The sequence below is a fragment of the Hippopotamus amphibius genome, chromosome 4 (genome assembly GCF_030028045.1).
Source record: "Hippopotamus amphibius kiboko isolate mHipAmp2 chromosome 4, mHipAmp2.hap2, whole genome shotgun sequence".
In the NCBI taxonomy this organism is placed as follows: Eukaryota; Metazoa; Chordata; class Mammalia; order Artiodactyla; family Hippopotamidae; genus Hippopotamus; species Hippopotamus amphibius.
This window is the reverse complement of record NC_080189.1, coordinates 160,828,618-160,899,843: the sequence shown is the minus strand read 5'-3', so window position 1 is coordinate 160,899,843 and position 71,226 is coordinate 160,828,618. Positions and strand designations below refer to the sequence as shown.

Here is a 71,226-nt window from a genome sequence, read left to right as displayed (position 1 = left end):
ATAGACTTTTTTTTAGATTAGTTTTAGGTCCACAGAAAAATTGAGCAGAGAGTATAGAGAGTTCCATATATTCCCTTTCCTTTCTCCCAGAGTCCCCTTCCAGACCATTTCCTCCATTATTAATATCTTGTATCAGTGTGGTATATTTATTATAATGGATGAATCAATATTGATATATTATTATTAGCTAAAATCTTTAGTTTACATTAGGTTTCACTCTTTGCGTTGTACAGTACCAGTACTTTGAGGGTTCTGTGGTTTTTTTGGCCACACAGTGTGATAGGTGGGATCTTAGTTCTCCACATAGGGATCGAACACGTGCCCCCTGTATTGGGAGCACAGGGTCCTTTTTTTTTTTTGTCTGCATTGGGTCTTCGTTGCCGTGCAAGGGCTTTCTCAAGTTGTGGCTAGTGGGGGCTACTCTTTGCTGCAGTGCAAGGGCTTCTCATTGCAGTGGCTTCTCTCGTTGCGGAGCACAGGCTCTAGGTGTGTGGGCTTTAGTAGTTGCAGCACATAGGCTCAGTAGTTGTGGCACACAGGCTTAGTTGCTCTGAGGCATGTGGGATCTCCCCAAACCAGGGATTGAACCCATGTCCCCTGCATTGGCAGGTGGATTCTTAACCACTGTGCTACCAAGGAAGTCTGGGAGCACAGAGTCTAAACCACTGGACTGCCGGGGAAGTCCCAGTAGTTTGAGTTTTGACAAATGTATAATGTCATATATACACCATTACAATATCATACAGAATAGTTTCACCACCCTAATCATCCCCTGGGCTCACTTATTTTTTAAAAATTAATTAATTAATTAATTGGCTGTGTTGGGTCTTCATTGCTGCGCACAGGCTTTCTCTAGTTGTGGCAAGGGGGGCTGCTCTTCGTTGCAGTGCACAGGCTTCTCATTGTGGTGGCTTCTCTTGTTGAAGATCAAGGGCTGTAGGTGCCTGGGCTTCAGGAGTTGTGGCACACAGGCTCAGTAGTTGTGGCGCATGGGCTTAGTTGCTCTGAGACATGTGGAATCTTCCCGGACTAGGGATCAAACCTGTGTCCCCTGTATTGGCAGGCAGATTCTCAGCCACTCTCTCTGCCACCAGGGAAGTCCCCTGGGCTCACATTTTCATCTCTCCCTTCCTCCTCCCTGAACTCCTGGCAACCACTGATCTTTTTAGTTTCCTTTGCCTTTTCCGGAATATCCTGTAACTGAAACTATATATATGTAGCCTTTTCACACTGGCTTCTTTCAGTTAGTAATATGCACTTAAGGCTCCTCAATGCCTTTTCATGGATTGATCGCTCATTTCTTTTTATTGCTAAATAATATTCCATTGTCAGGATGTACCACAGTTTGTTTATCCATTCGCCCATGGAAGGACATCTGGATTGCTGTCAGTTTTTGGCAATTGTGAATGAAGCTGCTATAAACTTTTGGACGGACATGTTTTCAACTCAGTAGGGTAAATATCAAGGAGAGCAATTGCTGGATTGTATGGTGAGAGTATGTTTAGCTTTGTAAGAAACCACCAAACCCTCTTCCAAGAAGCTGTACAATTTTGCGTTCCCACCAGCACTAAATGAGCCTTCCTGTTGCTCCACATCCCCACCAGGATTTGGTGTGGCCGTTGTTTTGGATTTTGGCCATTCTCATAGGTGTGTAGTTACATTGCATTGTTGTTTTAATTTGTGATTCTCTGATAACCTGGGATGTGGAGCATCTTTTCATATGCTTATTTGCCATATGTATATCTTCTTTGATGAGGTGCCAGTTCAGATCTTTCACCCAGTTTTAATTGTTTGTTTACTTACTGTTGAGTTTTAAGAATTCTTTGTATATTTTGGATACAAGTCCTTTCTCAGATATGTCTTGCAAATATTTTCTCCCAGTCTGTGGCTTGTCTTTTCATTTTCTTAATTATAGGCCATTTTTCACTTTTGTGTGTTGCGGGAGCTACTTTTCATTGCGGAGCATGGGCTCTAGGCGCTCGGGTTTCAGTAGTCGTGGCACATGGGTTCTAGAGCGCAGGCTCAGTAGTTGTGGCACACGGGCTTAGTTGCTCCGCAGCATGTAGAATCTTCCCGGACCAGGGATTGAACCCATGTCCCCTTCATTGGCAGGCAGATTCTCAACCACTGCGCCACCCGGGAAGTCCCCACTTTTGTGTTTTTTAAGTAAATGTTTAAATAAAGAAGATGACAGTGAACAGGAATGACAGTTTAGCCTCTCTGGCCTGGTTAGATGACTAGAACTAATTCCTAGTGAGGAGGAATCCACGTCTATGTGTTCTACTTTTAACCAGTTTTTGCATTTCTGTAACTAATTAAAGAACTGCTGTCCAGTGTGAGGGAGGGGTAGAAACTGTGGACTCCGGGGCGCCTTTGTGGGTCAACTGCTCCTTGGTGGGGAGCCCAGTCAGGGATGGGCAGTGAGTGAGGGGCTGCCTGTCTCTCCACCTACCTGATGCAGAGTGGGGGTGTGGCACCTGACCAGGCCCCCCAAATCAATTCCCTGAGAAGCTGAATGTTTTCCTTGAGCTTATTCCAGGAGGCCCATGGCGGTGACCTTGGACTCCCCCTCCCCTCGCTTTCTAATGAGGGAAAGGACTCTCTAGAGCTCAGGCTGGAAGCTGCTTAGAAATTCAAAGGTGCAGCTGCTTGAAGGGAAAGCATTTGAGGAACGTCTCTCCTGGTTTCCCCTGTGCCTTCAAAGAGGAACAGAGCTTTGTCAGAAACCCTGTATAAAGACTGAGCGTTCAGAGGCTCTGGTCCCTGGGCCCTGAGGAGGTTTCTTCCCAGGCAGTGTTATGCAAATCTAGCTCAATAGAAGGGTGAACTTATACTTTATTTTAAGCAAAGAAAGGCAGGGAAGGAGAATTAATACCCTTCACACTTGGACTATAAATAGCACAGTAAATAGGGCTGGCAGGGAAGGATTTGAGGCCTTTGGGGAGCTTGCAACAGCTGTGAATCCTACAGCTGGTGCATCAGCGGTACGTCTCCCAGGAAGGACAGGAGAAGCTGGGACTGAGATACTGCAATGGGCACCGATTAGAACAACCTCCCTGAGACACAGCCACCACTGCCCAGCAGCCCCTCGGTCACCTAAGAGAGGCAACTACGAGAAGGCTGAGAAGAAAGGGTTCCTGCCCTGTTGGCTGACCACTGGGGATCAGAGGGGCCAGGACTGCGGTCAAAGATTGAAACATGGGTGTGAAAACTACCTCTGGGGGGGCAAAATGATAAGATGGTCACCAAACCAAGGTATATGCTCAGCCAAAATGGGGTGTTATTTTCCCTCACAGGGAAAGAGCACAGGCCCGAGGGTCACCTGACCCAAGGTAGACTCTCCCTACCTGTTGCTCTAGACCTACCCCCGCCACCTTCCCAAAGCACTGTGACCTCCTTAAAGGCAGGGATTCTGTCAAGTCTCATTTGTTTTCCAGCCTGGCTCAATACAATGTTCTTGGATTGAATCTGGTGGCGCCACCTGCCTCAGTTTCCTCACCATTAAAATGCACCATAAAATTACAAGAACCTAGCACATGGTAGATACTCAATAAAAATTAGTACCTGTCCTTTAGTTCATTGTGAAGTCATACTATCTGCTGTAATTGTGCAGTAATTTCTTTTTTACAGCTACGTAATGGTGCCTGTGAAACTTTGTAATCATTATCTACCCTTTACCTCAGAAAACAATGTATTAAGATGTTAAAGTTTTAACTGAGACACCAAAGTGCTACAGATGTGAGGCCACATCACTGCGGGTAGACTTTACCAATTTTAAAGAACTAGTTTCAAGATGACTGGACCTTTATCCAATTTGTGAATATAAATGGGGCTGCAGGCATGGAGAGATGGAGAAAGCATTTGTAGAGCCATTTGTTTGAAAACAGAAAACTGTTGTGGTGCTGAGTCCTTGTCTTCATGAGGCCGGAGGGAGGCGCTGCTGCCTCCTTTTACTCAAGCCAAGTGAGGAGGGGCCTACCATGGGGTCCCTTGAAGAAACGGTTGTGCCAGGCCGGGTCTATATGCCCTAGTATTTCTGGGCAGGAGATGACTGAGAGCTTCCTAAGGCTGGTGTGGGCTGGTGTGGGCTGGCTGGGGTCTGTCTAATAGGCCATCTAGAAGATCCGGGATGTACTAGCAAGAAGCTGGAGGTGAGAGACAGTCTCCCGGGCCTCAGGAAAGTGCTTCCTGCAGATATATCTGCCCAGGTGGTGGGACGTGCAGGGGAGGTCCCTAGAGACAAGGACCTATGAAGAATCCACTTTAAATATTTGCCAGGTCCAGCGCGCCCATAGCCAGCTTAGAATCCTAACAGTTGTAGGACAGTCGGCCAGTCCTACCCCTTCACCAGTGCTCCAGCCTCATGCTCCAACCCTGGGAGGGGCCAGAAACTGGCCAGTCAGCCTGGGGTGAAGGAAGGGAAAAGAGAGACAGGCGAGGGGAGAAATGGAGAAGAGACACCCAGCTGCAGGCTGTCAGCCTGAAGCAGGCCTGTGCTGGCGAGGGGAGAGGACTTGAGCATGTGAAGTTGGACATTTCAGTTTTTTCTTAGACTGGACCTTCTAATGAACAAGTTGAGACTTTGAACGGCACAGAACCGTCTCTCACCTGAGAGTCAGCAGAAAAGTTCCAGGCCTGTGGGAATTTTCAGCCAGGGCAAGGAAATATGATCCTCACTGGATACATTTCAAAGAGACGTGGGCAATACTACGTTGTATTTTCATTTCACTTGAGTTGTGCATTCAAAATAGCCAACACCGTATATTCCATGGTAACTCTCTGCCTCACTGGGTCTGCCGGGCGATACGGTGGCAGCGTGCAAGGTGATGTGGTCCCAGCAGCAGAGCAGTTGGTGCAGCAGCCTGGCCCTGCTGCGGAGCCTTTCTCGCTCTAGACCCCACTCAAAAGTAGCAGCTTTCTAAGCCACTGAGAAATGGGTTCGAGCAGTATTCCTAGGTGAGATATATATGTTGCCTCCCAAATTCCAAAGCGGTCCACTAGGCCCTGTGCCTCTTAATCAGTGGTGGAGTGCCAGGTACAATTACCTGTCCTTTATCTTGAAAGGGATGCTTCCAAATACCCCAGATCACAGGACCACTAAAAACACCTTCCTCTGAACCAGTAGACACACACTGAACTATAGCTTTTCCTTCACAGTATATCAATTACTGATCTAAATCAAACTAGACAAACCTAACTTGGAAAGAGACGATTAAAATTTCTTAATACAGGCTTCCTAGGTGGCGCAGTGGTTGGGAATCCGCCTGCCAATGTAGAGGACATGAGTTCATATCCCTGCTCCAGGAAGATCCCACATGCCGTGGAGCAACTAAGCCCGTGCGCCAAAAAAAAAAAAAAAAAAATTTCTTAATACATTTGTAACTACAGATTTGAGTAGACCTGTAGATTATTTTATCCATAGAATGCTTTACGAACAGAATCTAAAATTTTACCTCTGTTTTCTAGAATGTGGGACTTAACATGCATTTTCTCTCAAAAGACTTCAAAAATACCAGCTATTCTGGAGTTAGCTAAAGTCACCCATGAATCAGTTGGAGGCAGGGTATGAGAAATCATTGAGAAGACCCTAAATTTGGATGTCATGCCAGCATGAAAACAGTTTAATTTGCACCTCCATTCACAGACAATTGGAAATGATGGGCATACCACACCAACTTGATCTTTGGCTTTGATCAGCAGATCAAAGTGAACTCTTATTAACTATTGTTCCTTTTGCCCTATAAGACAATAATAGCAAAAGAAAAATTTCATGTAAATATGTCCTTTCTTTTATGTTATTTTTTATAGTCAAGATTGCAATGTTTGTCATCATATATAATCTAAATTCCTCTTTAATTTACGATCAGATAATAAAGTGTTTTTTATAAATAAAAAACAAACAAACAGGAAAACCATCCATGTGGCAGGCCCCTGAATCCTCATGAATGGGAATCTCGCCCATCCTCCCATGCTCCTGTGCCTACTATGGCACCTAGAGTACTGGCCACTTCTGCTCCGCAGGTCCTATCAGCACCGTGCCATCAATGTAATGGGAGCAGTTGGATTCTTCAGAATGGCAAGGGGATCAAAGCCCCTGAGGGTTATATCCTGATGGGAGCAAGAGAGTCATACAGCCCTTGGGCTAGACTGTAAATGGGCACGTCTGCCTTTCTCATGTAAAAGTGAGCTGGTTTTGATTTTCCTTATTGATGGGAATTGAGTAGAATGCATTTATCAATTAATAGCTGCTTACCAAAGGCCAGGGGCCGTATAACCTGTTCTAATTGTGATAGCGCCCCAAGCACTGCGGCAGTGGGAGGGAATACCACTTGCTTAGGTTTATGGTAGTCCACCATCACTCACCACCATCCATCTGATTTCACAGATATCAAATGAGCGAATTCTACGGGGATATGATACGAACCACCACTACCTGCTTGCATCCCTTTAAGTCTTTGCTGGTGGCCCTGTTCTCTGCAGTTGCACCGAGGATGTAGTACATTTCTAATTTGCTACCTTGTGTAGGGGTGGAATAGTTTCAAGCACTTCCATTCAGTTTTTCCTACCAAAACCCTCTTAGCAGCCAGAAGCTGGAGAAAGGGCCACAGGGAGGGTCTGTGGGCCCATTAAACCCATGAGAGGCAGACTTGGGCCAGAACATCTTTTATCCCCTGGCTTCCACAAACCCATCTCCAGCCAGAGAGCATGAGAGCAGGTGTTCTGGTATCAGTGTCATCTCATACCCTTAATTTCAATGGGGATGTTGGGCTTCAATGGTCCTCAAGAGATGTGAGAATTCCCCTTTCCCCACTGTATAGTTACCCTTTAGGGAAGGATCAGGGAAATATTTATTGAACACATGTGATGGTAAGACAGGGGTTTTCCTCAAGGGGACCCAGTCTATCCCTCAATCAGCGGGCTCTGGGTCTGTGAACTGACTTAGATCTAGAAAGTACAAAAGGCCCTGGCTGGTACCAGTTCATTGCCTTCAGCTGGTCTCTACCTTTCTCCCCACTGATACTAGGGAGCCCCAGTTCTATGACAGCATCTCCTGCTGTCCAGCCTGGCCTGCAGAGGTGACCAGTTCATGGCTTCCCCAAGGATCTAGTGGCCCCTTTCCAGTACCTCATCACTGCCTTGGTGACACTGTGGCCCTCCTAAGGAGCATGGTCAGGTGATGGGACCTCCAGTCTCACATAACAAATCCATTTGACCACGGGCTCCTCCCCGTACCTTCTGTTTCTTAATTCTCTGCCAAGGCAGTTCAGCGTCTCCACCTCATTTACTGTAGGTTCATATCATGTGTAAGCCTCGAGGAGCAATACCAGCTGTGTACTAAGATACATTCCAATGCCATGGCATTGAACCTTGAGTCACAGGTGAAGGTTTCCATGTAAAAAAAAAAAAAAAAATCCCCTTTCCAGAGATATTCTGGGCCCCTTTGGTCCAACACCGTCAAGACTCAAACATTCTTATATGCCTTCCACTGGTGCCTGCTAATAAGGATCAGCCATGTCCTGCAGTTTCTTCAACAGGTAAGTGACTTCCTTCTGGAGAAGGGCTGTATTTCTCCTGTTTATCTGCCCGGCAGTAATGAGGGCGGCAGAGGTGGATCTTGAGGATAGACATCGTGCTGCAGGGTTATCTGCTTTGAGTGCATGGTCTCCAAGCAAGGGGAGGCTGCTTTTAAGGGGCAAGGGGGCTGCCTCTGCCAGTCCAGAGGGCTCAAGAGATTCTAGGGGTTTGAGTCTCATTTACATAAGTGCCCCGTTTCAGGTCTCAAGGTCCTAACTTTTTCCCTGTTAGCGGCCTAACTTTGATATTGAACATCTGTCAAGCATGGACATTGGTTCTCCTTAATGGGTCTGCCACCCTTACAATCAGATTCTGGGCCTGATTCTCAGCACACTGTGCCCCGGGACTGGAAGAGACAAGTGTCTCCTCAAACACTGCCAGAGATGCATTCTGGTTTTCACAGCACATCTTGAGTTTATAGTTGCCTGACCTAAGTTTTGCATTTTCTTTTTCCGAAGCTTCCAAAATGGTTAACGAAAGGAAACTGACTCAGGCTTTATAGCTTATCCCCATACCACTCAGATGCCACAGAGATCACTTCCATTTCCATCTGTAGCTCATCTCAATCCACACAGGAGATTCTGAGTAACTATAGCAGCTCAGGGATTTTCCCCACCCCACCCGCTATCACTGCCACTTGACTGGCAAATGGACTCAGCTCAAAATATCCCATCCTAAATATCCCTGAGGGTCTGATTTCCAGGGCTACTTCTAAGTGGCAAGCGCTGGGGATACCTGTGTAACAAATCCATTCTTATGGTACTTACACAGAAAACAGCCTCTCTTGCCAGGGAGAGAGGAGGGCTGACGTCAAGAATCTCCGACTCTTAAATTTCTATTGTGATAAGCAGAATAATGCCTTCCAAAGATGGAACCTGCGAATATGTTATGTCACATGGCAAGGGGGAATTAAGGTTGCAGATGGAATTTAAAGTTGACCTTGGGGCTTCCCTGGTGGCACAGTGGTTAAGAATCCGCCTGCCAATGCAGGGCATACAGGTTCGAGCCCTGTTCCAGGAAGATCCCACATGCCATGGAGCAACTAAGCCCGTGTGCCACAACTACTGAGCCCACATGCTGCAACTACTGAAGCCCGAGTGCCTAGAGCCTGTACTGCACAACAAGAGAAGCCACGGCAATAGGAATCCCACACACCGCAATGAAGAGCAGCTCTGGCTCTCCGCAACTATAGAAAGCCCACGTGCAGCAACAAAGACCCAAGGCAGCCCATAAATAAAAAATAAATTTATTTTTTTTAAAAAGTTGACCTTAAAATAAGATTACCCTGCATTATCCAGGTGGGCCCAATATAATCACAAGAGTCCTTTAAAAGATGGGAGGGAAAAGGCAGAAGAGCCAGTGTCAGAGTGATTGACAGGAGAAAGACGCAACCGGCCAGTGCTGGCTTTGAAGATGGAAGGCGCCTCGAGCCCAGGGAATGGGGGCAGCCTCCGGAAACTGGGAAAGGCCAGAAAACAGATTCTCCTCCAGAGGCTGCAAAAGGAACACGGCCTGCTGGCAGCTAGATTTTACCCCGGTGAGACCCATTTTGCACTTCTGCCCTCCAGAACTTTAAGAAATTAAAATTTGTGTTGTTTTAAGCCATCAAATCTGTGGTACCTAGTTATAGTGGCAACAGGAATCCAATATACCTGTGACAACAGGGTCTTTAAAAGTCTCCCCCTTTGCTTTAAAGCTGCACTTTTAGGTGTGGTGGAATTGCATTTTACACAGGGATTGAGTTGAAAATTCAGGATGTAACAAGAAAAGGTAGAGTTCGAATTAACCTTGAACATGCCTTCCATGGCTCATTAGGTAGAGAGCAGAGACTAGGACCCACTGAAGTGGTGCAGATAGCACTCCCAAGGTGCCCTTACCCCGCCCGGGGTACCCTCACCACCAGGCACACGGCTTATTAACTGGAAGGGCCAGCTAAACAAATCACACGCTTTGAATCATCTTTCTCTCCCTCAAGGCATGCAATTAAATTTGCATAAATTCAAAGAGCATATGCTGCGACTCCATTGTAATTTCAGATTTTGTTTTTATTTCCTGAGTGTGCCAAGGAAAGAATGGAAAAACAAAACCTTCTGTTTGTGTTGTTTGTGGCTTGTTCTTCTTTATTAGGAAATATCCCAAGCATACAAAAAGTGTGGAGAAGATAACCCGTGCCTGTGTGCACTTCACCCACCTCTGACAAATTCTAAGATTACTCTACATTGGATTCAGATTTTTAAAAATAAATGAAATGTTACACGTACAGTTGAAACCCAGGGTCCTCTTTAGCCTTGCAGATATCATCCCCAACCCTCTTCCTCCCCACCCCCAGGAGTAATTCCCTATTACTGACTTTGATGTTGATAGCATTCCTATGCTCGCTTTTACACCTCTGTTACCCAGGTCTGTGTGTACCCATAAACAATAAAGTATCAATTTCCATGTTTGGAAACATCACATAAATGCTATATCACATGTATCCTTCTGCAACTCGCACCCCATCCTGCAGTTCAACAGTGTGTTTCTGAGGTTTATCCACATTGATACCTGTAGCCCTGATCCATTGTTTTTAACTGCTAAGTAATACTCGATTTTAGGAAAACACAATCTGTTTACCTGATTTTCTCTTTATAGGTATTTAGGTTGTTTGCAACTTCTCTTTATTACAGGTGAAGCTTCAGTGAACGTGCTTGTCCTTTTCCTCGTGCCCCTCTGCTAGGGTTCCTCCAAGGTGTATACTTAGGAGGGAAATTGCTAGGTCAAAGATGTGTTTAGCTTTAGTGTCACCAGTTACTGTCAAATTGCTTTAGATAGTTGTCACACCAATTTCCCACTGGCAACGTAGGTAAGTTCCCTTTAACCTGAATCCTGACCAATACACACTAGTGGCTGCCTATCTGATTGCTAATGGGTCTTGTCCTTCTCCGGTTGCCCAGTTGATTCTCACAGCAACCCTGGGCAGAGGTGGCACAAGCCTCATTTATGACCAACTGGCGGGAGGGCACAGGAGGCCCAGGGAGAGGAAGATGAGCCCAACACAGCTGGCTGTGGCCATTCAGGAGCCGAATGAACCCAGGAGTCTTGGAACCCAGGCATCCATCACCATGGGAACCAGATACTAAGTCTGCAGCCACTTTCACAGAATAAAAGATAGTCAAGTAATTTGTACTATGTGGTAAATAACAACTATCCACGCCAACAGATAATTACCACTTTGTGGGGCTTTGTATTTCACAAAACACTTTCATATGCATTCCGTATTTGACCCTGACAACAACCCCATAAGAAAGACTTGGATTACTGTTCCCACTTTACAGATAAGAAAAGTGAGGCTCATGGCTGGCTAGTCAGTAGAAGATTGGATCTTGAACTTATTTGCCTTTAAAGTATGTCTTCTTGCCTTTAAAGTACCCTTGGAGATGGATGTCTGAGAGTCGGGAATTCTCAACCTGTGCTATCTCTCCTGGCCCTCTGTACACAAGTTCTCCCAGCAACTGAGTTCACACCACAAACACAGAGCAGTTCCCCCAGGGTGAGGCCCAGGCTAGCTTTTTACACCCGGAATCAGACTGTAAGAACATCCTGGCTCTGTCACTCAAAGGACTGTGACTTTGGGCAAGTTTCTTCTTCTCTGTGCCTCAGTTTTCTCATCTGTAACATGAGAACATGGCACCTTCCTCCCGGCAAGATCATATGGACTGGCTGTAGTAGCACATCTAATGTGTCAAGCACACAGAAGACGTGAACATTAGCCCTTATGAGGCAGACTGTGACTGTGACTTCTGGCTTCCCACAGCAGGGAGCGGTGGTCCTGGTGAGGAAGGGTGGGCCTTAGCATAGAACATGTCACTGATTCTGGGAGACCACCCATCCCTGGAGGCAAAGGAGGGCTCTGTCCTGGAGGTCCAGGCTCACAGCACCCAGCACAGGACCAGAGGAACCACAGCCAAGGGCAGGCGGTGGTTCTGCAGGAACATCCACTAGGTCCCATGAGGGGTCTGTAAATCCACATCCTCGTTTTTCTCAGGGCTTGGTAAATGTCGCAGGATTGTAGCCTGAGGGTTTACCGTGTGCCACCCGTGAGCTGACCGGGCCCTGCCTCCAAGGCAGGGCTCAGGGAGCGGGGGGTGGGGTGGCACACCAACTGTGGTGGGTAGATGGAGCTGAGATAAGGACGTAAGGAACCAAAGGTGTATTAATGACCTATTCTTGGTTCCTGTCCAACCCAGGACTCGTTCAAGATTTGAGAAGCAACTCAAGGTCACTGCTGTCCTTGACATGAAGCCTCACCATCAGCAACTAGTTACCTAGCCCCGGTGATAGAAGAAGAGAGAACATACCAGGACAAGGTAGGAGAGGAGGGTTCAGCTCCTGGGTCTGCCTGTTTTCAGCTGGGTGAACGTTAACCTTTGTAAGCCTCAGTTTGCACAACAGTAGAATGGAGCTAAAGCACCCATCCCCCCTGCCTCATAGAGCTGCAGTATCAGGTGAGCAACATGCGTGAAAGTGACCTGTGAACCATCACGCGCCACATAAACGGCAGCGGTTACCTGTGGCACGCAGCTGTCCCCGCTCTTCGGTGGGGTGCTGTTCACCCACACCATTTGCTCACATCACTGGTTCACTCCACGTCCAGGACCATGGCACAGCCTGGAACTCCATCCAGCCCTCCCAGCAGCTAGATCTGTAACCATGGCCTCACAGGCCTCCTGTTCTAATCGGGTGAGACAGTCCACCGCTGGGACAATCACACAGGCAGCTGGCCACAGGTGGAGAAAGTCATGGACCTTTGGAAGCAAGAGTTCAAACATCAGCTCTGCTGCCCTCTAGCTGGGTGGCCCCGGATGAGGGACTTACCCTCTCTGAGCCTCAGTTATTTGTAAAATGGGAGTAATGATGCCTATTTTGTGCTGCTGAGAGAAGTGAATGAGACCATATGTGCTGGTCACCCGGCAGGTCCTCAACAAGGCAAGTTTAAACGCCCTGGGCCTCATCTACAAATTTAAGTTCCTCATTTGCAAATTGCTGCTCCCTGGCAAGGCTGTTGTGACGATGAACAGAGACAGTGCATGGAGTACACACAGGATTTAGCTCACGACTGTCAGCTGCAAAAGCACAGGGCCTAGGCTTGTTTTATTCCCCAGAGACTACTCAGCCCCTTGTAGCAAACCTGGCACACCCCCAGCTGGCGCTCAGGAAACATTTGTCACGTGAATGAAAGAGGTAAGTACTACAGATTTAACTTCTCTGAGCCTCGATTTCCTCATCTATAAAGTGGGCGTGTAACTACTTACCCGGGAGGGCTGTTGTGAAAACCAAGGGCCCACGGCAGCTGCTCCAAATATTCTCCGACACTGCACACCGGGAGGTCACCAAGTGTGCCTCGCACCCATTCCCTGGGCAGACACCACAAGAGGCGGCTGGGTAAGTAAGAGTAACGTTTACTGAGCGATACAGGATTGAGTTATATGAAGGGTTTACCAGGATGGAAACGCACCCCACCCCCTCCCCGGCCACCCCCCAACACCCAGAGACTACAGTACTTAGGAGTTACACACAACCGCCATAACTGCTGGGTATCTGTTCGTAACAAACAAACCATAGCATATTTATACCGTATCACATCGAGTGATTATAGAAATCCATATATATATTGCTTGTATAAAATCTTTTTTTTGTAAAAAATATTAAAAAAAAAAAAAAAAGAAAGTATAAAAAACATGTGCAGTTGAAAGCCCTGCCAGGACAGCCAGTCTGTAAACATTCAGTGAGTATGTGCTTTGGAAGGGCGCCCGCGCCTCGTGCCCACAGCAAACTCCAGCAGGGCCGGCGAGGGCGCACCCGCTGCCACTCCCGGGCGGGCCACGCTGGGCCCCGCATCACGGCCCTCTCCGGCCTCGCATCAGGGTCAGGGGTCAGGGCTGGGGCAGGCAGATGGCAGTGTCACTCAGTTCCATCCTCAGCCACATTTGGTTGCAACTTATGGCTTTTCCTGGCTGCTCGGAAGTCCCTGGGGTGGGTGCCCTGGCAGAGAGGCCGGAGAAGTACCCAAGGCTGCCTGGCGGGGTGCCTCTCTGGCCCGGGTGCCTCTGTCCTGCCTCTTTTGAGCTGGGCCCCAGCAGGACAGCCCCAGCCTCAAGTCTACTTTGGTCTCAGCGCTTGGTCCTTCTGGGTTTCGTCAGCCTGCTCGTCCCCTTGTGTGGCTGATTTGGGTTTCACAAAAAAGCCCGGCCAACTTGGCTGTGCTGAGCCTTGCTGTAAAGTTTTTCACGCAGGAAGGGCCCTCTGGTGCCCTCCTCCTCCTCCCTCTTGCCATCTCCTCCTCCTCCTCCTCCGCCTCCGCCTCCTCTTCCCCCTCCTCCCAGCCCACAGTCACTTCTTCTCTAGCTGCTCAAGCAGCGGGTTGCCTTCCGACTCGGGCGTCTTGACGCTGTCGGTCCGAACGATACAGGTGGGGCGGTGCCGGTTCAGCATCAGGATGAGCTGCTGTCGCTCCTGCTTTAGCTCCTCGATCTGCGTCTTGAGCTCCGCGTTCATGAGTTCCAGCCGCTCAGACTCCTGCGTGCGAAAACAGAGATGGGCTTTACGCTCTCCCCGGGTACCAGCTCCCAGGAGAGGATCTCCCTCTAGGTAGGCACAGGGCACTCCAGGCTGGCATCTGCCTGTTTTCTGCCTGCCCGCTTCCCACTGGAGGAAGCACAGAACCTGCTACTGGGTGGTCCCTCGGGGCAACTGACTTTCTTCAGGCCGTGCCCGTCACGCCTGGGACACTGGCCTGTGTTGCTAGTGGGATGAGCCCAGCTTATGTTCTGGGGCCAGCCTGGCTCATGGCCTGCCCCCTTCCCCCACTCAATCCACTCCAGCCAGTGGCTTCCCTGCTGTTGCTCAAATATGCCAAAGACTCTCCTGCCTCTCAGGGCCTCAGCGCAAGAGAAGAATGGAGGCCAAGAGGATCCAGAGCACGGAGGGTCCCCGGGTGGGTTCGAGGTGGCCCAGGATGGCAGTGCAATGGCAAAGTGCTTTATGTATGATAAACGTATGTTGGGGATAGATTGGCCTGTGGGACCTACAAGCCTAGTGTGGTCATGTACTTTCTCCTGACATACGTGCTTCCTGGTTACCCGTCTATAATTATTGAAACAGCCTCTTCCTTATCCCCTGTTATCTAGAATCTTTGCCCATTGGGAGGCAATCAACAGTCATGCTTCTGGATCCAACATGTGGTCTGAAGCAGATCTCAAGTGAGATTTCCAGAGAACTTCCAGCTCAGGTGGTGAGGCTCCAGGGCAAGGGAGGAGTGCTGATTTGATCTGGGTGGGTTTACGTGTTCCTAAGGATAGGAGACAGGCACACCAATTCAAGGCTCGGGGGGTCAACACACCAAAATACAGAAGCGCCTGAATGATATTTCGTGGACTCTGTCTAAAAACATAGAACCAGTTTGGAGGCTGGAATTGACGCATCGGCCGGCAAACGTTGAGGCCAGTGATTCTCAACTAGAAGCGATTTTGCCTCCCAGGAGACATTTGACAACATCTGGAGACATTTTTGGTTGTCACAACTGGGGAGGGTGCTCTTGGAATCCAGTGAGTAGGGGTCAGGGGTGTTCCTAGACACCCTTCAATGCACAGGACCCCCCAACAAGAACCATCGAGTCCACAATGTCCACGGTGCCGAGGCCAGGCAACCTGCATCAGGCAGAGAGTAGGCTGTGGTTGCGATGGGCTGAGTGGCCCTGCTGGGGACCCCGGAGCTCCGCCTGGGGGCCCTGTCGGGCAGCCTCCCTCTGGGGTGTCCGGGGCCCCAGGGCTGCTGTCTTCCCCACACCAGCTGGGCTGACTGAGTTGTTCCTTGTGCTCGTCTCTGCAGAGGCAGCACAGCGCTGGGGACTCAGAACTGCTGAGATGTGCAGTCCTTGTGACCAGATGCTGAGGGAGAACAGCCTCAAAGAAGGAAAAAATGCTCAGGGGGAAAATATTAAAAGCCAGCTAGGGTGGTTTTGGATTCAGCAGGATGAGGCGCAACCGGGAGGCCAGCCTGGTCCATGGTTCTCGGAATTCCGAGAGTAGAGCATCTCTGAGGGCCAGGAGGGACCCCACCTGAAACCATGAGTCTGGGGCAGGTTGGTGCTAACCTTAGCTGCCTGCTCACTGGGTCTACAAGCTGGTGACCTTGGGAATGTCTCTGACCATCTGGTTCTCCCCAGTCAAGGCTTTAGCTCCAACTTCAAACCGTCTCAGCCTCTCCCTCCAGGAGTCTCAGTTCAATCCACCCACCCACGAGCGTGTGCTGATGACCTGCTGTGTACAGCGAATCCTCTAGGGGGTCCAGAGGCCCATAAGCCCCCAACACAGATCTTGTGCAGCTTCTACTCTAAGGGGAAGAAGAATCCATATAGCAAGACAGAGCCTGTCATGTGCCCATCAGCCATCCAGGGTCTAGAAAACCTTGAGTGAGTGGGCTAAATGGCCGGATCTGACCTTAGGTTTGAAAAACGGGTTGACTCTGGTTGAGCAGAGAACGTCGGTGGGAGTGAGGGGAGCGTTTCAAGAAACAAGCCCTGAGTGAACAAGGACACAGACATGGGAAAGTTTAAGATGTGTTTAGGAGATAAAAATCCTCCATTGTGACCACAGGTCACTTTAGGACATACTAGGGTACAAAGCTGGGAAGGTGGGTTTAGAGTCAGGCTTGGGAAAGCTGGAGGGGTTTGGAATCAGTCAAGAGCAAGTTTCTTAACGTCCCTGAGCCTCAGTTATCTCATCTGTAAAAAGATGGTGATCAGGGGGGATTAAAGAACTGCGCGTGGGAAAAGCACTTTGTAAACCAAAGGGTTAGGGAGGCTTAAAGAATTTTTACTTTAAACCATGAGCAAGGGAATATGAAGACAAGAAGGAGGAGAAGCAGAGGAGGAGGCCATTTCCAAGAGAACTTGGCAGGTCTTGGAGACTGCCTGCATTTGCAGAATGGGCGGCCGGGAAGAGGGCTGCCTGTGAGCCTGGGGGAGGGTCCAAGGAAGCGGGGAGGTGGGAGCTGTTCTGGAGAGCGGTGGGGAGGGCAAGGAAGGGGCTGGGTTGTACAGTGAGTGGAAGCTAGAACGGGACATGCGAGGGGCAGGGTCCAGCAGCCCTGCACATACATCCTCGTCCTTGAAAAGACTGCATGTCAAACCCACCTTACCTGTGAACATCTTGTATTGCACAAAAAGCCCAAGTGGGTGTGTCACACCTTGCTTCCCTGTGCATTCATCATAAGACAGGCATGACACTCTGCTGGTTTGAAAATGTACGGTACGTCATGGAACATCCTGAGCTCTGACAGTCTGGCTGTCAGACTAGAACCGCTTTTTCGTTTTATTTTCTGTTTTATTCGTAGGTGCTACATATTTATTCACTGTGTAAGTTGAGTTCAGAGAAATTTTTTTTTTTAACCATGACTGTAGAAGTGGTTTGTGGTTTTAGAACAGCAATTACCTGATCTGTTTTCCTAATAAATTCAGGAACGTGGGCTAGGATCTTCTCACCTGAATTATGAAGTGAATAGCTCTGCTTGCATTTTTATCGTTTTTGCCTCTGGTAGATATTTATTGCCCTGGAGAAAATGAAACCATTTGTTGTTTCAGAATGGAATTAATGCAAGTGAAGGAGGTTCTGTCTCCTCCACGGTGGTCAGCGAAGGCAGTAGAAAAAACACAGGGAAAGGGGCTGGGTGCCCTTGGCCAAATCACTTCCCTTCTCTGGGCCTCAGTCCCAACCCCCCCAACCCCACCTCCTGAAAATATAATGATTGGCCCAGGGGACTTGAAGCGTTAAGATTCTCTGACTCTATTATAATGCACTTAACACAGAGCTCCACTTCCCAACTTCTGAGCCCAAAAGCCCTGCCTGAATTAAAATCTTGACTCTGCTGCTGTGAACGGGATTCCCAAGTCCCTGAGCCTGGGCACCTGAATCCAGGGCTGGGCAGCAGAGAGGAAGCTCTGGGTTCCGGTCCTGACTCAGCCACTGTATAACCTCAAGCAACTTTAATCCCTCTGAGTCTCAGAATTCCCGTCAGTGCAACGGGGCTGCCTTGCCTCCTCCCAGAGTCTCCGTGACCATCGAGCAGAGAGTGGCTATGAAGAGCAAGGAGCGCCATCGGAGCGTGAGACGGCGTTACTGCTGCCCACACCCAGCGCACCATGCAGGCACAGCGCCCGGCCGTACAGCTGGGGGGAACTGAGGAGCTGCTGCTCCTGAATGCAGACAGCAGAGGCACTGAGGTGGCCCTGGGGCCTGCAGGGCATGGATCTGACCCACCCAAAGGCCCGCATCCTGCCTCCTTCAGGGTCTCGGCTGGTCTAGGCAGGAGAACTCTGAGATGCTCTAGGAACCTCCCAGGCTGGATCTGAGTCCAGGGTCAAGGATAGGAGGGTGCTTTTTATATTATACATATATGTGTGTACACGTGTGCAAATACACGTGTGTGTGTGTGCACATACACATACATATCCCTTTGTACCTCCGGGCCTTTGATTGCTTAAAAAATAAGTTACAAGAGAATCCCCCACGTCTTCAGGTACTCACTGTCCACACAGCCTCTGCCTTCAGGCCCTAAACCTCACACCGGGCCTCAGCTTTCAAGGCCAGAGGGGAGGAGGGGAGCATGGGGGTGAGGGGGTGTTGGGCTTGGGCCCCGACAGATCTGCCCAAACCTCCCTCCTCGAGGCCATGTGCTTCTCTTGGTCCACAGCTGCCTTCTCCTCTCACCAGGACCACACCACCGCCACATAACTGGTCTTCCCACTCTATCCTCGGCTCCCCCGTCCGTGCGCCACGCTGCAGCCACTGCGACAGGGTGTGTCTCTGTCCTCCCGAAACCCTCCCAAGGCTTTCCATGACCACACACTTCGTCATCCTAATGGGGACACGCGTGAGAGTGAAAGAAGGTGCGTTGATAATGAGGCCAGGTCAACAGGCATAAGCCTGGATTGCCCCAGACAACCCAGCACAGGCATCACCTGACGCGTGAAGGCTCTGCGGCCCCATTCCCTCCCTGGACTCTAAGCTCCAGCCACACGGGCCTTTTTTCAATCCCTTCCCTGCATCCTTAAACAATACCTCTCATCTCTGGCCTTTGCTTTGGCTGTTGGTGGGGACCCCTCCAGGCCTGTCCCTCCTGGCATTGGCTCCTGCTCCTGTTTTATGTCTCCATCAGCAGTCTTTCCACAGCCTGGACTCAGACAGGGCCCCTCCGTCTGCACGCACGGCCCGCTGCGCTTGCCCACCCTGCTGCTCAGCCGACACCCCATCCCTGTTTCCGCCTGCCGCCCCACTGCAGCCTCGGCCCGTGGGTCCACTGTGCGGCGGGCGCTCACTCAGCACTCAGGATGGACCAAGGGGTCAGCGAACGGCTGGATGAATCCCGGCTGCACCGCAGGCTAGCACTGTGACCTTGGGCAAGGAACCTAACCTCTCTGTGCTGCAGGTCTGTGTCTAAAATGGGGATGGTCAGCGTCTAGCTCAGTGGAATGTTATAAGATTAAGCGAGGTACGGGAAATGCCTGGCACACAGCAGGTGCTCAGCAGCGTTACTGGAATGTGCGGAGCAGCGAGCCCCACGCACACGGCGCTGACCGTTGGCTGCACTGCTGTGCTACTGGTGTGCATTCACTCGGCACACCTGGCCTGTCAGCTGGCTGGCTGACAGGCCCTTGAAGGTGGGGATGGGATGTGAGACTCCTCTGTTCCCCACTGTGCCTCGCCCAGCTCCGCAGGCACTCTGGGCTGGAAATGAGGTGTGTGACACTCCATTTGTCTTAAAGGCCTATGTGAGACCCATGTCTTAAAAGTTTCTTGCAAACTGCCCTCCTGGTGTTGGTCCACCATGTCTTCCAAGGGGCTCCCAGCTCCAGGAATCTAGCTCTCTCACCTGTGTCGACCATTCCCCCTGCTGTAGATGCTCACGGCCGGAGGTGTACACACAGATCCACGGTGCTGACACCGTGACCTGAGATTTGCTCTCTGCTTGCTGCAAGCATGAGAAGAGACCCCAAAGTCCCCAGTATCAGACAAAACCCAGGCCAGCCCAGCTTTGTTTCTCGAGCGCCCACAGGAGGGACCAGGACTGGTCCTTCTTGTGCGTCCCCAGCGCACCTAGCACAGGGCTGGGGACTCAGCACATGCTTAAAACTGCTTGTCCACAAATCAACACACGCGCAAAAGAATGAAGGAAGGAATGAACGAACCCGCGAATGAATGAATGAGAGCCAGCAGAGCAGAGTGCTGGGGACAGATGCTTTGAAGTTAGCCTCAGGCCAAATCTCGGTTCTACCGCTTGGTTGCTGAGGGACCCGGGCACATTACTCAGCTCCCCGTGCCTCCCTTAGTGTCCCCACCTGCAGACGGAGCATGATGCAGCCCCTACCTCATACAGTTCCTGTGCCAATAAAATGAGATAATATGCACACTGCACTTTGCACAGGGCCCCATTTTACAAAGGTTAGCAACCAGTGTTAACTGTTACTCGCTGCAGAAGGGAGTCTGACAGGTACTCTTGTTCTGTAGAAATCAACAGGGATCAGGGGTGGGAGGCTGGGGACCACTGGCTCGGACGAATTAGCTTTCTGTTCACGTTCCTTCGTAGCCGTCTCCTGTTTTTGAGGAGCAGGGAAGGCCGAAGGGGCGGGAGAAAGAACAAACGCCTGTTTGGCACATTCCACATGAAAGGGCAGGGACGTGCGCCGAGGGCCACGAGGCACGTCAGCCCTCCCCTGGCCCGGGCGTGCAGAGCTGCCCTCTGGTCCCGGAGGCAGCAGCCAAGAGCTGGGAGTCAGCGTCAGTGAGGCTGAGGCCGGGCGGACGGGAGGTAGGGCCGGAAGAGCCTCCTGCACGTGGGGGAGGAGCTTGTCTCTGCCCCGCTGCTGTGTCCACTGTCCACGTGCAGGGAGCTCTCACCTGCTTCATTTGCACCCGTGCCGGAAAATGCTGGTAGCCCTCAGCACACCAGCAGGGGGAGTGCCAGTCCTGGGCCGTCTGGGACCTGCAGCACTGAGGGTCTAACCTCAGTTAGAGGCAAGGAACGAGGAACGTGGCTCCTCCTACCTCCTCTGGCCTTCCAGGGATCTGGGTGGGCAGGAACGGCTGCGGGCTGCCTCTGGTCATCTTGGTTCAGGGAGGGGGCATTGGATAGGAGGCAGCGATGGCAGAGGGGTCAAGGCCGGTTGGGCAGGCCCCACATTGACTCTGCAGGCGTTTGATGGCGTCTCCTGATCCACAAGCACACAAGCCACTAAAGGACAAGGTGGGCGCCCCACCCTGGCCGCTGCCCCGCTCACCCGCTGCAGAAATTCCGTCCGCTCCTTCTTCTTGTTCCGGCACCGGGCCGCCGCGACTTTGTTCTTCTCCCGACGCCTTTTCCTTCGCTCCTCTTCCTCGTCTAGCTGTGAGGGCAAAGAGCCACGGATGAGACATTGAGGCGAGCCTGGAGCACAGATTCCCTCCTGACACTCAGACAGACGGACGGACAACCTAACCCACATCCCGCCGTGAGTGAGCCGCCCTGCCAGCCCGCTGGCCTCTCGGTGGGTGGGACGGCAACATTTCTCTCCCAGCCGGCCTGAGGATGCTCTTGCAGCAGGTGGGCATCCCTGGGAGGAGTCAGTGCCCCAGAAGGCCCTGCCCTTCTGGGTTCTGCCAGAGTTCAGGAGGCCCGGAGCCTGACGATCTCCTCACGCAGAGGTGACACCCATTGGGCGGTGGCGGTCTGTTCTCTTGCCCAGCCCAAGCCTTCTGGGCGCTATTTTCCAGGCCAGCAGCTCCCAGGCACTTCCTTTCAAAACACCTTGGGCACGAGTGTTGATTTTACCTTCTGCCCCACCCACTGTCAGCCCCCTGAGGTATTCCGTCCTCCCTCTCAGTCCTTCCAAACCCTCAGATCTATCTCCTGGTGATGGAACAATCTCCCCAGTCCCCTCACCTGGGTTCATACTTCTTTCTGCCTCTGCACGTTCTTCCCCCCAGGACACCCACCTGCATCCCAGGATCCCAGGGGCTCCCTAAAGTGTCCTGCTCAGAAAATAGGCAGAGGGGACTTCGGAGCCTCCCGGCTTGCTTCTCCCCCAGACACACTAGGAAATTCACCATGTGTGAAACGGGGCCCGTTGAATGGAAAGGAGGAGGCTCACAGCCCACCAACACAGACTTTCAGAGCTGCAGTTATTATTGTGTCATTAATAATAACGAGAGCTGCCATTTGTTGCCTACTTTGCTAAATGTTTTAAACACAGCTCATGTAATCCTCACAAAGTCTGCTGAGGAAGGTGCTATGACGGCCCCATCTCACAGATGGTGAGACTGAGGCTCAACCGCTCAGTCTGCCCAAGGCCCTACAGAGAGGAAACACTGGAGTCAGGCTTCCAACTCAGATTTCTCTGACTTCAACCTTCCTGCTCTTGACCACAGCCCCAGCCCATCAAGATCACGTTGACATGATGCCTCTCGCTGTCCATTAACCACCAGGAGAATCTGCAGGATACACAGGACCAGCCGGGCTGGGGACAGCCTAGAGTCTGAGGCCACTGGAGAAGTCGCTGGGTTGCCCTGGGCTTGCCAACTCTCTCACTTCTGGAGCCAGTGGGGGTGCTTCTGGCAGCCTGAGGCCTGGAACAAGGTCTCCGCCGAAAGGGCTTCTGGCCAGGAAAATAAACAGCCTCGCTGCCTGCGCTCCCGGCATGCTCTGGGAGCTCAGGACGGAAGGCTTGGGCGGGAGACCAGTACCCACGGCCCTCAGCACAGGCCCTGGCAGGGCAGCCCCTCCTCCTTCTCCAGCACCTTGGAGCTTCTCCCTGACCCACTCCCACCCTGCCTGGGAGGCTGGCTGGAGAGGCGCCTTGTCAACATGGCCGCACCCAAGCACCTCCCAGCCCCTTGGCCTCCTTTGAAACAGAACCAGAAGTGACAGCTCCTCTGGCTGACCCGCATCTGGGGAAATAGAAACCCGGGCAAAGTTGATCCTGCCCAACCTCTACCTCACCCCCAATAAGGCCGAGGTAACCGTGACGACAGGCAGAGGGAAGGAATTGGAGGAAGTGGCTGGCAGTGCAATCTCCCCTCGGCCGAGAGGGTTTGCCCACAAACTGCCAAGGTGATGTGTGCAACCTGGGCCCTGCCAGGCTCGCAGGGCCTCGAGCCCCTCCCCCAGAGCAACCCCAGGATTCTGGCACAGCCACCGTTTCCTAGGAGATACAACCTCTGTCCTCCAAGACCCAGCTCCCCACCCATGTGCAGGGCCTCATCCTCCATAAAGTTGGAAGCCAACAGAAGCTGCACTAGCAGTAGATGCACAGAGGCTCAGCACTGGAAGTTTAATAGATCAAGCAGGCCAGGGTGACACTCAGATAAGGGGCTGCTCCACTCGCCCTCTGCAGCTACATCAATTCTCTCCTGCCATCACCCTCGACTCCAAACATCTCACCCTTCTCCAAGCCAGCCCAGGTCCTCCTGAGATGACCTTCCTTTCTTATTTGTAAACTCTTACAACCCTCAAGAGCAAATGCCACCTACTCCAGGAAGGCTCCTTGGACTCCCCAGACAGAATTAACTGCTTTTTCTGTGCTGCTACAGCACTCTTGAGTTCCCTGCTGTTAAGAGTCTCTATCACACCCCACCATAATTCTCTGCTTATGTACGTAGCTGCCTTCCCTGCTAGTCTGAAGGGTGGGGGACCTGGGTATTCCCAGCACCTAGTACAGAACATGGCACTGAGTAGGGGCGCAGCAAATGTTAGTCAAATGAATGAATGGAATAAAAGATTCAAGAGAAAGATGCCACAGGCTTGGATTCTAGAATTACATAAGTGATTTATTGCCTACATTTGCATCTGCATAACTTTTTCTTCAATGCCTATAAGGAAACTTTTCTGCCAGGGATGGCCTCTTCTGTCTGCAGGAGGCCAGCAAAGCTTGGGGATTGGGTGCTACCTTCCCTAGAAGCACATTGGCAAAAGATGGAGTCAAGATTCAGGGTGCAGCGACTACTGAGCCTGCACGCCATAAATACTGAGCCCACGTGCTGCAACTACTAAAGCCCACGTGCCTAGAGCCTGTGCTCCACAACAAGACAAGCCACTGCACTGAGAAGCCCACGCACCACAGCGAAGAGTAGCCCTGGCTCACCACAACCAGAGGAAGCCCATGTGCAACAACGAAGACCCAATGCAACCAAAAAAAAAAAAAAAAAGATTCAGGGTGCAGGCCACCAATGGCTATGGGTACACACATCCCAAGCAGGCCCTGAAAGGATCCAGTCTGCGCACTTACGCCTAAAGCCCCTGGCACCACACACCACCAGCTTCCAAGTCCATCCCTGGGCCTTCCCTGTACCCATGCCTTGGTTAATATTTCCCAATAAAGCAAGAAATGGCCCCAAAGCTCCATCACCACACTTTCCCCTTTGAAACTGTGCTGCATCTCCCCCCAGTCCTCCTGCTGCTATTTAAGAGCCTCCCAGAGGGCACATAGAAAACAGATGCTGAGGTCCTGCTGAAATAAGACGGGGTTGGGCAGTGCCCTTGGCCTTCTCAATCCCCATGGGCTCACTCCGGCGCCTTTAGCTGGGCCTGCACGGTCTGCACCCTCTGACTTTAGCTGTTTAGAGACTGGCCCAGCCCTCCCCCAGGCCTTCTTTCATCCCCAGAGTTGAGGCTGCTGCCTTCTCCTTGACGCCCCCCAGACGCTCTAAAGCATTTGGTCCCGCGTGGGTGAGAGACAGCACCGTGTTTTCACCGCACACAGCTCAGACATCTAAAACCGGAACCCAAATGGGAGGTGACGACTTTTTCTGCAGAGACAGCTGGAAGATCCAGCACGTTTGAAGAGGAGGCAGCTTGAGGCTCAAGACATTTAAAAACCATGAGGTGGGGGCAGGTGGGTGGAGAGAGCACATCATTCCCTCTTCTCAAACGGGGTTCTGGCTCTGGTTCTCCCCTTTGGCCTGAGGACAAAGCTGTCTGTGTTCTGGCAGTGAGGGGGGCCCCTGCACCACCCCTCACATTGGAGGGACAGATCTGGGGATCCACGGCCAAGGGGGGCTTCCTGTTGAGCAGTCCCTCCTCAGAGAGCCTGTTCCCAAGCCCCTGCTGAGGGCCAGGGGGACCCCAGCCCCCGGCCCAGCTGACTGGAAGAGGTGTCAGTGGCTGACCCAAGCTGGGCTGTATTCACCGCCTGGACATTTGAAACTAAACTGCTGGACTCGGGGGCAAACAGCCCGGACGACCAATTTCAACCCAGAGAAGCAGAAAGATCAGGCTGCTGATGTGTGTCGATGAGCAGAAACCACGTGGCAAGAGAGAAACAGACACTCAGCTATGGGGGGAGTCGGACAAAGAGAGGAAACGGGAGACAGAGAGCGAAGCAGGGCCTGGACAGGGTGATGCAAGCAGGGTGCCCAGGGCACACATTTAAGGAGGCACTCACCATGGGGCTTGTGCCTGGGCAGGGTCAGCACCCGAGGGTGGGTGCCTCCTGAAATGTCAGGCCCTGGGCATCTGGCTTGTGTCACCCTGTTCAGACCCTGAGAGACAGAGGGAGCCCCAGTCAGGGAAAGGTAGAGACAGAGACAGAGAGGAAAGACGGAGGAACACAGAGAGACAAAGGTGGGTGGAGAGAGACAGAGGGAACCAGGCAGAGCCACAGAGAGAGAAACACAGGCGACAGGCTGATGGTACAGACAGACAAAGGGACAGAGGGTGGACAGACAGGAACTCTCTTGGTCCTCCTGACTGCACCCCTGGAGAAGCCTGACTATGCTTCGTCTCCTTGGGGTCCATGATGGATACACCTGAACCTTCCCTGGAAATTCCTCCTTTGGCCTGAAGGGAATTAGAAAAGGTTTCTGCCTCTTGCCACTGAAAGATGCCTGGAACACCAGGCTCCCTTCTTTGTGAAGACAGGGGATGCCGGGTGATGTCGGTGGTCCCCAGTAATCCAAGGGAGAAGGCCTACCCAGGCCAAATGCTTCTAGAACAGCTGGAAAAGTGGCAGAGCCTGGATACAAAAGAACCCTTGAGCAAACAGAGGTGGGTCACGTCAGCAGGTAGAAAATCCCAGGGATTAGGGGTCCCAGAGGGTTAAATGGTCTCAGTGAACCAACAAGGACAGGCCTATTATCTTCCTCACTTTCACAGATGAGGAAACGAAAGATGTCAAGGCTGGCCAGAAGGTCAGTGACAGCTTGGAATCCAGGCCTTTTAGCCCCAGGGCCTGAGCGTCTTCTGCTCTTGGAAGGGCGGGTGTTCTGGGTAACAAATCCCCCACCCGTTCAGCTCCACCCTGGTGATGGGACTATAAAGCAGCAGCAGATGCATCTGACTCTGAGGACGATGACCGTTTTGTTTTTCCCTACCTGGGTGTTTTTAAATAAAAAATATTTGTTGCACAATGAACACTAAATGTGTAGCATGAAAGCAGGAGGGGGCCCTCCCCCTCCCCCGGTCATGTTTCTCAGGCCCCGTCTGCCAGCCACGTGGCTGTCACACGGTGGCAACAGTCACCCAGATGTGATTTTTAAATTCTGACATTTCATAAGCATTTCCAAATATGTATCTTGCAGACCCACAAAGAGACAGGATGAGAAAGAGCAGTGACACTTTTTAACCCCAGGCACTGCAAACACAGAAACTCTCACATGGACAAAGCAATAGAGAAAAGAGCAATGAAGCAGGTGACAAACAGAACTAGAGACGGGGGAAAAAACAGATGACCCACCCAGCACCAAGCAGAGTAGTGGAGGTCTGAAAGGCTTATCGCAGACTAAGAACTGTCTCACGGGCAGCGAGAAGCAGACTTACCGGAGATGCAGTGTATCAGGGCTGTCAGCATGGACTTTGGGGTCCAAGAGGCCTGGGTCCCCCTGGCAGTTCTGCTGTGTGCTCCTGGGCAAGTCACTCAGCCTCTCTGAGCCTCCGTCCCTCACTTGTACAAGGAAGGCACTGAGCCCTGCTGCACAGGGTTGTCATGAGGACTAAGTCCCAGCCCAGAGCCAGGGACACAGGAAGGGCTCTGAAAATGCCAGCTGCCCCGCCTGTCTTCCCAGGTGAGGCCAGTACTGCTGTCCAGGGCCCACCCAGCCTCCCGCACAGGCAGAATCTGCCATGAAAGGAGACCTGGGGGGCAGGTGCAGGGTGGGGGTGCTTCAGGGCACGCGAGCTGTCACTGGGCAGACCTGGAGTGACCGCCCTGCTGCCCCCAAACCTAGCCCCGGCCAGGCCCACTGGGGGCCCTCCCCCCTGCATGCAGGAGCCACATTTCAACACCAGGGACCCACAAGCACCCTGGGAAGTAAACACCCAGATACCAAACATACCAGACATTCTCCCACATAAACACGGCTGCTCTGAGCCAGGGGCTGCGGTCCCTCCCTACCCCCCCCCGCCCCCCCCCCGTCCCCAACCCCCTACCCTTTAAGCATCAACAAAGTAGGGCAGTCCCGGGGCAAGACCTCGGCCAGGCCAGCCAGGCTGGGCCCACCGTCCCCTCTGCCTCCTCCCACCCCCGCAGGGGGGATTGAGGAAATCCCAGGGGCCCTCGTCCAACACGCTTGTTGACCCCCTGCAGCCCACAGGGCCCAGGCCCTCCCGCCAGCATCTCCCCTGGGGCTGAGCTGCTGGAGACTCTGCCCTCCTCTCTCTCCCATCTTCTCCAGCCAAGCCCTCTCCCTCCTAACGGCCAAGGTCTGGACCTCAGCTATGAAATATTGGACAGTTTTAGTGAACAGTGGGCCGGGCTGTAAGAAAATTCAAGACAAATGGTTAGTCAAAGGGCTGGCGTTGCAAACTCAAGTCACCCCCAGGGACCAAGCAAGTAAAGGTTAGTGAGGGAGGAGGGCTGGATGGGGCTGTAGCCCCCAGAGGGGTCACCCCCCACTCACGCCGGGGCAGTGTGGGCTCAGCGTGGCCAAATCTTCCAAGTTTTCGAGTCTAGCTGAAAATGTGAGTTTGTAGGTAAAATCTCCTCATTTTTAATGTTGGCAACGAATTCCGTTTTGTAAAGAACACTGCGTGTGCCAAACAAAACACATCTGTGGGCTGCCCCAGCCGTGGGCTGCTAATTTATGATCCCTGGCAAGAGACAGACCCTGGCGGGGTTGGTCACCAGACACCCGGGTCCAGTCACCGCACTGCCCTTCTCTGTGACCTTGGGCCAATCAGCCCATCTCCCGTCCTGTGGCTCATCCTTAATAAACACGATGGCTCCCACTTCCCCTAACTGTCAAACATTTCTGCAGGGTGGGTGCTCGGGGCCTCATTTTACAGGTGAGGAAGCAAAGTGAAGTGTCTGCCCAAGGCCGCCAAGCTGGGGAAAGACGGATTCCGTTCCTAAACATCACACGGGCCTTCCAACACTGGGCCGGACCAAGAGCGCCCCAAACCCCGTCCAGCTCTGACTCCCTGGGGTTTCATTCATCCGACCCTCAGGGGCAGCGTTGGTTTTACTGAGGGGGAAGGGAGGGCCATGTGGGAAGGACATCTCCCCGCTTTAAAGAAGGTTAGGAAATAGTCACTTCACAGACGCTGAGAGCCAGAGAGGGCTCTCTTGGCAACACCAAGGCCAACCCCGAGATTTACAGTTGAGGAAATTGAGGCCCAGGGGAGGGAACGCTTGCTCCAAGGCTCACGCCAGAGGACAGGGCCTGGGTCCTCGCAGACAAGTCCAAAGGACACTGCGGGTCAGTCCCTGGGCCTCCTGGCTCCAGCCGACTGTGCATCGCACTCTCTTTCTGGAGTTCTCTCTGCCCTGGGTGCTCAACACTGACCTTGCGTGGCCTCCTACTTCTCTCTCCTTTCCTGTCTCTTGCCCAGGACCCTGTATACACACCACCTCTGAATCATCGTTTCCATCTACTCGTGTGGTTTCAGCCACCACGTCTTCTTGAATGCCAACCAAACCTTTGTTTTCAGACCAAAACATCCACTGCCAGCTGCACATTCCATCCGGGTGTCCCTCAGCCCCTCAGAGTCTTTACCCTCCATCGGGGGCTGCATCGCTGTGCTCCACCCCAGCTATTACCACTGCTCATCCGCTCACTGCAGGTGGAAACTCAGCCTTCACCCCCCATCTGCCCCTCCCCTCATCTCCAATTTTGACCAGACAGGCCATCCAATTCTACATCCTAAATCTTCCTCAGATTTCCTCTCCACTTCCATCCCCCCTGCCTCTGTCCAGGCTCTCTCTCTTCTCATCTCTGTCTCTGTTTCCGTCTCTCCATCTCTGCCTCTCCTGTACCACCTCCTAGGAGGCCTCCTGACCCTGTACAACCATCCTCCATCCCAGCCACTGGAGGGAACTTTCTAAAATGCAAATCTAATCTAGTTATTGGCCTTCAGGGGGGCTCCTCATTATCCTCAGGATAGAGCCCAAGCTCCTAACGTACCCAGCAAAGCTCCCTGGGACTTGGCCCCATCTGCCCTGGTCTCATCTCACATCTATCCCTACCCTACATGCCATGTTCCTGCAACATTGAGCCTCTGTTTTACCTCACACTTCCCTGGCCTCTTGCTTTTGTCTCTGCTGTCCCCTTGGTTTACTCTCATGCTGTACATTCAGCTCAAGTATCACTTCCTACAGGAAGTCCTCCTTGATTCTCATCCCCTCCAAGCTGAGGAGGTATCTCTCTGCTCTGGATTCTCATAGAACTTTGAGTTTATCCTGGCCTCTACTGTGCTGTGTTCTGGCTTCCACTAAAATGGGAGTTCCATGAGGGCAAAGTCCGTGTTTTGTTGACTTTCTGTGTGCCCAGCACCTTGTAGAGTTTACGGCCATCAGTAGCACTCAATAAATGTTTGCTTAAGGGAGGCCTGATTCACAGAGCTGGTGACCCGGTCAAGAACCCAGGACTCCTGACTCCCAGTCCAGTGCCCTTTCCAACTGCTCCCAATGCCAGGCTATAATCTAACACATTCACCTATGAACAAACCCACACATCTGGACGCTGTGTTCACTCAAAGTTCCAGCCTAGCCAACCACCAGGTGAAGGCTCTGAACAAGAGCTGGCAGAGGCAATGGCTCCACCTGCCAAAACGATGCACTGGGCTCTCCTGGCTGGAGGCGCGCACAGGTGGAGAAGTGATTGCTCAGTGCACTGAGCCTCTGCAGGAAGATGTGAGAAGCGGCAGGGTAAACTACGCTCTGTCCTGAGGTTCTGGAACTAAGAAGACCTAAGGATCCTGGATTCCTGCTGTATGTGCAGGCCTGGGGACTCAAGTTCATGGAAGGAGAGCGAGTCTGCCCAGGTCTCTGGGTCAGACAGCAGTGAGACCAAGCAGAACACCACTGCTTTCTGGAGAGAAGCAGGGAACACCTCCTTTGCAAAATGAAAGCCTGTCCCCACTCTTGTCATTGCATTAGAGCCATGGGAGATCCATCCAAATCGACCTCTCCGGGTTGTTGCATCTCAGCCAGAGGACCTGAGCATCTCCTGACCTCGGCCCTCCCGCGCCCCCGCCCCCCACGGTCCTCAGTAAAAACTTTCTCCTGGGTTAAGAGAACCTATACAACAATAGGCCGCCCAAGGCCTGGGGCTGGTTTATATGCACAGAGTAGGCAAGGGCCATTCTCTGAGAAAGCAGTAGAGAACAGCCCGCTTCCACTGCTAAGAAAAGGCAGCATTGTGTTTGGAACCAAGCCTGAAAAAGCTGGCTGGGCAGGGTGGCCCCCATCTGTGGACCGCCCTGCTGGGGGAAAGAGCAAACACTCTTACTGCGAAAGTGAGGGGGAGGCCAGGAGACAGAGGAAAAATCACCTTGGCTCGGGCAGAAACCTAACACTGAAGAGGAAAGGGACAATGGTTGCCGGGAAATCCTTTTGCGGACAAGAGCTATTTGAAGAATGATGGCTCTTTTTGTTGAAATATGTCTATTTCAGGCCTGTTTCATATTTATGGTTTAGGGAGGTTTGGTTTCCCACTAGGCAGTCAATCAATTTTCTTGTCCAATTGACACTCACTTCAAAAAGATGAGAAAAGAAGAGAAATAGTGGCCCCCACAAGATTCTCCCCGCCCCCAAAAGACTGGTAAGAAGCAGACTATATCTAGCAGGGAAAAATCCATTTTCTTCTCAAAAAGAATTAATCATACAGTTGAAACTGGGTGTTTAACAACAGCAACAACAAGCAGTGTAATATGCCTTGACTACACCGAGGCAAAACAAAAAAACAAACAAAAACAAAACAGAGATAAAAACTCCTGCAAAATGACTGCCTACAATTAAATGAAAATGCAGTTGTTGCAAAGAATATTTATGAACAGGGCTGTTCTGAAAGCCCCGAGTTGGCCAAAGAAGAAGAACATCTCAAGTGCCATCATCCTATTAAAGTCTTGGAAGTCATTTGTCTTTCATCATGAAGGTGAAAAACAAGGTCCTTGGCTTAATTATTCTCCACCAACGCAGTTCTGTTTAATCTGTATGCAGGGTGTGCAGCTGAAATACAGATTTCAGCCAATTTCTTTCAGGCACAAGGCACAGTTAACAAATCACTAAGCAGTACGGTGACCTCTACTTCAAGGGAACAGAAAGCCAACTAACAAAAATCCCACTCAGATGACAGTGGTTAAGGAAACTCACAACCAGTGATGCCTGGCCTGGAGGATGGAAGGATGCGTGACATGCAATGAAATGGATGCAGTTAAAGTTCATATGGGGGGGGAAGAAGGGGCTTCACAGCATCCAGATAGATTGGGGGGCGGGTGGGTAGAGAGCTCCCCCTGCCCCAGTTTTCAGACCAGAACTCCTTTGGCATCACAACAGTTTATCTGATTCTCCCTTCTAAACCGATAAAGGACCTGGCCTATTGACAAGCTCAGCAGCTTAATTAATTGGGAAGTCCCTTTCGGTGTGAATGCTGGCAGTAGGAGCATCTCAAGACCTGGAAATAACTGGTTTGGAAATGCTAGGGTTTTTGCAGACTCAGAGAGCAACCCTGCCTTACACAGATTCAGGTACCACATGATGATGGCATGCAGGTCCCTCCAGGAAGTTTGAGATAGGTTTGGAGAAAAATGTGACTTTAGACCCTAGCAGCCATTCTCAGAGAGAATCATTGCCATTCACAGCTGGAAGGGGCGTTCAGTTCTGAGAGCATCAGAACCCACTAGAGGGCTTATCACATTACTGATTTGGGGGGCTCTATCCTCTAGAGAGTCTGCTTTAGTAGGTTTAGGGTGAGACTCAAGAGTGTGCTTCTCACGTGTTCCCAAATGCCAGCTGGTCTCCGCACCCGACTTTGAATAGCGCTAATGTAAACCAGTGCATTTCAGATCGGTTTCGGCAGAAGTCTCTTGTTCAAAGGATACCACGATATACTAAATACAGGTGGTATTATTAAGGGGCTCAAATTGTATCATATACTTATTATAGTCATTCAAGGAAAACAAATTAGGATGTGTTGTGATCGATGCAAAATCTTTAACTCAGAGGTTATGGGTGACATTTGCAGTTTTCTGACAGCTTCAAGATCCAAGTTATTCCTGTCTTATGTTTTCCTTGCACACACAGATCAGTAGTTACAAACAGTGTGTACCCGTATCCACATGCATACACGTGTATACATATGGATACACATACACACACATATATGTAAATGATGCTTTTTTCAGCTTGCCTTGCACTCTCAAGATGCTCACCAGTAAAGAGAAGTAGCAGAAAGAGCTTTGTTCTGAAATCTATGCAAAATAGATTAACCTGGCACCAGACGTCACCTTGGCAGTGCTCTCCAAGGTGTTAGATTTGATAATATGTACAAGCATGGGTATGGATCTTGCGTTTTTAAAAAACAAATTAGATAAAATTATGCCTTACAAATGAGACCCTGGCAAGTTAATCTCTCCGAGCCCTGGTTTCCTAACAACTAGTGGTACTAAAAACACCTGCCTCACAAGGTTTTTGAACAGATCAAAGGAGATAATCTCTACAAAAGCAGTTTTCAAGCCATAAAATGCACTGCTTATGTGATCCTTCTGTCCTGAAGGCAACTGTCCTCACTCCTTCAAAGACCTGGGCCGGTTTATAAGGTACCACGGGTTTCAACCAAGGGCTACAGATTAGAACCACCTGCCGGCCCCACCCAGACCAACTGAACTAGAATCTCTGGGCTGAACATCAGTATTTTTTGAACACTCTCCAGGGGATGCTAATGAGTAACCAGGATTACTCCACATTTCCTCCCAAGATCCACACAAAACCCTGCCGTGGTGCTCCCATCGCTTCTGGATGGCCACTAGAAACAAAAGAGAAAGAGGAGAAAATATCCCCAACCAGACTCTGGCTCTTTCACTGCTGTTGGCCTAAGAGAGGGGTTTTAATCACCATAGCTACTAATTCTGGAGCACCGAAACATGCTGGGTGATTTACATGCATTATTCCTGTTAATCCTCCCTGTACCTGCGTGAGGTAGATATTATTCTTGCCCATTTTTACACGAGCTTTATTGAGATAAAATTCACACATACAATCTGCCCACTTAAGGTATACAATTCAACAGCTTTGAGTGCAACCATCACCACAATCAATTTTAGAGCATTTTCATCACCCCCAAAAGAAACTCCATATCCTTTAGCCATCACTCCCTACTTCTCCCATCTCCCCCAGCCCTAGGCACCAGGGAACCGGTTCTCCTTTTTATCTCTGTAGATTTGCCTATTCTGAATTCATTTCATATCAATGGAATCATAGACTATGTGGTCTTTTGCGACTGGCTTCTTTCACTTAATGTTTCAAGTTTCATCCATGTTGTAGCGTGTACTTTATTCCTTCTTACGGCCAAATAATATTCCATTGTACGGATACAGCAAATTTTATTTATCCATTCATCAACTGATGGACATTTGGGTGGTTTCTACTTTTGAGATATCATAAACATTCCTGTACAAGTTTCTGTGTGGGCACAAGTTTTAATTTCTCTTGGTCATATACCTAGGAGTGAGACTGCTGGCTCGTATGGTAACGCTATGTTTGCCCTTTTGAGGAACTTCCAGACTGTTTTCCAAAGTGTCTGCATCACTTTACATTCCCAACAGCAGTGTATGAGGATTACAATTTCTCCACACCCTTACTAATACTTGTTACTCTCTGTCCTTTTTTACTACAGCTATCCTAGTGGGTGTGAAGTGGTATGTCATTGTGGTTTTAATTTGCATTTCTTTGATGGCTAGTGATGTTGAGCGTCTTTTTATGTGCTTATTAGCCATTCATATATCTTCTTTGGTGAAATGTACATTGAGATACTTTGCCCATTTTTAAATGGGGCTATTTGTCTTTTTAGTAGAGTTGTAGTAGCTCTTTATATATTCTAGACACAAGTCCTTCATCAGATCTTTAATTTGCAAAAATTCTCATTCTGTGAATTTTTTCACTTTTTGTCCTTTGAAGCACAACAGTTTTTATTTTTGATGATGTACAATTTATTTTTTTCGTTACTTTTGTTTCTGATGTCATATCTCATCCAAGGTCACAAAGATTTGTGGCTTTTCCTTCCAAGAGTTTTGTGGTTTTAGCTCTTGCAGTGGGTCTCTGATACAATTTCAGCTAATTTTTGTATATATTGTGAGATAGGGAGGAAGTTGAAGCTCAAATGTCTAGACTGTTCGTATTAGCAGCCCTGCTTGGCTACATGGCTTCCAAAGACCCAAGGTTTTGTACTGGTGATGGTTCAGGGGAGGGGCGTGGAGGCAAGCCATAGAGGAGCTTGTCACCCAGGACACGCACGTGCAATGTGCTTAGTAAAGGGGGGCCCTGCAGCCAAACAGCAGAGCACAGTCAGTGAGCCCCACAGAGGGCAGGATGTGCACAGGCTCTCAGGGCAGCTAAACCCAGAGGAGGCCCGTTGACCTCACTCCAAATATCTCTGCAGCCTGCCTGAATCTGCCCCAACGTCTCCCTAGGTCTCCAAGCTCCAAGCTCAAATGAAGTTGTCTTATGTCTTTTGGGCACAGTAGAGGGGAAAGAGATTTGGCTGGCTCCAGAGTTGTTCAGCCAGAGGAGGACCTATGAAGGGCCTCAGTTTCCCAATTCTGAGTCTATATTGCCAGTGGGTCTGGGGACATCAATGTAAGATGACCAGCATTGATAGAAGAGGACACTTCATAGGGCTGCTAAAAAAAACCCCCTGAGGATTCACAGGAATCCAGCAACGCCCTAACACCACAGGAAACAAGATAAGGGACCACATACAGCAGCTTAGTGGAAACCAGAGGGTTGAAGGGCCTTTTCACTCACAGTTTGTGGTAACTAAAATTCTGGCTGCATCTAAACTACATAAATGAGAAACAGGAAGGTCTGCTTTCTTCCCTGAAACCCGGGTCATGGGTACAACACATTGGAAAGGCCAGTGTGGTCAGAAATTGTAGTGTGATTCACTGCAAGTGGACTCAGCCCCTAGTAAAGGCATGACACATGTAATGCACTGAAGTCAAGGTTATCTTTACACACAACACCTCGCTTCATCTTCACGATGAAATTCCATGAGTTTTAGTTTCCTCCTTTTGTGGATGTGGAACGTGCACTGAAAAAGACCAATTGACTTGTTCAAGGTCGTTGGGAATGAGCAGCGGAGCCAGATTTTGAACCCAGAAGCTTGAATCTAAGCCCAGAGCTCTTCTCAGGCCCTAGAAGTGGCCTGTCAGGTTAGGAAGCCAGGTCGGTGCCATGCTTCCATGATACCCGGACACCTCCAAACACTCAAGCCGCTCACCACCTCTGAGACAAAATACCTCAAGCAAATGAAAGCCCGAGGAACAGTTTTTGAATCAATTGTAAAAACTAACTTGCCTGATCAACACGTATGAAGAGTAATCACAATCATGTCTTACATTTGCTGTGTATCTTATTAAGTGCCAGGCGTTATGTGAAGCCCTTCTTTACCTGCATTAGTTCACTTAATTATCACAGCGACACTAGAAGGTAGGTGTTATTATTATCCCCATCTTAAGACAGAGATCTAAGAAGGCAGCATGTGACTCCTTGAACTTTTCAGAAGTGTCTGATTTCTGCTAAGAATGTACAGATCCAGCCAAGCCCCCCCCGCCCCCCCACCAAGGGACCCAGTGCCAGGACAATAGCGGGTGTGAACAACCTGCGATGTTTAATAAGAGATTCAGAACGCTTGTGAATGCTCAGGGCATAGCAGCAAATAAGACTCAATACCACAGGGGCCAAAGTTAAACACATGCATGGCTGCCTTTAGCTTCACTCATTCATCTTCAAATTAAATGAGTAAGGGGAAAAAAGCTAACGGCTTTGGAAAATGTGCTAACAAAGTGACAGAACTAAAGTGGAAATTCAGGATTTCAAGGATGAGTTGGGAGATTCTATTCCAAGAAGGGACAGATTGGATCTCTCTGCCAAGCAAGAAAGAGACAGAAAAAGCTTCTGAGTCAGAGGGAAGAAGGCCAATGCTATTGCAAAGAGCCACAAATTAAAACCCAATTATGCAAGGCTTGCTAAAAAATGTCAGTGGCCTGCCTTTATGTTTTAAATCACTAAAAACACAAGCATGCTTACGCCAACATTTACCCAGCACATCAGCTGGTTTGGGGCAACTTTTTGTGCTCAGGCTAAACAAGGATGAACATTTTGGTCTTTTCGGCAAGCAAACTCTAAGAGTGAGTACACCTTCCAAGACCACTCGATAGCTCATGGATTCAAAGTCCCACTTCTTCCAAAGGGGAAAGCCTTCCAAATGTTCTCTAAGGCCCCCTGGAGAAGTTGGGAAATGACCAATGTGAAATCCACAAACAGCTAAGTCTCCTCTCCTGCTCTCAAGATGACAAGGACAAGGATCTAGTCACCACATGGAGTACGGGCTGGAAAGATAGTCCACAATGGAATGCACATGCTGAGTCCTCAACGGGACACCCTCAGAATGCTCCCCGATAGGGATCAGAAGAGCATAAGAAGTACAAACAGATGAAGCCAGATTCCCAAATGTAGCCAAGTACTCTCTGAGCCTACTAAATACAAAGATTCCCTGGATCCTCCCCTTAGAGATTCTGAGTCCTGTGGGCCCAAGGTTGGGTCTGGAAATCTGGATGCACATGAAGTTTTCCAAAGTGGTTTGGATGATCAACCAAGTTTGGGGATGGTTGGTTTGATTTTCATTGTGTCCTCTTGCCTTCAGCCTGAAGTCACTTATGCTCAGAAACAGAAAAACAAATGGACAAATGCTTGGAGGTGAGAATTGGGAGATATAGAAACCAAGGGACGGAAAGTTTAAGTGACTTGCCAAGTTGACACAGCTAATTAATGATCAAACCAGCAAGCACTCTTAAACATACAGTCTTACAGGCCAGGCACTGTCCACCGTCTGGTGGAAGTAAAAAGGAATGGAAGATGTAGTTCCCGTCCTTGGGACCTAAACACAGGACACAAACTCAAAAGCAGACTGGTGACACAGGCATTGTGAAGCAGGCTGGGAAAGGCGACAGGGCGTGGTGGGGACTGCAGAAAACTGAGGCCCACGTGCCAACACAGTGAGCATGTGCAGCTCAGTTTCAGCTTCTCGTTGCACATAAGGGTGTGGGCCTGACTAGAGTGGCCAGATATTCTGGGTTTTCTAAAGAAGCCAAAAAGTCCACATTTCCTGGCTTTTAAATATAGCAACTCATTCAATTAAAAAAAAAAAAGAAAGAGAGAAAAAACCCCACACTGTGAAGGCCAAACAAGATTCATCTGTAGGCTGACTCCTGCCCGTGGAATGACAGTTTGCAATCTCTTTCTTAAAAGGTCATCCAGGCTAACCTCCCTTGAACTTGAGTCCCCTCTAGACAACTGCAGTGGCACAGAGGGTGAGGAGTCCCATCCAGCAGGTTGTTAACTAAGTGCTTGGGGGGGAGGGGGTGTATGTGTGTGTGTGTGTATATATGTGTGTGTGCGCATGCGCGCATGTCACGCTTCTGGTCTCCCTCCCCCGCCACTGGAAATGCATTCCAGGCCCAGAGGCAGGGCGTGGCCACTGCAACCACAGCAGCCCACTCGGAGATGACCCACCCGGGGAAGGGCTGAGATCTCTTGGACAATAGAGTGCTTGGTGGAGGAGTCCAGCTTTAAGGGGCTGCAGAACAAAAAGTGAAGGAAGGAAGGAAAGTTCTGGAGAAAGCCAGACAGCAAAGCTGTCTTGAAAAGGAATATTGGAAAGGAAAGAAGAACAAAGAGGCAAGAGAGAAGCATTGACTCTAAAAATCCCACAAGCCACAACATTACATGCACAGATCCCCTCGCCAACCCTCACGACAAGCACTCTGGCCTCTCCATCCACTTGGTCTGCTTACTTTTCCTCCACGATACTGACCACTACCTGACCTTTTATATTGTATATGAATTTGCTTATTTTCGGATGTCCCCACTCGAAAACATAGTCCAAGAGAAGCTGGGCTTTGTCGACTTCACTTACGGTTCAGCTCCCAGTGTCTGGCCCAGTGCTTGACACAGTGGGTGCTCAGCAAGTATCTGCTGGACAGATGGACTGCAGGCAAGCAGTTGGCACCAAAATAGTCTAACATGATGTGTCAACCATATAATAATAACAACATCAGCACAAAGCACTTTATCATTCACAAAACCTGTCCTTTAACTTAATTCCTCCGATTTTCTTGGACACAACTGCTTCATGTATTTGGACATGGCCCAAGAGGCTACTGGCCTCTACAAGGGGGACGGCCCAAGAGCTGGCTGGGAGAGAGCTGCCTGCACAGTGGCTTGGCTCATCCTTTCTCCGGGGGCCTGGGAGATGATATGGCTCTAGAACTGCCAGGCTCAGTGCTAATCGAGCCGTGTCATCAAAATGATGGAGCGTTCTGAGGCCAGGTTCATCCTGCCTCCCCAGCCTGATAGAGCATTGATTAGAAGCCTGGAAGGCTGGCAGAGAGTACAGGAGGCAGCATGGTCAGATTAAAGCTTTGGCTGAAAAATCAGACTGCCTGGGCTCGTTTCCCAGCTGTGTGACCTTGGATGTTCCCTAGCCTTGTTGACCACATCCATAATGTGGGCATAACAATAACGACAGTAATAATAATGACCTCAAAAGGGTTCTCTTGTGAGTTCAATGAGATGCTTCACAGACAGCGCCCAGCACTGTGCCTGGTGCACTATTACAGCAGCAGCGTCTTCCCTGTGCAGGGCCCAGCTCTGCCACCTTCCAGCCGTGTGACTCGAGTGACTTGACCTCCTCCTCCCTGGACCTCAAATTCCTCTATTTTTCTTAATTTATTTTTCAATTTTTTAATTTTATTATTATTATTATTATTTTTGGACACACCACGTGGCTTACAGGATCTTAGTTCCCCGACCAGGGACTGAACCCAGGCCACAGCACTGAAAGCACCGAGTCCTAACCCCTGGACTACCAGGGAATTCCCAAATTCCTCTTCTTTAAAATGGGGAGAACCAAGTCACCACGATCAGGTAAGGAATAAACGAGACCATACGTGTTAAGCCCTTAGCACAGGGCCTGCTACATCCTAAATGCTTAATAAATGTGAGCTTGTATCTTCTTATTATTCAAGAAACTTTTACTAGTCCAAAATGCCAATGTGAAAATCCACCAAAGGCAGTGTACCATATGTAAGTAAATCTTTGGGACATAAGGTTCTCCAGCTGCAAGTTTCTCTCCCAACCTCCTTTATTTTTGACCTAGAACATTGAATGAAGGAACCCCCCCACCCACCTTGGGTCTGACCTAGATCATTGGAGATCAGCTCCCAGGGCAGGGCTGACCTTACTCCATGCCAGCAGCCTCTACGCTGCTCCATCTGCCTCGTCGCCCCCGCAACACTGCAGCCTGACAGCGAGGAAGAGGACATGCAAATACACCCTAAAAATGGCTTGTTATTTTCACAGCCTGGATGGTGCGTGTTTGTGGGGGCCTGTGAGGACAGCACGTCACTGTTAGGTACAGGGCATATGCCACCAATTTGGGGGAGGCTGTGAAATGTAAAAATACCCAATCCAAATAAAGGCCCTTTCAAAAGAAAGAAAGAAAGCTCCTCCGATGCCTTTTGCAGAGGGAAGAGGTGGTAACCCAGCCGCCCGCCACCAGCCAGGTTCCAGAGACCAAGGCACCCGGCTCTTCATCAACCCCACAACCTCGGTGCCCCTGCTCAGCTACTGATCTTAAATGGTTTTCAATACTGTGGAATGACCCAGAAATGGATGCTTTCACGTTCTGGGCCTGGGAAGGCAAAACAGCAAAAGACCGAAGACAAGGGCTCTCCATAAAGAACGCAGAGTGCTAAGCCAGGAAGTGCTATCCACAGCACGCGGACTGACAAAGTCAATTCAGAAGACTGTAATTTCCATCAACTCCCATCTTGTAATCAACAGTCTTTAGCAGGCATCTACAGGGCACCTAATCCAGGTGTCTCCAGCTCAAATGTCTACCGTGGGGGCCATGCCGTCCGAGGTAAATGAAGGCAGCTGGTGGCAACAGAAGCAAAACCGCCAGCGTAAACAAAATCGAGAGTACCAGGGAGGCGCGGGGGCCTGTGGGAGACTGGAGGGAGCAAAGAAGTGAAGCAGGTCCCTTTGCTCCAGGTGGCTGTGGCCGTGCCAGAACAGGGCACAGGGGGGCCAGATCTTCCCATTTGGTAATCAAACATTAAAATCCGAATTTTCACGTGAAATGTTGGTTCAAGCTTCTTTTGAAACACTGCACAGGCCAAACCAAACACATCTGAGAGCCCCATCCAGCCCGCCAAAGGCCAGTGTGCCACCGCCCCACACACCCTGGCCGAGCCCCCAGCAGCCCTTCCGGTACTTAAGGTGCAGCCCCTTTTGGTGCAGTTTTTATGGTCCTTATGGGGAGAGGGAGGGCAGAGCAGAAGTGGCATGATATCCCCAACTCCCCCCACCAATACCCAGACACCTTTCTCCACTAAGAGTCCCCCTCTCTGGGACGTCCATCCCTATGAGCTCCATCCTACAGGATGAGCCCCCATCCGGGAGCACCTCTGTCTGTGAACGCGCCCTCCCCGCTGAGCGGCCCAGCACCTGACACTCCGCTGCCCCGCCCCCAGCCCTCCTGCCCAGCCACCTCTCCGGCTCCCACCACAGGCTCCTTCTCCCCTCCAGATGGGCAGCTACTCTGTCCGGCCTCCGCAGAAACGGCCCTGCTGGGGACCTCCCTGGGGCAGGCCTTTGGACAAATCGCCAGCCCTGGGGGAGTGACCCAGCACTGACGCTCACCCCCGCTGGGGACTTCTGCTTCTCACCAGTCCCCAGGGAAAAGCTACTCTTCTACAAGCAAGGCTCATGAGCGCTGCAGCTCCAAGGGCCCCGAGGAGGGTATGGTCCACGTGTGAGTCCTCTGCAAACATCAGCTAAGGCAGATGGTGCTGGGCGACTGAGGCCAGGCCCAGCCCTGGCAGCAGCTTGGGAAGGGAGTCCACACCACCCCTCCTCCAAGTTCCTGCTCTCAGCTCCAGCCTAGGGCCAAGCGCAAGAGACAACGATGGGACCAATGATAATTTTTAAAGCTAGCCTAATACTGGCCCTGCCCTTATATACTTTTCAAAGCAGGTGCACATTTCTATTAGCTCCCCTGATGCCCCCGACACCCCAGAGACATGGCCAAATGGTATCATTCAATACTTTTATTATTAATCACTCTTCCGTTGCCCCTCGAAGGGCCAGAGACAGGTTCAGCATCCTGCTCTAGTCTGGTGTTTCTCAAACGTTAACATGGCCGTGAGTTCCCCAGGGGAGCTTGTTAAAATGCAGATTCTGATTCAGACAGTCCGGGTGGGGCTTGAGATTCTGCACCTCTGACAACCTTGGGGTGACATGGATGCTACTGGTCCTCAGACCCCACGTGAAACAGCAAGGCTGAGGTCATACAGTGAGTTTAGGGCTAGACCTGGGACACTAATCCAGCTGTCCTACCCTCCCCAGGATCCTGCCTCGGGGAACAAGGCTCGCTCACCTCACTCTTCACGGGTTGGGGCCTCTTGCCCAGTTTCACCTCCAGGAAGTGCAAAGGGGCGATCATGGCCCCAATGTTGCGGATGTCGGCGTATTTCAGCTCCTCTGCAGTCAGAGCCGAGCTGGGGAGTCCGGTCAGGGGGCCGAGCCCTGGCAGAGAGCCTGCAGTCACGGAAGGGTCTGGGATCTGCCCAGGCATCATAGCAGGAGGAGCGGCAGTCCAGCCTGGAGTGGACAGGAGAAGAGCAGGACAGGCACCATCAGCCAGGTGAGAGGTTCCATGAGGGGCTTACGATCCTGTGTCTTGCCAGGACCCCGCCCTTCCTTTCATCAATGTCCCTCTAAACCCCCTTCCCACCTTAAGTTGCTCTTCTTGCCCTTACGTCCATTCTGTTACTGAGGGAAATTTGATCAATTAATTCACATCAAGGTTATCACTGGCACCTGGGCAATGCTTAACCTAATCATAGGCCACATTGATTCAGCATTTGCTATGTGCTGGGCACTGTGGTAATCCTTCCATCCATCTCATAAGGCTGGGTCAGAGCCCATGACATGCAGGAAGAAGCCGAGGCTTAGAAAGAGAACTCGCTCCAGACTGTACACAGTTAAAACTGGAGGAGCTGGATTTTGACTGCAACACGCTGCCTCCGAAGAGATTGGATCAGAATGGAGGCATCTCAAGCACCTTTGCACCTGTTTAAGAGAGAGCTATTTTGGGGCTGGCATGGTGCCTCCCCTCAAATCACACATCCCATTCTGAGCACTTGTTAAGACACCCTGAATACGAGATGAAGTGAATCTAAGTTAACAGTGAATGTGTGTGTGAGTGTGTGCATCTGGCATCTATGAGGAAGAGACTGAAGCACAGGAGATGGAATTAATTAGCATGTGCTTCCCCAGCGGAGCCCAGTACGAGAAAAGTCCTCCACGGGCTCTTTACTCTCAAAGCAAACACATATTCTAGCTCCACCAGACCCAGAAGGTTTGCAAAGGAAGACAGATTCGGGCATGAAAGAAAGACATAAATTAGACAGGTCAACACCAAGGGAGTTCTTACTTTTTCCTGCTTTTCACTGAGGGAAGCTCATGGGTAAGAAACTATCCCTTTGAGGCACAGATGGCAGGGAAGAAAGTTTGTCTGCCAATAAAGCCAGACTTTCTGGTCACTTAACAGGGCTCCTACCCATTCATCCATCCATCCATCCATCCATCCATCCAATTGTCTACCACCTCCTATGAGCCAAGAGGCACTGAGAATACTATGGAGATCAGTTGTACACAGTCTTGGCTTCTAAACAGTCTTGTAAGTAGCATTTTAGTACAAAACTGCTTCTGGATTCTAGTCCTATAAAGAAAATCATTTCTCCCCCTACTTCCCACCTCTCTGCACAGGTCTATAAAAATCAAAACCTCGTCTGTCTTGGAAATCCTGGGGGAGAAGCTTTGGCCTATCCTTCTATCTTCACTCTCTCTTCCCACGGAGAGGGGTGTATATGGCAAGGCAGGGAAGATGTGATGTCCGTCGGACCATGCGCCTCTGCTGGCAATTAATGTACTCACATGGCCACAATGTCTGGAGCTTTCTGCCTCCCATGAGAATGGCCCTGGAGGGTGACCCACACCCCCTGCCCCCATTCAGCTTCTCACATCTAGATTTCAAGAGAGGAGCACGTAAGGGAGCCCACTGGGGCCATGAGCACGAGCCTCATTCTCCAGCTCCATTTCACTGTCAAAGGTGAAATCTGGTTCCCCATCCAATCTTGTGTTTTTCTTTCTCAATTGGTCCTGTACTCCGAGGGGAAAAGCATACGAGTGGTTTGCACCCTCAAACCACAAAGACTTCCACTGGACATCATTTTCTTTAAAGAAAGGTGCTTGTACAGGGAACTCTGCTCAATGGCAACCTGGATGGGAGGGGAGTCTGGGGGAGAATGGATGCCTGTATGTGTATGGCTGAGTCCTTTTGCTGTGCACCTGAGACTATCACAACATTGTTAATCAACTATATGCCGATATACACTAAAAAGTTTAAAACAGAGAGAGAGGAGAAAAAAAAAGAAAGGTGCCTGTGAGCAGACAGCCGACCTGCCATTTCACCCTCCGCACCCACCACATCTGCCACGAAGGCATCTGCACACAGCTCCCCGCCTTGCACCCAAGTTTACGCTCGGTGCCCCAGGCTCTTTCATCTGTGCTCTACCTGCTCTACCTCCCACACCTGGCCCCTCAGCCCCTCCTCCCCACCCCACATCCTTTCTCCCCTTCCTTAGCACCCAGTGTCCCCTGGGCCATCTCAGAAAAGGATCTGAGACTCATTCATATCAAGTTATACTCTTAGAGCTGGAGGAGGCCCTGTGCTCATCTAAACCACATCCTCATTTTGTACGTGAGGAAACTGAAGCTCAGAGATGTTAAATGACTTGCCCAAGGTCACACAGCTATAGACGGACACAGCTGGACTCCTGGTCCCTGGATTTTAGAACCAAAGCTTTCTCACCCCGCCCTTTTTGTTTTCCCTCCTGTGGTCCAAGAAATGTTAATGCAGGAGGAATGACCTTCTAATGGTGGATTTTCAGTAAAGGATCATTCTCTTGCACATAGGACCCTCTACTCTGCCTCCCATGGCCAACCAGGTTTGGGAAGTTCCCTGCATAACTGCATGGCAGGCTCGGTGGGAGTCCAGACATAGAAGAAACGGCCCCTGGGACCTCTTATATGTGGTTGGTCCATGTGCTGTGACTCTCCCTAAGCATGAGCTGGACTGGAGTCCAGGTTCAGTGAGAAAGTCACACCCTCCACCCTCTGGAGCCAGGCCTGCAATGCAGAGAGGGCTGCAGGCTGCCACGCCAGGAGGCTGCTCCAGGCCATGGTGGATGCGCTGCATGTCTCCCCAGGACTCCTCCAGGGAGAATAAGAAAGGGGCCAGTATAAGGACTCACTCCTGTGTGGCAAAATGATGCCTGGGCCCAGCCATGTGGGTATTTTGCAGGCAGAAAGGGGGTGATTTCAGGCTACCTAGCCAAACTGACAAAGGAAATGCATATCTCCTCAGAAGAGGGAAAAAACCCTACAAAACTCCCCCTTCTAGACCTGAACTGATGCTACAAGGAGTCAGCAACCCCAGGAAGGATGTTTAACGGAGCTAGTCAAAATGGACAGGAGAGGAGAAGCATGAAAACGTGCTATGTCTGGGGCTTCAACTGGACACAAGCCCCTAACAGGGGAGGGAGGCACCACACCTCGGGTATGGAGCAAAGCAAAAATATAGTGCAAAATCCCCTCTTTGGCCAGAAGCCCCAGGACCTCCCTATACTGTAAGGACCCATTCAAGTGTGGCAAAATGAGCCATGTGGCCACTTAGCAAGTGGAGGGGTGATTTCAAGGGGTGAGTAATGAATCATTTCTGGCACAGAAAGGATAATAAATACTTGTTGAATGAATGAATGAATGATAAATCCATGGCGGAGCAAAATTCAGTGAGTAGGGTAAAGATCTGTCTCTGGAAGTGTATATACTCATTATCCACCTCCAGATTATTCATTCCCACAGTAGACCCCAAGAAAAATCCTCCAGAGGCTTCTGTATGTTTCCTCGCCTAAGCCCTCTCAGGAGATGGAAGCCAGACCCCACTCTGTTCCGGGAATGATAGGCTCAGCTTGCAGCTTCTGTTTATTTTCATACACATGGTATAAATGAGACACTAACAAACGATCCCAAAATATAATGAGTTCCCTGCTACTGTGAGAACCCCCCCAGCCACAGGGAGTACCCCCTGGGGGCAGTAGCCCCATGAATTCTTGCCATTCCTGCTCTCCTGCTAACCCACCCCAATGACAAGCCTCACTCGGGGGATCAGACAGCAGGGTTTCCTTTGCAGAAGCCAAAAATCCCCCTCTCCTGCCTTTCCCCTCAAGGGCGCCCCTAACTGCTCAGATACAAACCACAAAGTCCTTAACACATGCCATTCCTAGGAGACAACCACAACAGCTGACATTCACCAGCGAGAAGTCATCCTAAACGGCTCCGGGGTAGGGGGCAGAAGATGGAGGAGCTAGAGCAGCTGCCTTTCATAATTGGATCCCCATTAACTGGAAGGCGCTGGCTGAGGAGCCAAGGCTGAAAGGCAACTTTGGTGATTTGAAAAATAAAATAATTTGATGTGATGGAGGGATCTATCCAAAAGGGGGGGGGGGGCAGGGAACCAATAATAGTCAGGAGGAATTTACCCACTTTAAGGAAGACAAAGGAAAGATGACAAGAGGTGAAATCATCTCCCAAACTGGTTGTTCCATACGGAAACAATTTAGTGAGAAAAGGAGAACTACACTCTAAAAGTTTTAAGGGAAGAACCCGGAGTCTTTTCCCTTTGGGGCCCTAAGGTCCATAAAGAAGATAAACACCCTCCATGTCTCCATTAGTAACTGGGATGCATAAATAAAGCGCAAACACTATACACTGGCAGAAGACCCACATTGGCAAATAGCGCCTGTGTCTCATAAGACAGGCCTAATAAAAAGGAATGAAATTGAGATATTTATAGTGAGGTGGAGGGACCTAGAGTCTGTCATACAGAGTGAAGTAAGCCAGGAAGAGAAAAACAAATACCGTATGCTAACTCATATATATGGGATCTAAAAAAATGGTACTGATGAACCCAGTGACAGGGCAAGAATAAAGATGCAGATGTAGAGAACGGACTTGAGGACATGGGGTGGAGGGTGAAGGGGAAGCTGGGATGAAGTCAGAGAGTAGCACTGACATATATACACTACCAAATGTAAAACAGATAGCTAGTGGGAAGCTGCTATATAACACAGGGAGATCAACTTGAGGATGGGTGAGGACTTAGAGGGGTGGGATAGGGCCAGGGGTGGGGCATGGGGAGGGAGTCATGGGAGGGAAGGGATATGGGGATATATGTATAAATACAGCTGATTCACTTTGGTGTACAGCAGAAACTGGCACAACAGTGTAAAGCAATTATATTCCAATAAAAAGCTAAAAAAAAAAAAAAGACTTTGGCAATTCAGGACATTGACCAGGAACAACTTGGAAACTAGCCAATGAAGAAAAACTGGGTGATGTGCAGATCCAAGATGACACGGACAAGCGAGGCATGAATAAGACAGAAAGCATTCTGGAGGTCACAGCGGACCCTAAGCTGTTGTTGAGCCTAAGATTTTGGGTAATTTGATGCAGCTCCCTAAAAGCCAGCTTGAAAGAAACTGGGACCAGGTGGATCCAAAGGAAAAGAACCTAAAGAAAAGATCTGATTTCTATATCTCTCTATCCTGACTTCCTCAGGAACTTGTAGGCACATAGTTTGGAGTGCTGCCTTGTACAAGTAGAAAAAAAGCCACAAAACACTTCAAGTCCAGAAAACGGGCTCTATTGGGAGGTATTAAGATAAGTCATGTCAGCCAAGAGGTAACAAGTTTTTCCCTTTTATTTTCTTCTCTTGTTTACTGTATGTAAATCTGTAAGATATGATCATATTCTTTAATAGGAGTATCTATAAATAAACAATAGTCTTGCTTTGATAGGTCAAACTTATAAAAGGCTGTTCTTATTAGAAAGTGCCCAGTAATTGGCATCTTCATCCAGAATGGCAAAGACAGATTTTTTTTTTTAAGACAGGTTAAGAGAAAGTTAAGATCTGTATCATGAACGTTCTGTCCATAGGGAAAAAAAGGTGAAGGAAGGCTCTACAATCCCTGGGCTCTAAATCTCTCTGAGAAGTTTAGCTCCCCTCCAGGCAAACGGCTGGCCTGGGCTGGCGTCAGGCATGGGTGTGCAAATGAGTGCAGACAGCCTACGGCTGCAAGGCTTGGTGCTAAAAGAAAGTGGAGGTGAGTGAGGGCCGCTCAAGAAGCAAAGGAGTTCATAGGGTTAGGCCCCAGGAGCCCTAGTGGGGTTGGAAGTCAAGAGCAGGTAGCTGCAACTGAAGTCAACAAGAGCAGGTGGGAGGTCTTGGGAGCTGGAGCCTGGGAAGATTCCCAGGAGGAAGATGTGGAGGGCAGAAGTCCATGGCAAGCGCTGTGAAGCAGAGAGGGCAGAAAGGTGCCAGACCAGTCATCACAGAGCATAGTCCTAACTATCATGAATCTTGAAGCATTAAACACCAAATCTGTTCTTGGAGCTAAGGCATCATCTGGGATGACCTCTCTTCTGGAATCTGAAATGATGCCGGTCAACCAGCTTCCAAAAGAAAAGGAGATCCAGGAGGCAGGGAGCAAAAGGATGGAGAAAGCTCCACGATGGAGAACAAGGGCAAGCAGCAAAAGACCATCTCCGATAGCTGGCTCAGCTCTGCAGGCAGGAGAGGGAGGCAGGTGAAAGCGGAAACTCCAGAGCCAGATCATCTGAGTGGGAATCCTAGCTCTGCCCCTACCAGCTGTGTGACCTTGGGCAAATTCCCTAATCTCTCTGTGCCTCACTTTTCTCAGGGGCAAAATGGGACTAAACATTATTTGCTTTGCAAGAGAAGATTAAATTAGTTAATACTTGGAAGTACCTGGAACAGCACCTGCACCTACCTGGTGAGTGTGAAGTCATTGTGGCTTTGAGGGCCTTCCTTCCTGGAGCGATACTAGTGCTTGGTGACCCCTCAAGGTCCCTTCTGCACAGTTCCCAGTTCCAATCTAACACCGATCTCCCTTTCCTATGGCCATGAAGAGGATCCCCCTAGCCCGGAGGAGTCCCTGCTCTCCCACTGTTGAACCCTAAATCTCAAGGAGGCAGGACCATCCTGCATCCAGGCAGTTATTGCAGAATAGAGACAACGCGTGGCAGATCAAGGCTGGGCACAAAGGTGGGGAAATGAGATCCAGCACCTGCCCTTTGCCTCGGTTTCTCCTAAGTCCTGCTCCATCTCGCAGGCCAGAACACAACCACAGAGATCACTGGTGACAGGGCACTCCCAGCTGGCTGGGTTTCCACACCCATCTCCAGAAGCAGAGGGCCAGCATTAAAGTGTCTTTCAATCCACTATAACCCAGCACTGCTTAGAAGGGGTCGCTTCCCAGATCTTCAAAAAAAAACAAGAGGTGGTGGGTGTCAGGAGAAGCCACCGACATGGCATGATCCCCACATAGCCATCCCAGCCACAGAAGAAACTAGAACCTCTTCCCAAGAAAGGTTCTTCCCTGGAGACCAGGGAAATGCTTTTGACAAGCCCTGCCTGTGAGCACTACTTTCTCCCCTGCCTAATATAGGTGCTCAATAAATACACAGGAAGTCATTTCTGCCAGGGTCCTTATTCTGAGCAGCGAGCAAGTATAAACTGGGAAAGAACTGCCACTGGGCCAGCCTTCTAGACTCTCTTCCCACCACACCCCATCTCTGTTCCTTGGTGCCAGGAGTTCATAGTATGATACATAACGCAGACACACACACAGCACGTGACCGACCCTTTGGCCCTTTTTAAAAACATATGCCATTGGCCAGTTAAAGCTTTGGACATGGAGCTCCACAAATGGGATCCCATGGCCTGTGGCAAGAAAAAAAGACAAAAAAAAAAAACCCAACAGAACGGTGGGCTCTGGCCTGGCCTCCCACAGCCAGCAAGCAGTGTAAAGAAACACAGGCTGAAAATTCCAACCCTGGGTCGCTAAGGCATTTGTCTCTGCTGAGCTTCGAGAGGCCAAACCACACACACACACAAGAGCAAGGACACACACACACATATGTGTGCGCGCACGCACACACACACACAAGCATACGGAGCTTGGCAGCCCGTAAGTTCCAGAGCTGGTAACACAAGCCATGGAACCGACTGCCAAGACAAGCAACAGAACGAGCCAGGCCTGGTTTCATTGGCCACCATACGCTGCATATGGCCCGGGACGCAGCCAAAACAGTGTTCTCACCCTCCTCAAAGGCATAGGAGACCCTCTGTTTTCAAACACACCTCCACAGAGCCTTAATTAAAGGAAAATGGAAAAATAATGTGCCCGCTGCTCTCCCCCTGCCTATATAGGTACGCACACACACTTACCCATACACACTCACTCTATTTTTCTCTTCCTCCCATTTCGGTTTCCAACATAATTCATTCACATGGAAAAAAAGCAAACTGCATCCTGCAGCAGAAAAGCAGAAAAGAATGTAGCTAGCCCTCAGCCCTGGCTCTGATTGCTCAAGTTGAGCTGAGGCTGAATGAATACAGAGCCGGCCAACCTAGAGTCTGCGTTGGCCCCTTTCTTCCAGAGCCGAGCTGGAAACAGAGACACTCGTACGAGAGACAGCCCGTTGCAACACCAGCAGCCCCATGACAAACAAGGCCTGGAGAGCCTAGCCCTTCTCAGGGTTCTGCCAAGGGTTCTGCAGGCTGGAAAAGATGCCCACACATCCTGCAAACAGGTGGGGGAGGCCACAACAGACTCTGGTGGCTGCAAAAGCTAGGCGGTGAGTGAGTGGAGAGATCCTTGTCCAAATTCTTCCTTAGGGGACACTGTTACCAATTATCAACACGTCTTGGAGGTGGCTGCAACCAACCCAGGAGATAAGTCGGAAGCCTCCACATCCATGCCTTCCAGCTGCCCTTCAAATCTCACAGCACCCAGCTCTTCAGGAAGATTCTGGAGGTGCCTGCAACTCTGAACCAAAGCCAAAGTAGAAGGGGAACAGAAGAGTCTTTGAGAAATCCATCCTCCCTGTTTTAAACAAGGCAAAACCTTAACCAGCCAGAGGCACGAGAATAGATCTTGCTTCTCTTCCCTGGTTGTCAGGTTTATACAAAATCAGAGCCATGCTCACACCTGATACCTGGTTAAACTCTCCCCTAGAAACCTGCAAAGGAAGAGAAGGCATCCATCCAAACTGTAGCCAGATTGGCTGAAAAGATGAAAGCAGTGGGAGGTGTTTTTAAAAACCCTCAGGGAAGGGAGGTTGGGGGGCAGGGAGATGACATGTGAACACACTTCATTGCAAGGCCTTAAAGGACAAGCAGGCACCCAAGCATGGTTCAAAGCTTCAGTGTCTCACAGTTCCTCAAACTAAGACCCTGAGGAGAGTCCACCAAGATTTAAACCTGGGAACACACACCCACACAGTCTGCAAGCCCTTTTTTGAGAGGCAGACCTGAGCCCAGCTGCCCTGAGCACATGTGGTCAGGCCACAGACCAATGTCCTGGACGCCAGTGGGGGGCGGGCAGCACGGCGGGCAAGGGTCAGGCAACCTTACTAACGCAGCTGACCCAAGGGGTCAGCTTCTCTTCTACCAGCCTCTCCAGCTCCGGCCGCAGGGATGGCCCATCCATCCCCGCAGAAGAGCGGAGGCCTCCCTGTCCCCCCTCCCCCAAGGCTGACCCAGGCAAAACCTGGGTCTGCAACCCCAGGGTCAGGGGTCCAGGCCGTAAGGCCCAGCCTCTCAGGCTCCTTCGAGGGGAGGGGCAGAAGGCAGCCGTCTAAACTGCGCTGGGCCGGAGAGGAGGGGTTGGTTACCTAGAGGAGCCCGCTTGCTTCCTTATGTAACCCGGCTTGGGAGCTTGGGGAGCCCAAAGGGGACCCGGCCGCCCCTAGACCCCCCTCCCAGAGGGGGAATCCCCGAGCAGTGGCCCTGGGAGAAGGCCTCTCCATTGTATGGAGAGCCCCAGCCCTTCTCAGTGCCCTCCTCCAGGTCCTCAGGGAGCCGCGCTTCCTCCCTGCCACGGGGGTGGGGCGGGCACGACTTGCCAGCAGGTCCCTGTCATCCCTCCACCGCCAGCACCCTGCCTTTCCCTGGCCTTTCCCCATCCATCTCCAGCCCGCTGCTCGTCTCCCCTGGCAGTTTTCTCCCCACTCAGCCGCCTTCCCCGCCGCGCGAGGAGAGCACCTCCCTGCAAACGGGCGGGGGAGGAGAGCGCGGGAGGAAGACGGAGAGAGCGCCTGGGCTGCCCCGGGAGCGGACGGAGCCTCCCGTCCCAGGGCGGGAACCCGAGGGACGCCTCCGGCTCGCGGGCGCTTGGCGGGAGGGGCCCGGGCTGCAGCGCCGCGCGCCGCGGCAGCGCGGGGTCCCGGGGCTCGGCTTGCGCTGCCCGGCGCGCTCCGCCCGCGCGGGGGCGACCGTCCCAGGTGCCCGCGGCCGCCGCGCCCCTCCCCGCCCGGCCCGGCGCCCCCCGGCGCGCGCCCGCGCACCCACCGTGCAGAAGCCGCGGGCGGAGGCGGCGCCCCGGGGGCCGGGGCCCGGCTGCGGGCGCGGTGCCCGCTCAGCGCCGCTGCCGCCCGGCCGCCGAGCTCCGCCCGGTGCCCAGGCCCGTCCCGGCCCGGGAGCCGCCGCGGCGCCAGCCCCGCCGCCGCCGCAGCGTCCGCCGCCGCCAGCGCCCCCCGTCGCGGCCGCCGAGCGTCCTTCCCGCAGGCTGTGGCGGGCGGCGGGACGGGTTGCATCAGCCCCGGCTATATAGCGGCCCCTGGGCGGCGGGGAGGGGTCGGGAATGCGGAACCGGCCGAGCTGCCAGCTCCAGACGTCAGAGGGGGACGGAGAGGAAGGGAAGGAGGGGACTGGGGAGGAGGGGGGTGTGGATCCGGCGCTTCACACCCACTGACCTTCACCTCCCCCGCCGCCTTTCGCGCCCGCCTCCCGCGGCTCCTCGCGCGCCTCTCCCCGCGGGGGCGGCCCGGGCCGCGCAGCGCCGGCCCCGGCTCCATCGCGGCCCCCGGCTCTCCCAGCCGGCGGTGCAGGCGCGCGCGAGGAAGCGGGACGCGGCGGGCGCTTATGTAAGAGCATCCCCGGCGCACAGCCGCCCGGCTCCCACCCCGAGACGCAGCTCGGGCCGAGGGAAATGAGAAGGGGGCGGCGGGACAAGTCAGAAGCCCCTGGAAGCAGACGTAGCCTGTGTTGAACCATCTTCCTCCGTCCTTAGCTCTATGCTCCCAAACCGAGAGGGGATTTCAACACATTTTCATCCTTGGACACTTCAGCCCTGAGTGAGGAAATGATCTCGCAAGCCTGTTTCATTTTACTGTGCAGAAGGATGAACAGAGGACCAAGGCGCTTGGGTGCCTCTACCCCCACCCACTAGCCCATCTGGCCACCACAGCTGCCCTTAAGCCCTGGAATGGTTCACTGCAAGACACCTGCCCTCCTTGAGCTGCAGCCTGAGCACACCCCCCCATCCCTTTCCCAGTGGCTGGCACAGTTTGACCCCTGGGCTTTTTACAACACTCCAGCAGACTTCTCCCTTCCCCTCACCGACACTCGTGTGAGCAGCCCCAGCCCTCAGCCCACCCCAAATGGCCTTCTTCCCCTTTACAACTTCCCTTGCCAGCTGGACTCCTACCTTTCATCCTCCTAAGAGTGGCAGATGGTTAAGGGTGACTCCAGAGGAAATGTGTCCTCCACGGTGCCTTCAGTACGTAAAGGCACAGAGACACCGAGCCCTCAAGTACACATGTGGCATCCGAGACCTTGGCATTGTGGTTTGCACCTCTTACCTCCAGACCTGCTGGTTGCTCAGCCAAGCCCCTGCCTTTCTGCCTCAGCCAGAGCGGACTGACAGTGTTTATACTCAGTGACCTTCAGCCTCCTTCTCAGAGTGATGTCAGATCATCACCCATAGAAGAAAGGAAGTGAAAGAAAAAGTTCATGCCTTCTTGGAGTGCAGATGCTAAGAGTGAAAGAAACAACAAGCCTTGAGACAGATGGGAGCAAGTGAGCAGGTCTCTTCAACGTGAGGACAGCGAGGTCCTAGTCTCCTTATTGTCCCAGTGCAGGGAAGTCTTTCTGGACCAGAGGACTGGTCTTATAGAGGAGAAAACAGAGCAACTCCTGATGACATTGGCTGACCATTTTCCCCTTCACTGTCAGCTCTCTCCCTCGAAGCATTGAAGTTAGCAAGTAAAAAGAAAGTAAGGTCCTGAAAGAAGGTACAATGGAAAATGAGAAGTAATTTGATAGTCTTATGGAAGAACATGACTCTTAGCCCCAGAAAGGCCAACTACACCTTTACTACAGCATAAAGATCAAAGCTGGGTACTATGAAACTGCCTGATGTTGTTTCCCCCTTGAGGCTGAGGTCTGGACATTTATATGGAAGAAAACACTGAACAGGGGCAATGTTGCTTGACGCGTCTTCGTCTGGGAGTTTGGAAAAACTACACTGGTCTATGTGTAGGGACCAATAATTAGTGTGTGTGGTTAGAGCAACCCTCTCCAGGGCCGGCTTTGGGTGTGGCTGGGCCACCAGCAGGCCGACTGGGCCTTTGCTTCACTCACAAATTAAATATGCTACAGGGGTGGCACCAAGGAGTAACTTGGAGGTCTTTAGCCCCGTCCATCTCCCTATAATATCTATTAGGTCTCCTCCATTATTTGATATGGAGAGTTTTCAATTCTATAGAGAATGCTACATAAACACAGCTTCAAGACCTGCAGCCACATTGCTGCCTACTAGGCCCCTCTACATAGTCATTGCCCCTGGAAGTGGCTGGAGGGAGAGACCGTAAATTAGCCCATTTATGTTGACATTGGTCTGCTTCTCCCTGCTTTGTTGGTTGGAGCTGATCTACCACTGTCTCTTAGGGATGGACAAGTGACCCAGCCTAAGGCAGTTGAAATTTAGGTTTCCTATTACTTGCAACGAAAAAAGTCCTAATTAATACACCCAGCCCTGGCCAATGGGCTTCCTCAGAGATCGCCATACGTCCAAGTGAGTCTGATGAGACTAGGAATTTTGTGGATCTGCTAGGTTGGGAAGCCGACAGAGGCTGGACCTGAAACTGCCCGAAGCTACCACGTGGAGAGGGTCTATGGAGAGTGAAGCTATGCAAAGAAGAGTAGAGAAGAATGTAGCCAAGCAGCGGAGGGGAAGACAGTTCAAGCTCAGATGGCATTGTCTGCGTTCCTGAATCCAGACATGCCTGACATCATCCCTACCTCTGGAGTTTTTAGTTATAGGAAACTTTAAATTATATCTTACCTGAGGCAGTTTGAATTTAGGTTTCCTATTACTTGCAACTAGAAATGTCCTGGTTAATACACTGGATTTCGTGTCTCTGACTTATTTTAAAGCTTAATGGACATTGATGAATCCCAACCTCTTTGCAAACAGGAAAAAGTGAACCGGCCAGGTAAAATAATTAATTCCCCACACCAGTATCACTGGAGGACGTGTAAAGGTAGTTCTGAGTAAACAACCAATTAACTAGTCTTTATGTTAGGATTTACTGAAACTATATTTTTGCCTGTGAGATACACAAAATTAAAGACATGATTCCTCACTTGTCCCCACCTCCCATCTGGTTAGGAAGGATAACTTGAACACTAATAAATAGCTAGACCAAGAGTAACTAAAAGCTACGAAGTGACACCAACTATAAGTATTTTAGGAGTTCAGACAGGATTGTTGCACAATAGAAAAATCATTCGTTAATTGTTCCATTCACTACTCAAACTGTGTAGACCAAAAATTGCAGAGTAGCAGCTGCCAGGCTGAATTTGGCTTTGCTGGCTCAACCTTAAAAAAAATTTTTTTTTAACTTGTTGAAGATTTCACACAAAAATCTAGACTTCTGTTCTCCTGAAAAACATCAAAGTCAGGTAACATTTAATAGTCAGTTGAAGAAAAAGACTCACAGACTTAGAGAACAAACTTACAGTTGGGGGGGATGGACAGTTAGAGAGTTTGGGATTGACATGAACACACTGCTATATTTAAAATGGATAACCAACAAGGACCTACTGTATAGCACAGGGAACTCTGCTCAATATTATGTAACAACCTAAATGGGAAAACAATTTGCAAAAGAATAGATACACGTATATGTGTATATATACATGTATGTAACTGAATCATTTTTCTGTACACCTGAAACAAACATTGTTAATCAACTACACTCCAATATAAAATTTAAAAATTATTTCCTAAAAAAAAAAAAAAGGACTAGATTCTCCCTCAAAAAAAAAAGTTTAGGACAGGTTATGCTGCAGTAGCAAACATCCTCCAAACTTCAGTGGCTTAACACTATAAGGGGTTATTTCTCATCTGCACAAGACAACTGTGGATTGAGGTGACTGTACAGGGCAGCTGTCCTGCAGGTGATATCTCAGTACGGCATCTCCACATCAGCAAGTGTATCCCTGGTCAGGATGGCACAGAAAGAGAGAGAGGTAGAGAGGGCCATGCACCAGCAGTTAAATATTTCTTCCTGGAGTAACATTTATCACTTTAGCTTACATCTCATCGGCCAAAACAAGTCACATTGCCATTCTCTTATGTATGTATGTATGTGTGTATGTATGTATGTATTGGCTATGTTGGGCCTTTGTTGCTGCATGCAGGCTTTCTCTAGTTGCATCAAGCGGGAGCTACTCTTCCTTGCGATGCGCAGGCTTCTCATTGCAGTAGCTTCTTTTCATTGAGGTGCGCCTAGAGCACGGGCTCTAGGCACACAGCCTCAGTAGTTGTGGCACACGGGCTTAGTTGTTCCACAGCATGTGGGATATTGCCAGAGCAGGGATCAAACCAGTGTCCCCTGCATTGGCAGGCGGATTCTTAACCACTGTGCCACCTGGGAAGTCTGTACATGGCCATTCTTAATTTCAAAGAGGCAGAGAAGTTCAGTTCTCCTACACATCAGGAGGAGAAGGGAACTATGTATTAGTGAACAGTTAACATTTGCCGCATCGTGCACTCCCTAATGGCAACGATGGGCTGCAGCCCATTCGAAGCTCCCCCCTTGGGTGGGACTTAAACACCCAGTTTGACATAGTTTCCACCCAGCCTGCCAGGGCATTTACATGGCCTGCCTAGCGTCTGGGGGTATTTGATTTTACAGCTTCTGGTATAAACAAAGCCAATCTCAATATCAGTCTTTCAGTGTTCCGGTGATCCATGGGGCTATCACAAATTTTTCAAAAACAGGGTTTTTAAAATTTGCTAATTAAAAAAAATGCCATAGAGAATTCTTAGGTGAAGGGCAGGATGGTGTCATAAAATCAAACAAGAAGTTGAGACTAGCTGTTATACAGTCTGCAAATTACAGAGACCTGTTTATGATAGTTTCTTCCTCCTACTTTTCCCTCACTCAATCAAATATCTACCAGGAGAGACCAGGAGAAATTAGCCTTCCACTCTCTTCATAAGGATAGGAGAAGTTACACGGTAGCGATTTTGAAGAGTGGTCTGGTTTAAATTTTTTTTAATTTCCCATATGGAGGTACGTATATATATTCATGGCTGACGTATTTGAGAAGAAAATTTGAGTTGGGAACAGAACTGCTTCTCTTCCAGTAACCACCAATGAGACTCATAAAACAACGGGCAACATGCCTAAAGGCTTAATAATAAATCGGCACCCATCTCTGGAGAAAGCCCATCTCCTAACATAATTCTCTAGTTAAAATGCAGGGCCTGGGATTAGAAGAGGGGAGTGTAGTGGAGGTATGTTGCTCTCCTCAGCATTCCTTTCTTTGGAAAACCACTATTCTCTCGCTCCCTGAGGCCCTGAAAGGATGTCAATCCTGGTGTCTTATCATCCCCACCCAAGTGTGAGTGTGTGGCCTCAGTTGGCCAATTAGAGCAGACCATTTCCAAAGCTACAGTGATTGGTTCAGGGATTGGCACATGACCCAAACAGAGCCAACTGCAGTCTTCCCTGAGATTTGATACATGAATGTTACGGAAGAAGGGAGCTTCTTTCCTTTAAACACCAGTGTAAGGATGTAGTTTGCGGCTGTTGGTGGCCACTTTTCATATCATGTGACAAGAGCCTGACTGAGAACGGGATCAACACACAGAGGAAAAGAAAGCCAAGACACATAAAGATAGAACAACCATGAAATCATCATTTGTGTTCCTGAACCTAACATGCCATGAGAACATGCTGAATTGGTCTTTGGACTTCACGGTGATGGAGTCAATACATCTGCTTTCTCTTTCTTACTAAGGTAGTTTGAGGATTTTCTGCCTCTTACCACCAAAGAAGGCTGAAAAAATCATGAATAAAATGGCCCAAAGTCAAGCTTATAAAAGACTGCTGAACTGACTGTGGAATTTTATCTGCTTACTATTCTTGCCCCATCCATCAAATGCCACTCAGCCACCTGAGACTAAATATAGAACTACACTGAGCTGTTTCTTACAGTTCGAGGTTCAGTTAGTCATTTAAATAATTTAGTCAGACAACCTTGTTTGAATGTTTGCTCTGTGCCAGCCTATTTGAGGGGGCAAAGCAAAAAGAAGATACCATCCCTGCCCATAAAGATGACAGAATAGAGGCCCAGGAAGACGGATGATAGTCGTTAAAATGGGGAGATGAGGACTTGAGTGATCTAGGGAAATGCTGATGCATTCTGCTCCCAGAATATGATGTTTCAAAATATGTCTTGAAAACAGCTGGGAGAAGATGAAAGGTACACGTGGGGATGTCACTGTGTAAGTCACCCACATACAGGTGCTCCCTGAAGTTAACACCAGGATTGTAGGTAGAATCACCAAACTCCTTTAAAGGTGATTGTTAGAAATATTAAATTTCAAATAGTAGGTGATTAACAAATTTTGAGTTAATGAATGAGTAAGCAGAAGCTGGCCTAGGACTCAGTCTTAGGAGATGCTGATTATTAACAAACTGGTGATATAAGAGGAGGCAAAGAAGTTGGCAGACAGAGTACCCCAGAAGGTAGCAGAAAGGAAGGCACAGACAGAATAGAACCTCAGGGTTCCTCAGATGCCCTCTCCCTTAACGCAGACGTGGGCTTCCCCACTGCCATGGAAGCCAAAATGGGTTGTGAGTATAGTCAGATGTAACATAGAGAAGATCTGAGGTGAGTCCACTGTATTTGTTCAGATCTGGAAAGTACGTTATAAACATAGGGGTATGTATTCAAGAGGTCTCAAGTCATTTTTAAAAGGGGGAGTTTAATCCGGAAATGTATACGTTATGCTATGAAGATGTTTCTACTTAGCACCCACAGAACGCTGCTTCTAGAAGGATTGAGGACCCTTCTCCACTGTTGCCTTTCTTCTTAATCCCTGTCCCCCCAAACCTAGAAGGTGTTCCTATGGATTGGTCGGATTCCTAGATAAAATGTTTGGACCTTGGTTTCCCCAACTGCTAAATGGGGACAATAATGGTGCCTCCATTAGAGTGTTGATGTGAAGATTACATGTGATACTTATAAAGCACTCTGTCAGCACCTGCCACATGCTACGAGTTCAATAAATTCGGCTGTGTTTACCATCAACATCACCATCATCACCATCAACATTATGTTTTAGCCAACCCAAGCCCTACTGCTAGGTAGCTTTCTTAGATCTGTCAAACCCAGAGTGACTTCTCCCTCTTCCAGCCTTAAGTAGCACATCCCTGCCCATCTACCAGTAATCATATGCTATTTAAAACTTTTCTCTTTATTTCTGGAACTTCCCTGGTGGTGCAGTGGTTAAGAATCCGCCTGCCAACGCAGGGCACACGGGTTCCATCCCTGGTCTGAGAAGATCCCACATGCCAAGGAGCAACTAAGCCTGTGTGCTGCAACTACTGAAGCCTGTGCACCTAGAGCCTGTGCTCTGCAGCAAGAGAAACCACCGCAGTGAGAAGCCTGTACACCGAAGCAGAGTAGCCCCCGCTCACCTCAACTAGAGAAAGCCCACACGCAGCAATGAAGATCCAACGCAGCCCCCCAAAATTAATTAAAAAACCTTTTTCTCTTTATTTCATATATGTAGTGTCATCCCAATGTGCTCGAGGTTACCTTAGTTGTAGGGACATCTTACATTTTTAAAAACTCCTGTAGCACCTACCATATACTGACTTTATAGTTGGCATTTAATGGAAACTTAAGTAAGTGATGGCAGGGGCCAGAAAACCATTTCTTTTGTATCCCCAATAATGTCAAAAGCAGTCTGGGCTCCTGGCGCTTAAAGAATATTCATCAAACAGATGCTGAGCAGAATGTAATGATCAGTCACGCCTTGTCCGGCACACACTCGTAGACTATTAAAGGGAGGAAGGGGCCATATTTTATAGATGAGGAAATCGAGGCTCACATCGATGACACAGATCTAGCTGAACAAAAGTTATGATGCGAATAGTTCTCAGGACTCTTTTTATGCCATGTGTTTTAAAACGACCACCAATAAAAAGTTATTTCAGCAAATGTTTATTGAAGGCAAAAAAAAAGTCCCCTAGGTTTTCTGCGGGAGGCGGCGTTTCCTCTCCCACTCAGCAGTTTTGGTGGTGCGCTAGAGCGAGGTGTGCGAAGGAGCCAAGGGGGCCCTATGACTGGGCTGTTGTGTGAGCCCCAGTCTGGTGGGGGAAGGGTGGGATTTTCACTTATAGGAAAGCTCTTCCAGCTCCAGGCCGTCCGGGCCAGGTTTTGACACCTGCTTTCCTGTGCACACCGCCCTAAGTTGGCCCAAGGGTGCCTTCCAGAGAGCTCCCAGCTCTGTACCTGTCCCCAGGCCAGGCTCACAGAAACTCATCCCAGGAGCCAGAAGAGTTCCCCTCACTCGGAACCTGGGGGGATCTGCTGGGGCAATGAAGGTAAAACGTGTACAATGAGAACTCACTGCTCTCACAAGGAGACTTCTGGGGGCTGGCCTCAGGACGGGGCTCTGAGGGAGGCCGCGTGTCCTGCAGAGGGAAGCCCCCGGACAAGGCGTCTTTGGTAGTCTCGGCCAGGCTCACAGGCTCCCTTTCAGGTTTTATGCCCGCATTTCCCTACCTTCGCCTCCCGCCAGTGTTTCTCTATCTCTTAAATACACCTCCCTAATCCTCTCCTTCCTGCTTTTTAAAGCCTGCCTTTCCTTTCCAATACTTCCTCAAATGCCAGCTTGTTATTTTTGTGCCCTCCCCCTCAAGAGCCTTCCCAAGAGTTCTGCCTGAAAGTGTACTTTAGACCACAGGGCCGGATTTTCATTCATTTCTTCATTCATTCATTCACTCAACAAATATCTGATTATATGTGCAGCGTCGTGGCACTACAGACCTGAACAAGGCTGGCCCAGTTCTTCGGCGAGTGAATAATTAGCTAATTAACTAAATAATTACAACTGTGCAAAGGAGAATTAAGGGGAGAGACCATCGGATCAACCTCTCTTTACTTGTCAGAGACTCATCCAAATCGGCTTGGTGCCCTAGGCCTCTTCCTCTCATGCACAGGAGCAGGTGTCCTATAGAAAGCTCTCCTAGGAACTTGTTCCCTCTTGCCATAGGTCAACATTTCAGTGCTCCAGGGGGGTCTCCTCAGGCTCACTGACCAGCCCTAACTCTCCCAGACTTCTTCATCCTCTTGGGGTCTCCGGCTATCATCTGTGGCCATCCATTTACACGGTTTTCATCTAGTTACCTGGTCTTCTAAGGTTAATGCACCATACAGAGCAGGAGAGTGTGGTGACAAAGAGTGTGGACTCTGGAACCAGACTGTCCCTGTCTCTGAGACATACTAACTGTGTGGCCTTGGGCAAATTAATTAACGGCTCTGTGCTACATTTCATTATCATTAAAACAGGGTGTGTGTGTGTGTGTGTGATAATACCCAACCATAGAGGTATTATAAAGATTTAAATTTATAAATATACAAAGAGTTACTGCCTGTAAAGTGCTTGGAACAGTGCTTAGCACAAGTAAGGGCTCAGCAAGGGAGTTCTTGGATGCTATAGTTTGAATCTCCCCCGACAAAGGTGTCCAGCCTTGGTCTGAACACAGGCCGGGTCAGAGGCTCAGGCTGCTGCTTGCCTGGGAGTAGAGGCTGGACCTCTTTCTCTTCTTTTAAATAAATTTATTTATTTATCTGTTTATTGGCTGAATTGGGTCTTCGTTGCTGCACGCAGGCTTTCTCTAGTTGCGGCGAGCGGGGGCTGCTTTTCATTGTGGTGTGTGGGCTTCTCATTGCAGTGGTCTGTCTTGTCCTAGAGCACAGGCTCTAGGTGTGCGGGCTTCAGTAGTTGTGGCACATGGGCTCAATAGCTGTGGCTCACAGGCTCTAGAGTGCAGGCTCAGTAGTTGTGGTGCACGGGCTTAGTTGCTCTGCAGCATGTGGGATCTTCCTGGACCAGGGATTGAACCCATGTCCCTTGCGCTGGCAGGCGGATTCTTAACCACTGCGCCACCAGGGAAGTCCCTGGACCTCTTTTAAAGAGACGAGATGCTGACAGCAATGAAGACTGCCTGGAAGCTAAACAGACAAGGACAGTGACGCCAGCTGGATGTGGGGCATGGTGATCTCAACTCCCTACTACCGGGAGCCACTCCAACTGTCTGTTGCTCGAGCAATGAGAAGGGAGCCCAGAGACCTGGTTTTGAGCAGGGCTCACCTACCTGCAGCTTCTTATGTGGCCCCAAACAAAGATAATTTCTATGCTTGGCTTCCATTTTTCAAAGGCAGAAGACAATATTCATAGAATCATAGAATCTGAACTAAAAGTGACCTTAGAGAGTTCATATTACAGCCCTTTTATTTTCCATCGAAGGAAACTGACACCCAGAAATATCATGTGACATGCATGGCAGGGGCTAGATTCAAATCCCAGCCCCAGGACTTACGCTCTTCTCTGAAATTCATTCTACCCCAAGGTGAAGTAAAGGTAGGCCTTCCTGCTGAACAGAGTCGCTGTCAGGACTAAGCAAGACCACATAGGATGCACCTAACCCAGAGTTGGTATGGTATGATCGAGTAGGTATGCATAAAGGTATTTCCCAGGGTCATGTGACTGTTTGGTAATCCCTTCCTCACCTTCTCCACTGGGTTGACAGAAGAATAAAGGAAGCAATAGAAGACTCACTCTGAAAATAGAAAAGCCACCGTAATCATTCTGTGCTGTTAATGTTACCCATCCAATTAAGATTTACTAAACCCATTCAGGAAGCTGGCCAAGGTACTAGAAGCTAAACGGTTAATGTCCATGTGTAAAAACTTAATTTCTGGTTCTTGGAGGTTTCTCACTTTGGACTTGGCCTCTCAAAGAAGAAAGGGCTTTTCCAAGCCACAGTGCTTAGTAATTACGGTCTCACAGAGAGAGCTCGCTGAAGGAGGCATCATTGCCAGTCACCCCTCCCCTCGCTATTCCTGAAGCGTGAGAGTAAAGCGCATGTGTGGTCGGGGGCTTGGCTGCCAGCCTCCTCTGAGAGGAACTGGGGGGCCTGGGTCCACAAATACTCCCATTGGACCAGCCGCTCAGGCTCATCCGGCAGGGACAGCTGCACCCTCTCCCTGGGGGAGGCTCCCTGCCTTGGGCCAGTGTGGAACTGCAGCCAAGTGCCATCGAACCGCAGACCCAGTCTCGGTGTCATCAGAGATAAACCAAGGCCCACAGGCCGAGGCAGAGGAAGTTAGCCAGGTGCTCGTTAAAAGACATCATGGTCAGTAAAACAGGAATCAAAACAAAAGGGTGGAAAGACAGAGCTCTGCCCATCAGGGGAAGAAGATGGTTTCTTCCACACTCAATTTTTAAGGTCAGAAAAAAATCCTTCCTTAGACAGTGTTTCACATCTCATTGGCCAAATTTAGTCACATGCTCATCTCTAGACCAATCCCTGGCCAGAGTGCTGGGTTGATCGTGATTGACCTTGTCACCTGGAGGAAGCATGGGTAGCGGAACTAAATAAGTTGAAGCTCTAGCAGCTGCAAAGGCAGAAGTGAGGTGTTAGACACACAACTCCAGCCACCAGTTCACAACCAGCAAGGGGAGAAAGTGTTAAAACTTAAGGGATTGAGCATGGCTTTGAAGCCAAAGAGCTAGGTCTAAATTGTGCCTCTTACCAAGTGAAAAACCTTGGGTGGGATCCTTGGTTGCTGAGAGCCTCAGATTCCTCTAACAAGGCTGTTGCAAGGATCAAATGAGGTAAATTAATGTTCGTGCAAGACCCTGGCAGACGTTAACATCGTGTGAGATAGGATGTCCTCCATCACAGTTATCATTATCAATGAAATGGGGGCGCAAACTGGTCTTCTATGGAAGGGAAAGTGTCTGGAATTGGTTGTTAGGGGCACTCACTTCTTGGTCTCCACAGGCTGTGGCCAACTGATCCTTTTTGGCCAAGCTCAATTACTGTATAGTACCTGTTCTTAATTACATTAATACTTGGCTCATTGTTTATCTGAAAGCAATATATATCATTTAAGGTTCTTAGGTCCTTTAAAAAAAAATCCTAAATTGCAATGCAAACTACTTGTGTTGAAGTGCGTAAATTCCTAATTGTATAAATTCCAAATACAATTATGCCATTAGAGCTATTGGGGCGAATGCCCAATAAGCAGTAAAAGCATCATAAGCATGTGACAAAATATCAAAGTTCATCAGTGGTTCGTAACTAATCTCTCAAAGATCACGTCTGCTCAAGGGTGTTTGCTGTGGTCAAAGATGATAAGATCACCTCAGGCTTGAACACCAATCTTTGTTAATTTTTGAGCTTTCTTCCCCAGAGTGACATCAGAAACAGAAGAGTTTGGTTGATGAAGGAAAGAACGGGGACTGGAGGATCTACCGGGTCACTCGGGTAAATGAGATATAGGTACATTGCTGTTTTCCCTGCCTGACGCATTGGCATGGTCCCATCAAGAGGCATCTTCTCTGGGCCTCAAGCATGCATGGGCTTGAAAGCTCTGGCTCTGAAAAAGATCTTCTACCCCAACATACGGTGGAGAGAAGTTCCATTCTGTCAGGCATCTGAATGTCTCTCCTGAGTGCAAGGGATTGCTGTAGCCAAATGGTAGCAACAGCCGATCGAATGGAATCAGCTCTTAAAGAGGTTCACATTTTTAATAGTAGCGAATATTGATTGAGTACTTACTATATGCCAACCGCTGTGCTAAATACTTTAGATTTATTGATTCCTTTAATCCTCACAAAAAACCATGAAACAGGTGTAATAATTATCCCCATGTTACTGATGAGGAAACAAAGGCACAGAGTGTTTAGCTAATTTGCTGCAGATCACAGCTAGTTAGGGGCAGAGCTAGGACTCAAACTCAGACAGACGGACTCCAAAGCACGTGCTCCTAGCCACACACAATATGGTGTTTATTTGTTTTTGTATTTCAATAGACTTTATTTTCTAGACCATTTTTAGGGTCATAGTAAAGTGGAACAGAAGGTATAGAGATTCCCATATACTTTCTCTCCCCCACACAAGCACAGCCTCCTCCGTTACCAACATCCCCAGCAGAGTGGTACATTACAGTTGATGAACCCTCATCGACACATCATTGTTGCGCAAAGTCCATCATTTACACTAGGGTTCACTCTTAATGTTGTACATTCTATGGATTTGGACAAACATATAATGGCATATACCAATCATTATAGTACCATACAGAGTAATTTCACTGTCCTAAAAAGTCTCTGTGCACCACCTATTCATTCCTCCCTCCCTACTAACCACCAAAAACCACTAATCTGTTTACTGCATCCATAATTTTGCCTTTTCTAGAACGTCATATAGTTGGAATTACACCGTGTGTAGCCTTTTCAGACTGGCTTCTTTCACTTAGTCATACACATTTAAGTTTCCTTTATGTCATCTCATGGCTTGATAGCTCATTTCTTTTGCATGCTGAATAATATTCCATTGTCTGGATATACCACAGTTTATCCATTTACCTACTGAAGGACATCTTGGTTGCTTCCTAATTTTGACAGTTATGATTAAAGCTGCTATAAACATTCCCTTGCAGGCTTTTATGTAGACATGTTTTCAACTCATTTGGGTAAATACCAACGAGCACAGTTGCTGGATCATATGGTAAAAGTATCTTTACCATTGATGATGCTGATTCCTGAAACTTCACCTTGTGACCTCACCATCAGCCTTCTGCAGTTGTGCTGGAGCTGATCAGGCACCCTGAGACCCTCTCCCTATTTAAAGACACTGTCTTTAAATACACTTGCCTGAAAGCCATCCAGGATTTTGGGTCTTTTGAGCATTAGCTGCCCATTCTCCTTGCTTGGGCACCCTGCAATAAATGCTGTACTTTCCTTTATTTCCCTCCCCCTGCCAACACACACACAAAGTATGTTTACCTTTGTAGGAAATCGCCAAACTATCTTCCAAAGTAATTGTACCATTTTGATTCCCACCAGCAATAAATGAGCATTCCTTTGCTCTACATGGTGACCAGCATTTGGTGTTGCCAGTGTTTTGGATTTTGCCCATTCTAATAGGTGTGTAGTGATATCTTGTTATTTTAATTATTGTATATCTTCTTTAGGAAGTGTCTCTTCAGAGCTTTTCCCTATTTTTTAATTGGGTTGTTTGTTTTCTTATTGTTGAGTTTTATAGTGCAGCATTTTTAAGGATAAAATTATGGATTCATAGAATGTCAGGGATGGAAAAACCTCAGAGATCACCCAGTCCATCCCTCTCATTTTACAGATGTGAAAAATAAAGCCCAGAGACACTCAGATGGGGCAAAGCTGGAACCAGAGCCCCAGAGTTCAGTGGCCCTTCACCACAGTGTGTGCCATCAGGCAATTTCCTCTGTGAGCAGGTAGCTCCCTAAGGACAGGAGTCACACCTGGCCATCTGTCTGTCTTTCCCTCACACCTCACCTGGCACACATTCAGTGAATGTCTGTGGGAGAGAGGAAGGAATAACTTTCCTCTGGTGTCTATGCACCGTTTCCAAAGGGCAGACCCCTCTGCTCTAATCTGTGAGAGAGGGAGCAAGGAGAATTAACATTTTAGATCTTTCCTAGTGGAAAAGGATGGGGGCGGAGGCCAGGTCAGAGTGTAATTCTTAACCTCGGCTGTGCATCAGCATCACCTCCAGGGCTTGTGAAAATCTGGATGCCTGAACCTCCCCAGACATTTGGATTCCATACATGGTTTCAGTGTTTACTGTATACCAGGTCCTGGGCTAAGCCCTTCACATGCAGCTTCCTATTTAATCTTTCCTTATGCAGTCCTACGATGTGGGCAGTATTATCCTCTTCCATCTGCAAATGAAGAAACTATGGTTCAGAAAGGTTAAGGAACTCACCCAAGGTCACACAGCTAGTATGTGCTGGAGCTACCACTGCTGTCCATGTAACTGCTGTCAGAGCTGTTGGCCAACCTATGTCCTGCACGTGGGGGTGTATGCAAAGGCACTGAGGTCTTTATGCTCGACCCTGTACAAATCCCATGTTTTGGGCCCCTGGAAGCTGAAAGGCAGGGACGTGGGACCCCCATAAGGCTGCTAAGAGAAAGCTCTTCACAGGGGTGAGACGGTACAACAGCCCATGTAGGGGCCCTGAGACTATATGTGAGGCCCTGAATTAGAGCCCATCAGCTCCACCAAAAACCAGAGATCACAGACACCCACACACGTTCTGATTTGCACACCATTCAGACAGAGTCCTCACTCTATTTTTCTGATACTTAAGGGAATTTTTTATTGAACTATAACATACTAACCAAAAAAAGCACACAAATCTTAAGTGTACGGCTCAACCAATGTTCATAAAGCGGACACATCGGGTGCTCCACTTAGGTAACGTCTTTAGGCATCTCTGGTTATCTTAAGGGTTTCATCAAAGACTTCAAAGCAAACATTTTAAAATTGAATCTAATATCATAGTTAATGATAAATGCTCTTTTACAAAGGGATATTTACAATAATAAAGCTGGTGGCAGCAGCGGCTGTGGGGCAGGGTGGTGGGCGGTGTGTTTCAGAAGCCAAGCATTTGCTGGGCTCTGGGCGGGAGTGGGGACAGGGATGGGGACACCGCCTGTGCTCTGGGGCAGGCACTCTGCAGTGAGGCAGCAAATGCAGTCCCCAGTAAGGCGCAAGGCTCACTTGGGTTTTCCTCTTCCTCCAGCTGCGTGCACCCGGCATGAATTTCTCCTTTTTCCCTCCCCTCTTCAGAAGGAAAATGTGGGTAGTTTTTCCCTTCCTTTTGCATCTTGTGAGGGATGCCAACAAAGAAAAAAACTCGCAAAGCTCCCAGATTCGATGTTCTAGGAGGGCTTTTTGCAGGAAAATAAAAATTAAATTAAATTAAATTTTAAAAAAATAAAACAAATGAATAACCAAAAGCAACAGAGCACTGCAAGTCTGAAAAGCTTGGAAATCACTGTGTTGCTATTTAAAACAAAATGTGAATTTTTTATCTAGGAGGCAGATTGATATTTCTTCCAGATCATTAAATCCTGGGAGGGGTCCTTTTACACATAGACACGTTGGTTTCCAATGACAGTGACAGGGAGAGACCCTCTATCTTGGGCCGAATGTTTATTTCTTGCAGCTACATATATACATCTCACCATAGACTGTGCTTCCCGGCCATGTGCTCTCAGAACTGAGACTGAGAGGCAGTGTGCTAGTGGTTCTAGCACGGGCTTGACAATCAGACAAACTGGGCTCTGATCCAGGCTCTGCCACAGCCTGGCTTCGTGACCCCAGGCAAGCCGCTTGCTCTTCTCAAACACCAATGCCCTCACATGTAAAATGAGTCCTCGTCTGCACCTTCTGTGACCGTAGTGAGGGTAAATGAGGCGTGTAAAGTGCGATCATCATGCCTGGCATGTTGATGAACTAGTCCTCAGTCCTTATTAGAATAACCTGCATCCTGTTTTCTGAAAATATGCAGGAAAAGAAAGCTGTGGATCCAGTACCAAAGCAGCGAGGGGAGGGAGACAGTAAAGGGGAGTCCAGGGGGTGTTCTGAGTTCAGGGGACATTTGTCATCGGCCTTCAGGCCCTGACTCAGAATCCCCGAGGGGCAGGTTTATTCCTGCAGGTCAGCAAAGAGACTTCCGCGCTGAGCCAGAAATAAAAATATTGATTCTTGAGGTTCAGTCCTGGAAGCCTGAGGTGTCAAAGTCAGAAAGGCAACGGTCCCTTCATCTGGAGGGGCTCGCAGCCCAGCCTGAATCAGAGCTGTCAGCCAGGAAGGCTTGCCTTCAGAAACACCCAGACCAACATGAAATTGGCTCAAGGAGAGGTTGCCATGACAACTCAGGGGCCAGGTGGGCTGGTAGCATTTGAACCCCTCCCCCACACGCATGTGCACACACCACAGGCTGACACACACCTTGGAGGGACCCTCTCTGAGCCACAGAAGTTGGGTCCCATAGTTAGGAGAGAGCGTATAGCCCTTCAGCTCCACCTCTCCACGCAGCACTCCAAGCTCAGGGCTCCTGGAAGCCACATGAGACTACTAGAAGAAGATGAAGATTCTCAGGATAACTGGTCTCCTTCAGAAGCTTGCTGGAAATGATCAGCCTTGGGGCTCCCGGGTCTTATGTAGGAAGCTAACCTTGGGTTCATCAAGGCCCCAGGAGAAAGGGGCCCTGGGCCAATTAGACACTTTGATTCTGTCCCCTCCTCGCCGTCCTCAGGCCCTCCCTTAGTTGTCCTCCCACAGGACCTGTCTATGAAACTCTCCCTACTCCAGAGCTATCAAAGAAAGGTGTAGGTGACTATACTCCCCAGGGGCTTTTGAATTTTAATGGAGACTCCTGAAAATCAAAATACTTTCATCTTCAAGGAATAAATCTCTTAATGAGGAATCTTCAGGCTCCCTGGAAATGGTGGTGGGGAGTAGGAAGCAGAAAGTTGAGGAGGAGATAGTTGAGGGACCAGGTGAGAAACATCCTTACTGAGAAGACTACAGTTAGGTTTTAATGTCCAACAGGTTTGGATCTGAGTCCTCGCTATATGACCTTGGGTAGGAGCCTCAGTTCCCACATCTGTAAAATGGGGTCATAATGCTTTAGTCATATGGCTGTTAGCACAGTGACTGGCACAATGTCTCGAGCCCCGAAGCAGGACCAGAGAAGAAGACTGTTGTGCAGCCCAGCCAAAGCCCAGGATTGGTTCTGACAGTCTGGGCCTGGCCTGGGGTGTTTATTAGTAGTGCTATGTCCAGCTACCAGGGGGTAGATAGTGGGGTAAGAGGGACCCAAAAGAAGGAACAAGTTAAATGGCCAACACGCTGATGCAATTATGTTTGTAAGTTTGTTTTTCTCAGGAGGAGAGACTAAGAAAGCATGAAAGCACGAGGACCTTAGCGCAGGGAAGAGAGAGAGGAGGTGCTTATGCGGGCAGAGAATGGAAAATAGTGAGGACCACCTGCTCAAGCACTGGGGACCTCCAAGACACAAGGTCTGCTGAATAAAATGCTTGAGCTGAAGGCAAAGGACTTGTTTCTCTGCAGGATGTTTCTGGCAGTGGCAGTGGCCATTTTAAGATTAGTGATGTATGACCATCTCTACTGTAAATGGATTGGGATTTATAAAGGTAGTGTAGCTGCTAGGCACAAAAGATGTTGAGTGAGAAGAACCCTAGTTGATTGTCTGGATTTGAGACAACCCCCTGGGTGCTCCCACCCCATAGCACTTGGCTGACTTTGCTAAGGCCACCACCCTCCTCTTCTGGGCAGAAATGGGATGGAGCAGAGAGTACCTGGTCCCATCCCAGCTTTGCCACTGCCCACCAAGGCGATTCATGCAGGTGTTGAGCCTTCGTTGCCTTGTGTATGTAATGACAGGATACTTCTACTTGGATGAGCTGTGAGGTTAAATGTCATATATATGAAACAACTAGTGTAATAACCAGGGACAGATTGGCACTCAACAAATGTTAACTTCCTTCTTTGACAAGCTAAAGAGTACTCTCTCCCCACTGTTTTCTCCTTCTCCCTACATCCCTGATGGTAGCCATCGAGACACACTTTATCAGGCATGCTATCAGCTGCAAATAACAGAAAATCTGTCTAACAATGGACTAAATAGGCATTCATTTTCCTCAGATAAGGAGAAATCTAGAGACCAGTAGCCACTGTTCTGGTTGTGTGGTTCAGCAACTTCCAAACTATTGTCTCTTTGATTCTATTGACCTTCCCTTCATGGTTAAAACATGGCTACTGTGGCTCCAAGCATCACAGCTCAGTTCCAGGCAGGAAGAAGGAGACAGCACCAGCTGTGAGTTCCTTTTATAAATAAAGAAAAAATGTCCCAGAAATCCCCAGCAGATATCTTATTGGCATGACTGTGTCCCATGATCACTTCTATGAACTAGGGAGGCTGGGAAAGCAAACCAGCCTCTAGAGGAGAGGCCGGCAAGGAAGAAGGAAAGAAATGAAGAAATGGCAGTTGAGGCAGCCAACCCACAGTGTGGGCCACAGCTGTACATCAAGTTAAATACAATGTTTCCATTTATTCATTCAACAAGTGAGTACTGAGCATCTACTATGCCCTGAGTTGGGTGCTGGAGAGGATTAATGAGTCATATCAGACTTGGTGCTGGGGGTGATAAGTCCTTGACACATCTATGTGCAGGGGGTTGTGGGAGTAGCACCAGGTGTGGCGGGGAGGGGGTGAAGAAGACTTCCTGGATGGGTGCTGACAAGGAGTGGGAGAAAGCCAGGTATTTGGAGAGGAGGGAGGCAGGCCGACTGCCTATGCAGAGTTCCAGGCAGAGGAACCAGCATGTGCCAAGTCCTAGCAGCAAGACAGATCACCACCGGCATTCAGGGAACTGAAAGAAGTTCCCTGAGGCCACCGAAGATTATTCAAACAAGAAGGATCAAAAGCAAGCCACACAGATGTGAGTGAGTAAATTTGACTAGCAAGACCATTAAAGCGTGGTCTGCCAGTCCCCTCCCCTGGGGAAGAGAAAGCACTGACAGCTTCTTTAAACACAGAGGCTGCAGGAGAAAGCAGAAAGCCTGGGGAGCTGCTGTGGACAAACTTGGCTACCTTGCTGGCAAGATCACTTAGAAGAGCAGAAACTCCAGACCTGGCCGCTGGGTGGGCTCTCCGCCTTCCATTGATGTGTTTACACAGAAGGCCTTCGCACCTTCTCTTCCCT

The 71,226-nt window shown here is 49.7% G+C and overlaps 1 protein-coding gene across 2 annotated transcripts; it reads right to left on the bottom strand.

Moving 5' to 3' along the window:
• Window positions 1-13,099: 13,099 nt before the first annotated feature.
• JDP2 (Jun dimerization protein 2) lies at window positions 13,100-51,788 on the bottom strand. Of its 2 annotated transcripts, none has more exons than XM_057733814.1 (4): window positions 51,636-51,788; window positions 41,514-41,737; window positions 20,888-20,992; window positions 13,100-14,130 (listed from the first exon to the last, which is right to left on the bottom strand). In XM_057733814.1, the coding sequence occupies exons 2-4, from the start codon at window positions 41,712-41,714 to the stop codon at window positions 13,945-13,947; spliced, it is 492 nt and encodes a 163-aa protein (XP_057589797.1). In that variant the 5' UTR covers window positions 41,715-41,737; window positions 51,636-51,788; the 3' UTR covers window positions 13,100-13,944. The 2 variants fall into 2 exon arrangements, with proteins under 2 accessions (XP_057589797.1, XP_057589796.1); XM_057733813.1 differs by lacking the exon at window positions 51,636-51,788 and adding an exon at window positions 48,052-48,175.
• Window positions 51,789-71,226: the final 19,438 nt, after the last annotated feature.

Bases quoted from the DNA above. Each gene is read 5' to 3' on its own strand.
- JDP2 (XM_057733813.1), bottom strand. The intron at 20,993-41,513 runs GTGAGCGAGCCT...TTGCCCTCACAG, and splicing joins CCCAACCCGTGAAGAGTGAG to CTAGACGAGGAAGAGGAGCG. The intron at 14,131-20,887 runs GTGAGCGGGGCA...TTTCGCACGCAG, and splicing joins GGACGGAATTTCTGCAGCGG to GAGTCTGAGCGGCTGGAACT.